The 68900-nt window shown below is 62.8% G+C and overlaps 1 protein-coding gene across 1 annotated transcript; it reads right to left on the bottom strand.

Annotated features, from left to right (window-relative positions):
* Positions 1–11979: 11979 nt before the first annotated feature.
* GPC1 (glypican 1) lies at positions 11980–41207 on the bottom strand. The gene is made up of 9 exons (XM_026491193.4): positions 40819–41207; positions 19667–19825; positions 17697–18088; positions 16775–16940; positions 15241–15371; positions 15035–15154; positions 14808–14941; positions 14283–14458; positions 11980–13920 (listed from the first exon to the last, which is right to left on the bottom strand). Exons 1-9 carry the CDS (start codon positions 40982–40984, stop codon positions 13694–13696), a joined length of 1671 nt encoding a protein of 556 aa, XP_026346978.2. The 5' UTR covers positions 40985–41207; the 3' UTR covers positions 11980–13693.
* Positions 41208–68900: the final 27693 nt, after the last annotated feature.

Genomic DNA, 68900 nt, shown 5'->3' with positions numbered 1-68900 from the left:
AAGAGCTGTAAGTGGCTGCCGTGGCCGTGGGCCGGGCCATGTGGCCTGGCCGGGCCATCCCTGCCCACGACGGCCTTGCTGTGTCCGAGCCTTGTGGGCGTGGGCCAAAAGTGCGTGACAGAGGGGGTCACAGGTGCGCTCTTGCAGTGGCCCAGTGGGCTTTGAGCCCGGGCTCTGCTTCTTGAAGACCTCTGCTGTCACAGTGGGTGTACTGCCCTGGGCCCCTGCATCCCTCCCGGCCCCTCCATCACCGGGCCCTCCCTGGGATCATGGCTCTGCACCCACCCTGCTCTTCCAGAACAGTCTCTCTACATAAACGTGAACCTTACCGTCCCCGTGGGCATCCTGGAAGGTGCCGGCCCAGGAAACCCTGGTGGGTGAGGTGGGGGTGCTGAGCGGGGACAGGCTGGGGGTGGCGTCCACACTGGGGCTCACCTTCCTCCTGAGACAGAGCACGTGGGTGTTCCTGCTGGGTTCCGTTCTTCCTGTGCTGTGGCGAGAAGGGTCCCCAATGCCACGGCGTTGTCCCCTACCCGGCCCTAGTGGCTTCCGGCCACAGTGTGTGCTTCCTGTTTGAAATAGCCCTGTGCTGGACATCCCTGGACGGGACTTCAGGTCTCTGTCCACATGTGAGCAGCCACCCTGTATGGTGGATGGTGGGCCTGGCACCAGCACCTCCTCTGGTGGGGACGGTGGGGCGCAGAGGGCGGGCTCTGCCCGACTGCCCACGTGGCTCCCGTGCAGGATTCCCTTCTTCAAGTTCTGCTCCCAGTGCGGCCGCTCGGTCGGTGTGCGCCTGGTGCCCTGCACCCGCTGCTACGGGGTCCTCACCTGCAGCAAGTACTGCAAGACCAGGGCCTGGGGCGACTTCCACAAGCGGGACTGCGGCACCCTGTCGGTCACTGGTGAGTGTGCTGCCCGGCCGGCTGCTGTGGGGCCTGCCGGGTCTGAGGGCGTAGGCACCTGCCTGTGGGGGGTTGCACGAGGTCTCCATTATTCCTCGAAACCTCTCAGATTCCAGCGACTTTCCAGAATTCCCAGATGGGCCTGTTGTGCAGACAGGGAGGGCGCTGAGCCCACCTGCTCCTTCTCTAAGCGTCATGGGCCCATGGCTTCCTGGAGGGAGGTGGGCATGGCCTGGGCCCCACAGAACCGGGACACCATCCCTGGGGCTCCCCTGCATACGTGGGAGCTCTGGTGGGCACTAGTTTCCCTTGACCCTGGGGTACTTGGCCTTGGCACTGCTTCTGGAAGCTTCCTCCTAGCCCACCCTCCCCACGTCCCCTCCTTTGGGATGACCTGGGGAGGAGCTGCGGGTGTGTGGGTGGTGACTCTGGACCAGGGCTCCACTGCTCTGAGGGTAGCTAATGGTGAGCAAAGCTATGTGCACAGCTGTCCCCTGGGACTTGACCAGGTGGGGGGAGGGCGGGTGTTGCTTAACTCTTTCTCAGAGCCTGTCCTTAGTGTGGATGGCCAGAAAGGCCGGGCTGACCGCTGCCCTTGGGCCCGTGCTCCTGGAGCCCATCTTCTCTGAGCTCCGATGCTGTCCTCTCCATGCCCCCCCATAAAGTGGGGCTGCTGTGGGGTGCACTTGCAGACCTCAGGCTGGGAGTCCCCACCTTTGTAGAGACTGAGTCATTGCCATGCATGCCGCACGTGTGCAAGCATGACGCCAAGCAGGCTGTGGGCGGGGCTCTTGTCACTGCACGCAGCGGGGAGCTTGGGGCGTGGAGAGCTGAGTGCTGTGTTCCAGGTGACACCTCAAAACAGCAAGTTGGCAGGGCCCACAGAGGGCGTGGGGCTCCTCTGCAGTCCTGCGGGGGGGGGGGGGCACTGTGCCTTGGCCTCCTCGGGGACACCTTGGGCCCCTCACCTTCCTCCTCCCTGCCAGTTCCTTCTCCAGGGCCCCACCTGGAGGACCTGCACTGGAGGGGGGAGGAGTCTCAGTAACGGGGCAGCCCTGGATGCCCGAGGCCTGGGGAGGGCCTGGCGGCAGGCTGGGCGGCCGTTATTCTCACCCGCGGGCACCCACACCTCGGGGCCATCTGCAGGCGGCTGGCCCCGGAAGCTTCTGGCCTCATGCAGGACATCTGCACCTGCAGCACTGTGCATGGCAAGGTCTCCCTCCTGACTTCGCAATAAAGTGGCCCCACTGGATGTGCTTTTAACCCTCTCTGCCTCGCTCCGCCCGCCCCTACCCAGAGAAGCTCAGAGCTTCCGAGGGCCCCCTGGCCACTCGGTGCCTGGCATCTGTCAGTTGGCAGGAAGGCTGGGTGGACGAGGGTCAGGACTGGAGCTCGCTCTAGAGATTATTGCCAGAAGGTCACTCTTGCAGCCCTGGGGAACATTTGGGGGCTTCCCGGCTGCTCCAGACCTGGCTCTGCCTCTGCATTCCTGCTGGAAGCCGGAGCGGGGGCTGGTGTCCATTTCTTCCACGTGCATTTACAGAGTGTCTGTGTGTGTCAGGCAGGCTCTGGGTCGGGGCGGACATGAAAATCACCCGTGATTGAGACGGGGGGGGGGGGGTGGATTAGGGGTGACTGTGAGTCAGGAGCGCCGCTCAGTGGTGATGGTGGGCCATGGGTGGTGGGTCTGCTTTCATGGAGAGGGTGGGGGGAAGCGGGCAGGGAGGACCGAGGACTGGGGCGCCAGTCTTCCTGAGCGAGAAGGTGGTGGGCGTGGCCAGGGAGGAGAAGGGGTGAGGTGGGGCAGTGGGAGAGGAGGTTGGGAAAGGGGGTGCTGAGCCTGTGCAGGGACCCCAGCTGGCCGGCTTTTTGATGGTCAAGGCAGCCCTTCCTGCAGTCATGGTTTTGCCTGATTTCCGGGTCCCTTGTCAAGATGGGGCTTCTTATGTGGGAAGCTCGCTGGGGAGGCTCTCAGGGAAAGGGGTGAGGAGGGCGCCTGGGCACAAGGAGAAATGAGCCTGTGTGTCGCTGTGGGTCAGCCAGTCCTGCCCCAGGCTGTGGCTGTGGAGGGCCTTCCGGGGGCGCAGGCCAGGGGCGCGGGCAGCCTGCGGAGGGTGTGGGCGGCTCCCACCTGGGCTGCCAGGAAGGGAAGTGCTCCAAAGAGCCCCTCTTAGTTTTGGACTTACACGTGTTAATTCTATGACACTTAGAGCTGTGTGCGTATACACGTGAAAGTAGGAGAAGATTAAACGACAATTATCCCCAAATCCGGAAATTACCACGGCCAACACTGGCGTGTGTGCTTCCAATCCCATCTGTGTCTGCATACACATACCACGTACGTCACACCCGCTGACAGCACGCCCTCCCACACCACCTGCCACACTGCAGACGCGCAGCGCACACCACGGTCGTGACGTGGGAGCGCGATCTCTATATTCTAAACTTAACCACCAATCTTTCTACGCTATATTTTTCTTCCACGTAATTTTCCCCGAGTGAAAATAGTATTATTTTTATTCTGATTATGCATGCAATCTACGTTCATTGTTAAAAAAGAGCACAATCAAGAAAACGAAAACTGTGAAAATCCTCCTAGTCTCAGAGCTCAGGAACAGATAACCTGAACGTACTGGATTTTAACCTGGGCCCAGGTGCGCACAGAGTGAGTCTTCATGCGCCCCACGCACGTGCACATGCGTGTTTTTGTGTGTCCTTCCATTTGTTTTTAATTAAATGGTTCGTTGTGTGACTTTAACCTGCCTTTCCGGTGCACTGTGCGCGTCCTACCGTTTTCCGGAAGGGACAGAGGCACCACCCAGCCCCCGGCCGCTGGGCGCCTACTGTTTCAGGGCTCACTCCGGGAGGGGGCTGCACACACCTTCCTCCTAGTTTTCCTCTGGGCAGAATTCACAGAGGTTGCATTTTCAGATTTGTGGAGCGTTCCCATCGTCAGTCTTGTCTTCTTAGCTAGTGAGCGTGTCTGCGCGCGGGGCACGTGGTCAGCAGCGAGCATTGCCAGAAAGTTCCACTTCCCACGTTCCGGGGATTCACGCACGAGCTGACGGTCCTCTCCACATGCAGATGTGGGAAAGCGGCCTTGAGGCTTTTCCTCTGGTCTGTTACTTGAGAGGCCCGCCTTTCCGGCCTCGCCTCGGGAGAGCTCTCTGCAGACCCTGCCGCCCTCCCTGCCGCCTCTTGTGGGGAGCACCTTCTGTCTGAATGTCGCTACATGGAGTGTCTCACTCTGTTGTCACACCCATCTGTCCTGTCCTTCGGGGTCTGGTTTGCTGTGGAGTCCGGCTTCTGGGTCAGGTGCATTGAGCAGTCACCTTCTGACTGTCACGCTTTGGGCACCTGAATATCATAGAGGACAAGATAACTGGATCCCTACCCTGTGGGTGCCTGCCTTCCAGGAGGGAGAGCTGTCCCGTGGGAGAAATGCCCCCTTTGCCAGACTCCAGCAGGACAGGAATGGTGTCCCCGGCAGAGCCTCCCCTGCTGTGAGGACGCCAGCTAGTGCAGGGCCCCTCAGCACACGGAGGGGTGGCCTCACCAGGAGGGCACAGCCCCATCTCCCCCGCATCCTTGGGAGGGGCACAGGCCCCACCTCCCAGCATCCTGGTGGGGCACAGCCCCATCTCCCCGCGCCCCTGGGGCTTCCCTGGTCTCCGCAGCGCCTCCCTGGCCGCGTCTCTCTGGGTTGGTGGCAGGCTCTGTGGATGTGCACCCAGGATCTGGACTCTGTTCCGCGTCTGTGGCTCTGTCTCTATCCAGGGCTCATGGTTAGTTGGCAGTGGCAACGCGGCAGCCTTGTGTCCACACAGGATGCTTCCAGCCGATTTCTTGAAAGGATACATGCGTTACATTTTACGGATTGGTACCCCAAAGTGAATCATTCCAGCTTGAATCTTTTCCTCTAGACTTCGTTTAACTCATTAGTCTGTCTACTCAGTGGGCGTGGTGCCTTCGTGAGTTTTCCCTTCTGCGTGACGCGCACCACCCCCCCCTTCTGCTCATCAGGAATTCAGCTGCTTCTATCTTCAGAATATACTGACCCAGGGGCCTCTCACTGGCCCTTACTGGGTGCTGGGACGTCGGGGGGGGGGTGCATGCCTCATCCCCCTGTGCCATACCAAGTTGTGTGCAGACACACAGTGCGTCCTGCGTGCCCTCCATTCCCCTCCCACCATGGTCCACGGAGACTCCAGCCAGAGCAGGGTGCAGCCCACCCAGCAGCCAGCCACCTCTCAGGTCCTGGGAGCCATGGGCAGCTGGTCTGGCCTTCAGAGTCTCAGGAACCAGGTTGTTTTTACTCTACTTGGAGAGGAGGCCCGGCACGGCCAGTGTGTGGACCAAGGGGGCGCCTGCCTGGTCACCTGTCCTGGGGAATGCTGCAGAGTACAGCTCCCTCTTCGGAAGGTTCTGTGGTGCTGAGCCCCTCTACCTGCTTCTGGTCTCTGAGCATGAGGTGTCCCAGCTGCTCCGGGGGGACCTGCCTCCCTTCTCCTCTGACCATAGTGTGCACAGCCTGCTGGCTCCCTGTGAGCATCGGAGTTCTGGTCACTTAGGCCCTGTTGCAGGGGTGTCCCAGTAGGACAACGAGGCCCATGTCCAGGCCAGGCCCCACGATGAGCCACCACCTGTCTTCCCACCCCTGCTCTGTGGGCTCCACTGTCACGGGGATCTGGCCTCCCTGGGACTGGGAGGGTGTGGGAGGACAGTGGTGGGGGGGTGTGCTCAGAGGGGACAGAGTACAGGGCCTGGTGACTTGTGAGGGCCTAGACACCTTGGAAGGGGAGGCCTTGGCGGGCCCGGCACAGAGGTCCATCTGGGCGCTCCCCTGAGCAACAGGGCCATGAGGGCAGGAGTGGAGGCCAGCCGGGCAGTGGGTGTGGGAAGGATGGGTGCTCAGGGGAGAGCCTACTGGGGCGGGGGCAGAGGTCAGCATGTGGTGGGCACCTGCAGGAGACGGGCTGCAGAGAATGCGCACGGTGGCTCAAGGGAGATGTGGGAGAGCCCTCAGGGCGGACGTCGTCAGTGATGGAGATTGCACTGGGGGTGGGGAGTGGTCTCACGGCTGGTCCTCCTGTGGGAAGTGGTTGCAGGAAGAGGGGATGGCCCACAGAACTGCAAAGGCGGAGCCGGGAGTGTGGGACTTTCTCCTGCTCCGCCGGACTGTGAAGGGTGTATGTGTGTGTGTGTGTGTGCATTGTGGGCGTGTCTGTGTCTCTGTGTGTTTATGCATGTGTGTGCGTGTGCATGTCTGTGTATGTGTGTGTCTATGCGTGTGTGCGTCTGTGTGCATGTGTGTGTGCATGTGTGTGCGCGTGTGCATGTGTGCGCATGTGTGCGTGTGTGTATGCGTGTGTGTCTGTGTGTGCGTCTGTGCGCATGTGTGTGTGCATGTGTGTGTGCATGTGTGTGTGCATTGTGTGCATTGTGTGCGTGTCTGTATGCGTGTGTCTGTATGTGTGTCTGTGCGCATGCGTGCATGCGTGTCTGTGTGCATGTGTGTGCGTGTGCATGTGCATTATGTGAGTGTCTGTATATGCGTGTGCGTCTGTGTGCATGTGTGTGCGTGTGTCTGTGTGCATGTGTGCGTGCGCGTGTGTGTATGCGTGTGTCTCTGTATGCATGTGTGTGCGTGTGCATGTGTGCATGTGTGTGCGTGTGTCTGTGTGTAGAGGGGTAGTGCTGAGCGGGTGGAGGGCTGGGTTTAACAGGTGACTTACCCAGGCAGCTCTTGAGGGGTAGATTTGCTGAGGGTGGTCCGAGACTAACCCACCCACCTTCTCTCTCCCTTCTACTCCCACCCTTCCCCTGGCTTGAACGTGTGCCCAGTCACCTTGCTCACCCAAACCCTGAGGCTCACCGCCATCTTCCTGCGTATCTGGGCTCCACTCGGCAACCTGCCTGGATTCTCGGGGTCCTCTCAGGCCGGGAAAGAGGTGCCCTGCTTCCAGGCGGCCACCACTGGGAGCGGGCAAGGCGGGGCAGGTGGAGGGCAGGACGGCCGGACCGTGGGGTGCCCCAGTGTGGCCAGATGTGCGGCTTCTGGCGAGCCTGGATGTGCGCGTGGCTCTAGCGGGAGCTGGCCTGCAGCGGAGTCCAGCTCGGGTGGAGGGGCTGTGGGTCGGGAGGGCTCTGGGGAGAAAGGGCCAAGCACCGGGCAGGCGCGGGGGGCTCAGGCTGAGGATGAGCCCGCAGGGCAGTGGGCAAGTGGCGTCTGTGGGGAATGCAGCCTGGAGGGGGTAAGGTCCCGGAGGGGGAGCGAGGGGCGGTGTGCAGAGGGGTCGATCAGGGGAGCCAACAGGGCCGGGCAAGGGTGATGCTTTTGAGGGGAAGCCCCGTCCTCAGGGAGAGAGGGGAGGGGAGGGGAGGGGAGGGCCCGGGCTGGGGAGATGGAGGGACCAGGCTGGTTGCTACGACCCCTCCCCAAGCCCTCCACCCGAGCTCTTGGGAGAGTGGGCAGTGCCCTGAGTGGTGGCCAGGAATGGTCAAGGGAGGCTTGGGAGGAGATGCCCAGGAAGCTCGGAACAGAGGCGATTTGGGGGTGCCTGAGAGGGGAACAGCCCGAGATGAGCTCAGGATGGAGAGGGGCGGTCAGTCTGGAATGTTGGTGATGGACCCAGAGGGCCCGGAACCCGTGGTTGTCAGGGTTCCACCCGGAATCCAGCGTTCTGTGACCTCTGGAGAGACGGGCAGTGGGGTGGCCAGTTGGGTTCCAGGAAGGACACAGAAAACACAGGGCCAGGAGCTGTGGGTTCCTTCCCAGCCACAGAGTGGAGGCACCCCTCCCACCTGTCCTTGGAGCCTGGGGAGTGGGCACTGCCCCTGTCTCCTTCCTTGGGCCATGGCTGCAGACTGACCACAGGCCAGGGTGACCGGTTTAGTTTTGTTTGCGGTTTGGGTTCATATATTTTAAAGAACCCCCCTCCCCCCCCACTTTAAAAGCTTCACAGCCCTGCAAAACCTGCATCTAACCTGGTTCAACCTCGAACATTTAAAAAAATCAATGAAATAATAAAAGAAGCCCCTGGCCCCCCACCACACAGGTGGGACACCTGTCTGCACAGATGTCCGCACTGAGCTGTGCTCACCTCATGCCTCGGTATTGAAGAACTGGAACAAGGTGCAGCGAGTCCTCCACTCCTACCCCGTTAGATGGTTTCGCTTTTCATTCCTGGGTCCCTGAAAGCCACATGGGACTGCTTTCCCTTTGACTTTACACCGCGCAGTGCTCTGGAAAGTCTCTCTTTGCACTCCCTGATGGCAAGGAAAACTGAGCACTTTTTCATGTGTAACTAATTATTATTTATCCTATTTATTATTTAAAGATTTATTTATTTGAGAGAGAGAGCGGGAGCCATGCGCACACATGAGCGGGGGAGGGGCAGAGGGAGAGAATCCAAGCAGACTCCCAGCTGAGTGTGGAGCCTGAGGTGGGGCTCGATCTTGACCTTGATCTCATGACCCTGAGACCACGACCGGAGCCGAAGTCGAGAGTCAGATGCTTAACCGCCTGTGCCCCTGACTTATGGGGCATCTGGGGTCCCGGGTCTGGGATTCGCCTCCGTGTGTGTGTGATGGCTGCCCATGTTTGCTCTGGGATGGCTCTGTGTCCTGGATAGCAGGAGCCTCTGATGTGTGCCATGGCCTGCGTTTCCGTGTCTGGTCTGTCTCGTGCAGGATGGAATATCGGTGCGGCCACGGTTGCCCCCCCCCCCCCGCCCCGTCCTTGTGGCTCGTGGCTCTGTGTCTCTGGGAGCACTTGCTGTGCCCTGTCATAACGTCCCGTTGTCTTCTCCATGCTCGGAAGCGTTGCTTTCCAGTTTGCTTCTTAGCCCATTGCCCATATACTTGTTGATGGTGTGAGGTAGGGGCCTGTTTGGTCCTGGCCGCATGGCTGTCGAGGGCCGGGAGCCGCGGATTTTATGCGCTCTTCTTGCCCATCCCCTGGCCTCTCGCTCCTCATCTGCTCCCTTCCCCATAGACTTGCCCTTTCCAGAATTTCCTCCGGACGCACTCAAACTGGCAGGGTCTCCTGTAGCCTGGGGGCTGCGTTCAGGCGGCCAACCTGTGGATGAGGTACAGGGGGGCTTCTGTTTCTATGGGGGGGTCTCAATTCCACTTCCCAACTCACTGGGCCCGACTTGCTTCCCCCTCCCACACCTGGCCCCAAGGCATGGAGCTCCTGCCAACCTGCCTCCTGTGTGGTGGTCTCCTGTGTGGGGTCCCTGTCCCCTGTGGGTGGTCTCTCTCCTGTGGGGTCCCCACCTCCTCTGGGGGACCCCAACTCCTGTGGGGTCCTCACTTCCTGTGGGGAAGTCCCCACCTCCTGTGGGTGTCCTTGCCGCTTTGAGGAGGTCCCCCTACCTCCTGTGGGAGTCTCCTACCTCCTAAGGGGGGGCCTCTGCCTCCTCTGGAGGGTTCTCCCCCCTCATTTCCTGTGGGGAAGTCCCTGCCTCCTGTGGGGGGTCCCTGCCTCCTGTGGTGTCGGGTCCCTGCCTCCTATTGGGGGTCCCTGCTTCCCGTGGGGTGTCCCCATCTCCTGTGGGGTCCTCACATCCTGTGGCGGGGCCCCTTGCTTTCTGTGGGGGGGTCTCTACCACTTGTGTGGTCCCCACCTCCTCTGGGGCTCCCCATGTCCTGTGGGGGATCCTCATCTCAGCTCCAGTTGGTGCTTTTCCCAGTCTCCTGTTTTCTTTTGAAGAACGGGCTTGTTCTAACCTGAGGCTTCCGTCTCTCCAACACAACACTCTGTAGACCATTTGCCCCACGACCTGACGTTCTCAGGCTCTGGCTCTGGGTGGTGGGTGTTTTTTGGTGTGTTGTAATTTTTAATTTGAATTCCCATCACTGGGGATATGTGACTCCCTCTCCCGAGGGCATCTCGCTCCACCTGGGTGGGGGAGCCCTCCCTGTCACCTGCTGAGGACCAGGGGGGCCCCTGCTCTGGGGAGATGGTTTCTGGGCAGAGCCCGGGCAGCAGCTTTCTTGGCCAGCAGGGAGAGCTTTCCGTGTGTCCTGGCTGCACTGGGAGCGGGGGCAGCTCCAGCACCCCCCTCCCCCCCCCCCCCCGCCCCGCCGTGGCCCGCAGGCTCCCCCGCTCCGGTGCCCACAGATGGCTGCTGACTGTGACGTCCCTTGCCTTGTCCGGCGCGGAGCCGTCCGCAGGGGCGGGCTCTGCCGTGAGCTTCAACACCAGGCATTTCCCGGTGTTCTCTCCCACGGCTCGCTCTCGCTCGGGCGGCCTGTCTGGTGCCCGCGGCCGTTGCTGTGTAGTCTGAGATTCCTGAGCGGTTCCTGGCTGGCTCGCTTCTCTGCCTTCCTGGGTCGGGCCAGGAAATGGGCTTCTGCTGGAAACATGAAGTGTCCTGTTCGCATCTTTAGGCCACGTGGAGGAAGGAGGGAGAGGTTTCCCTTCACCAAGGGTGCCCTTCATTGGGTCCCTCTGTGCCCCACCACCTGCCCTGGCCTCACCCCCACCTTTGACGGCTCGAACACGGGACTTGCCACCAATCTTGTTTCCAGCAGGAGCACAGGCCCCCGTTCCAATCCTTCCACATTCACTAGGGAATCCACTCTCCACCCCGCACTAGAGCCAGCACTTTGATTATACGTGTGATTTCTGGACAGAGGGCTTGTCTCCAGGTAAAGGACCGCTGGTGTCCCCTGGAGGGGGAGGAGAGTGTGCATTCCTGCGCGTGCGCACAGCAGAGCCCCACACTGGCCTGCCCGCAGGAGGCCCTGAGGAGCAGGCTGCTCTCTGTCTGCCAGTGGGGGCTGGTCCGCACGGCGGCAGCTTCCTGGTTATCTCAGGAGGAATGAATTGGGACTGAGAGCCAGGGAGGGGCCTCTCCCTGACCAGCGCGTGGTCTGTGGGCAAGGTGGCCCCTCCCCGCCTGCCCCCGGCCCGTGCTGGAAGCCCACCTCGCTTGTGTACTTCTTTCCCCCACAGGGAAAATGGATTCAGCTCTGTTCACACAGAACTTCCGAAAGTCCTCAAAGCATCTGGGCAAGAAGGCGAGCCAGAAGCCTGACACCCCAGAGCTGCCAGGCCGGCCGAAAAGGTCCTCTTCCACGTACAACCAGGAATGAGTGTCTAGCGACACACCTGTTCCGTGAACTCCCGAGGCTGCCTGCCAGCCCCCCACGGAGGGAGGCCTTCCCCCCAGCCCCTCTCCAGGGAGGAGCTCAACCGCCGCGCCATCCCAGGGCTCCTGGAAGGGCGGGCCGGTGAGCCCCCAGTCGCTGCTCTGCTGTTGCTAGGGCCAGGGGCCCCCAAGAAGCTGTGACCCCTGGAGGAGCCGCGTTTTCCCTCCCAGGGCACGCAGCCCGGCCCCCCTGCGCTGGGGCAGCAGGGAACTGGCCGCTGTCTCCTCAGCACTCAGGCCTGAGAGGACAGAGCAGCTTTGTTGAACGTTCACCAGGCAGACTAGTGTGGCCGAAATTCCCAAATAAAGTGACCCTGCATCAGCTCTTGCTTCCGGGCTGGCCTCCGGGCTCTGCTGGGGAGCTGGTCACTGGGCCCTGCAGTGGGTGTGCTACCCACAAGGCCGGGCGCTGGCGGGGCTGAAGGGCGCCTGGGGGGTGAGGGTGGGGGCTGGCAGCTTTGCCCCAGGCATTGTGCGGGACTCTGCTCAGCAGCGCAGGCCAGCGGGGGCAGGAGCCTCTGCTCTGGTGAGGTAGCAGGGCTCCTTGGCACTGGGGACAGACTTGGACCATCGGGATGTCCAGACAGGCCTGGCCTCAGAACCACGCTGGTCCCCACGCTCTGGCCTCCTGGGCATCTCTGAGGCTACTTGGCAGGAACTGGAACCTTCCTGAGACACACGTCAGAATGTGTGTCCGGAGCAGGGAAGGAGTGGACAGCAGGTGGGCCGTGGCCTCCTCCTTCTCCCAGGCACTACATGGGCCCAAGGTGGGACATGGAGATGCAGACCATGGGCGCAGTCCGTGCGCAAGTCCCTCCCCCCCCACCAGTGCGCCCCAAGTCACGTCCTGCTGTGCCGGGCCAGGGGTGCGCACTCACCCAAGCTGTGCAGAATGCGGTCACGGCGGCCACACAAGCTCTCCAACCTTTTATTCATACAAGGACTCAAGAGCATGTGACACCAGTTGGTACCTGCAGCAGGACGCAGCCTGCTGTGCGGGGCTGCCCCCTCCAGAGAGACCTACGGTGCGGGCTCCCGCGGAGACGTCCACGTGCAGCCAAATGTTGCCATCTGGGCACGTGGGCAGCCGCTACCCCAGAGCCCCTGAGAGTCCAGCCGGCATTCACCTACAGGGAAGGAGGCCCCGGGCCCAGCCCCCCGGTCCGGCATGAGCAGGGTTATTATGGGGTGGGAGTGCCCGTGGGACTGCGCTGCCTAGTGGGGCACGGGCTGGGGGCCCTGACCAGCGTGAGAGGCGAGGCAAAGCAGCGCTAAGTGGCCTTGTCGGGCCCCGGTGCTGGTTAGGACTGCTGTCCCTGGCCACAGTGGCTCAGCATCCCATGGACCCTCAAGGGTCCCCTTGCCTGAGCCCCTCTCTGGCAGGGCCCACAGCAGCTAGGGCCCAGGAGGGAAGGAGGGAGAGAGGGTCCCGGGCCTGGGGGAGGGCCTGGACAGCCCGAGGGAGCAGGGGTGCCCCCAGGTCCGGGAAGTCCCAGCCCTTCCAAGCTCTGGGAGGAGGAGCTGAAAAGCAGCTCTGGGTGAACAGATGGAAAGCGTCTGTGAATGTATGTATGTTTGGAAAAGCCCTTAACTGTCAAAGCCCGCCAGGCCCCCTGCAGCTGGCGGGGCCAGGAGGGACCCAGGTGGCCCTCTGGCTTGCAGGGCCAGGCCTCCTGGCTGGGCTGGTTTCAATGGCCACCCCCATCCTGTGGCCCGGTGTCGCCTCCAGCCCCGCCTGTGTCACCCCGAGTGGGGGGCCCTGGGTCTGGCGGGGATGACAGGCAAATGCGTGGGTGGGCAGCACGTCCGCACAGCCACAGGCCCTGTGCAGGCGCCGGGCCCAAGTTCGAAGGGCGTGCCCACGTCTGCGGAGGGCCCAGCCTGCTCTCCTGGGACGCCCAGGATCGACACCCCCAGCCTCACACGAAGGTCAGCCAAGAGCAGCACCCAGAGGTGAGGCTGTGCCCACGGCAGCCCTTCTGTGCACCCCGGACCCTTGCAGCCGGCCCTTGGAGAGAATGAGATCCAGAAAGACTGGTCAGCAAGGGTGCCTTCCCAGTTAGAATGCAGCCTGACACGGAGGGTCTCTGGGGAGGCCACGGCATCACAGGGGCCTGGCTGAGACTGAAGTGTTCATGCATAATCTCGAAGGCCCTGCTAGACCCTGGATGACAGAAACCCGATGCCTTCCCAGGGGTGCGCCCAGGTGTGGGCCTGGTTTCTGACACCTGGAGCCCGGAAGTGCTCCGTGGGAGGAGGCGGGAGAGGAAGGCACGGGCTCGCGCTCTCCAGCGGGACACTGCTCAGGGAACTGGGGGGGAGGTGCAGGCGGGCAGGCAGGAGGTGGCCACCGGCATCCCCCAGGTTCCTGAAATACATGGCTTTTGGGGACATTGTTCCTGGCTGACCTGAGGGCCTCATACAAAATTAAAAGCCAGGGTGGCCGGCGGAGCCAGGCCAGGAGGGCCAGCGTCCCTTGCCCCACCCCAGTGCAGTCACAGAGCCGGGGTCCCTCACTGTCCCTCCCTGTCCTGCGCTGGGGCATCTGGGCTGAGGAGAATTAAATATCATCTGTTTTGCGTTTTGGCAAAGTCAGTTCTTGGCCTCGGTCCCTGGGGCCTGGGGCAGTTACCGCCATGTGGGCCTGGCGGCTGAGAGAAGTAGGGGGAGGAGCAGCAGGGACGCGCAGGGCTGGGGGCAGCTTGCAGCTGAGGTCTTCTGGCCCTCCCGCTCCGACAGGCCGGGGAGGGCGTGGGTCAGGGTCGTCCGGGAGCTGGAGCTCTTCTTGCTGACCCTCCGGTCGCAGAGGTCATCCGGGCAGCTGTCACCACTGCCCGAGCCACTGCTGTCGTCACCTGGGGAGGAGAGGAGGCTCTAGCAGGCCCGCCCCACTGTGGACCCCAAGCACCAGGGAGACCCTGAGCCCAGCACTCCACCATGGGGGCCTCCCATGCTGGGCAATGCCAGCTCCACCCTGAGCATAGCTCCCGGCCCGCCCGGGCCTGCCAAGGGCTGATGGACATGCTGGCCAGGCTCGGCCGTGCTTGGGGATGTGGGTGTGTGTCTGTGGGGGGCGCTTGGTGTCCGTGACCGGGCAGCAGCAGCAGCCAGAGCCACTGTGTGGACCCAGGGGCTGGGAGGGTCCCTCCTCTGCACCCTTCCCCTGCACCCCCCCCCGTCCCCCGCCGGCTCCCAGTCCCTGGGGCCCTGCCCGCACTGGCATCCTGGAAGTCCACATCATTGCCGCTGTAGGCGCCACGAAGCCGGTTGGTCATGACCTTCAGCTGCATGATCTGTTGGCGGACGGTCATGTCGGGCTTGGTGATGTCTACCTCCACCTCGGGGTTGTTGATCTGATTGGCCAGGCCATCGCCCATCACCTCCGGGAGGTACCTGGGGGCCGAGGACAGGCCCTGAGTCACCGCCTGCTCCCTGGAAAGGGGCGCTTCCCTGGCATGCCCTCCCATCCCCTCTCCTCCGGTCCAGGTGCTGGCAGGCCTGAGACCCCCTTGTGGCCTGTTGGGGACCACCAGGAGCCCACAGTGGTGGGGTGTGGAGGCACTGAGCAAGGTATGTGCCTCTGGAAGCTGGCCCAGACCCTTGTCTGGGTTTCCCGTGTCCTACTGTGGGTCCGGCGTCGGGCATGGCCCTGCGCACATGGCACTTGGTGACACAGGCCAGACGAGGGACCCGGGTGAGGCCGCAAAGGTCGGCTGGTCTGTGGTCAGCCGGCAGCACCCACCTGCCTTTGGCCATGCCGTTCCAGCAGCGGTCATCACTGGCGCTGCTCATGGCCAACCTCTCGCTGCACAGCATGCTGGGGAGGCTGATCCAGAAGTCCTGGGCGTCTCGGAGCTGCGTCTTGGCCTCTGAGACCTGCAGGGCAGCAGTCAGGCCACAGGGCGCCCTGCTCGGTCTGCCCTCCCCTCCCCCGTCCACCCAGGCCCTGGCGGGCTGAGGGCCGCTCACCAGCTTCTCCAGCGTGCCCGTGGAAGGCTTCTCCTGTAACACCAGCTTGCCCTGGTGCCGCTTCTCCTCGGGCCCAGAGCCCTGGGGGTTCACCTTGGGGTTTCCACAGCCCTGGATGACCTGGGGGAAGACCACAGGGGTCCTGGAGGGGCACAAGGCCCTATCTGGGATGCCCCTCCATGCCTGCTGCACCTGCCCGCCCGTACCTTGGCCGTGAGCATGTCCTTGTTGTCCTGGAGGGCGTTGATGGCTTCTGCCAGCCACAAGTGCACGTTGCCAATGACGCTTTCTGCTCCCGAAGGGCCCCGGAACTTGTCGGTGATAAGCACCATGGAGTCTGGCACAAGTGTGAACACACACACAGGGCGTTTTGTAAATACGCATGCTAGCCACCTGACAACAACATGCTAGCTCACGCGCGTGCTCACACACGTGCATGCCGGCCCCAGGTGTCCGCTTGGGAACATGTTAGCGCTTACGTAGGCTGGCATGTGCATGTCAAACACGTGCACGGAAGCTTACACATGTGCTGGCATGTGCATGTGGCAAACACGTGCACGGAAGCTTACACATGTGCTGTCATGTGCATGTGTCGAACACGTGCATGGAAGCTTACACATGTGCTGTCATGTGCATGTGTCGAACACGTGCATGGAAGCTTACACATGTGCTGTCATGTGCATGTGTCACACGTGTACGGAAGCTTACACATGTGCTGTCATGTGCATGTGGCAAACACGTGCATGGAAGCTTACACATGTGCTGGCATGTGCATGTGTCACACGTGCACGGAAGCTTACACATGTGCTGTCATGTGCATGTGTCACACGTGTACGGAAGCTTACACATGTGCTGTCATGTGCATGTGGCAAACACGTGCATGGAAGCTTACACATGTGCTGTCATGTGCATGTGTCACACGTGTACGGAAGCTTACACATGTGCTGGCATGTGCATGTGTCAAACACGTGCACGGAAGCTTACAAGTGTGCTGTCATGTGCATGTGTCGAACACGTGCATGGAAGCTTACGTGTGTGCTGTCATGTGCATGTGTCGAACACGTGCATAGAAGCTTACGTGTGTGCTGGCATGTGCATGTGTCGAACACGTGCATAGAAGCTTACACGTGTGCTGGCATGTGCACATCAAACAAGTGCACAGAAGCTTACACATGTGCTGGCTGGCATGTGCATGTGTCAAACACATGTATGGAAGCTTACGCATATGCTGGCATGTTCATGTCAAACGTGCACGGAAGCGTACACGTGTGCTGGCACGAACTAACCTGGCCCACCACGTGCATACGCCAGTTGACACATGTGGGTTTGGATCACATCATAACACGCACACGTGAGCACATGTCAGCACCTATGTGTGTGGGCCTGCTATGCGCAGCACACACACGCTGGCCAGCCCGCAGCAAGTTAGCAATGCATGTGCGCTGGCCCACATCCACGTTTGCTCACGCACGCGCTGGCCCACCCTAGGTCACAGGCACGTGCCTGTGGGGCGGGTGGGGCACTTGCTTTGGGGTAAGGAGGAGGAGCCATGACCCACAGGGCTGCATGCCAGGCAACAGTCTGAGTCACACTCTGCTCAGAATGCCCTCCCTGGCCCTTGACCCCAGGACAACCCCCCTTCCAGGGCCACAACCAGGCCCTCCAGAGGATGGGCCCGGCTTTGTCCCCACTCCCACAGGCCCCTGGCTGCTCTGGCGTGCAGTGGCAGTGACGGCTCACCCAGAAGGTTCCTCCACTCGGCGTCGAGGTCGGCCTGATTGGCCAGGCAACCCTTGAGCACGTTGCGGCAGTAGTCAGGGCAGGGCCGGGCGCCGGGGACCCCCAGGCAGTGTGCGCAGTATGCCAGCTTCATGACGGCCCTCGTGCACTCCGGGCCCAGGGGCACCTGGGGAGGCAAGGCAGCCTGAGCCCCGCCTTGCAGCTGGGTGTGCCCAGCCCCCCAAGGAGCCCTGGGCTGGAGGGCTCTGGACAGAAGTTAGGAGGCTGCAGTTCTGCCCCACTTTGCCTGACCCCAGACCTTCTTGGGGACCCTGTCTCATCTCAGATGGTCAAGCAGGCTCCCAGTGGGAAGACACTCATCCTCGGTGCTGCCGTCCCAGCACGCGACTCCCTGGAACAGCACTGACTCCCTGGAACAGCGCTGTGACTAAGCCTCACGGGGAAGTGGGAGTACGCCTGCTCTGCATGCAGATGACGCGACCGGGGCTCCGCTGGGAGGAGGACTTGCTAAGAACCCCAGCTGGAGGGGGAGGTGGCTCACGCCCGGGGCTGTGTGGGTCTGACTCCGGCTGCCTCTTGGGGGAGGTACCCTGCTGGCCCCCAAGGCCTCAGGCCCCAGCCTGCTCTGGCCTCAGAGCAATGTTACCCCCTTGGCTTGCGTCCACCCGACCCCTGCAGCTGGCTCAGCATCTAGCCCCACGACCTTTTCCCTTCCTGTCCTGCTTGGGACTCAGCCTGACGAGGATGGGACTGGACGGCTGCCCACATGAGAGCTCAGTCCTGGGACATGCCGTCTGCACGACGGGGCTGGGGGTGGGCAGCAGCCCAGGGTCATGGAGACGGCCAGAAGGCCCCAGGGCATAGAGGGCAGGGCTGGGAGGTGGGGGGGAGGGTTCCTGCGAGCCCGAGCCACGGTGCGCACCTGAGCCACCTTCCGGACCACGTCACCAGCCACGCCCAGGCCCTGCACAAAGGCGCGCGCTGCCACGAAGGCGCGGGTGGCACGCAGACGCAGCTCCCGCGGGGCCTCGCCGAAGGGCCGCAGCGCGTCAGCCTGCTTGCCCAGGCAGTCCAGGTAGTCGTCGGGGAGCAGCAGCTGTGGGTGCAGCTGCCTGAAGAGCCGCTCCAGCAGGCGGGCCCAGAACTCGGCCAGCGTCTCCTCCAGGTGCAGGTTGGCGCCCCGGTAGTACAGGCGCAGCTCCGCGTACAGGTCCCGGAAGGCGCTGGCGCTCTGCGCGTACAGCTCGCCGACGGCGCTGGGGAAGGCGTCCTGCAGCGCCCGCTCCGACTCATTCAGCAGGTGCTGGAAGTGATCTGGGCCGGGGAGGTAGGTGTGAGGCCTCCCGGGGCCTCTGGTCCTCCTGCCCACCCCCCACACTGTGGCAGCCGAGCAGGATGGGGCTCTGCCCGGGACCCCTGAGGCTCTGGGAGAATCAGAGGCCAGGCTGCAGAGCCTGGAGGGGCCCTGGGTCCCCAGGACTCTCAAGACCACCCCCCGCCATGGCTCTAGGTGTGAAAGCCTGGGTGGGGGACCCCTCCTGGGTCTCAGGGCCTCCAACTGGGACTCCAGTTGACATTTCTGGGCTGGGGACAGACGCAGGGTGCTTCAGTGACCTCCTGGGATCCCCTGTAAGGTGGGCAGGGGGATCCTCTGAGCTGGGGGTGCAGGGTTGGGACCCTCCTCCTTGCTGCCCGTTCCTCCCTGCATCGCCCCCTACCCCCCACGTGTCTGGTCCTCCTCTTTCTCTTAGATGCCCTCCCTCCGGTTCCAGAAGCCTTAGCTCTTATCATGCCCCCCGGAAGCTGCCTGCTTGAGGGCCCGGGGAGGATCTCCTATAGGCTCTGGGATGTGCCCAGGGACCCAGACAGGCCTGTTGAAGCCCTCCAGGGGGGCAGGGCCTGAACACGTGTGGCAGACCTCCGTGGTTTTGGGGAAATGCCCCTGCACCCTATGTGCCAAGAACAGGGTCCCCAAAGAGCACCCACCCCCTCTGGCAGGGAGATTGCAGTCTGTAACTACACAGCCCCTCCTCTCAGGCTCGTCCCCCAGAGCGATGGCCACCCTCCCTGCACAGGCCCCAGGACCCTGGGCAGCCAGGGGTTTTCAGGCTCCCTTACATCTCCTCCCTGCCCCCTGGCCCTCTGCCAAGGCCTTAGGCTGTCAGGCTGGCTCCCAAGCTGGGTGACTCCTGGCCAGGCTGTGGAATGGTGAGCAGCAGTCCAGGGGCTGAGATCATGGGCCTTAAGGCCCTTTGGAGCTGCCTGTCGGCTGCGGACACACACTCGCCCTCTTCTCTCAGCTCAAGCTCTGACAGAGCACCTTCTCCCTCCAGTTAGACTTCAGGTCACTTCCTGGGGCCCCACCCCAGCGCCCACACCATTCCCAAGGTGACCACCGTGGGCATCAGCGTGCCAGCCAGCTCTATGATGTCCAGGGCACTTGCTCTCTGCCCAGCCCTGGTGTGAGACCTGGCGAGAGTCAGGGAATGAGAGGCATGCCCAGCAGCTGCCCTGAAGACACGAAGGCCACACCCGGGGCCCCAGAGGCCTCCTGCCCCCACAGCAGGACAGCCCCAGCCTCAGTCCCCTGCCCTGGCCAGGGCAAGGCCTGTCCCTGTCTGCCGGTGACAAGGAGGCACCTCGAGAGCAAGAGGGTCCCCTCTGAGAGGCTGACAGAGGGATGGGCCCGATCTCCCCAAACGTGCGCATGGACTGCTGTGCACACCGCAGGGCAGACAAGGGCGCCTGCAGACAGCTCCCGGGCTCCCGGCCGCCAGCTTGGGCCCTGCGTGCAGGCAGCCTTCTGCTCCCGCCTTGCCAGGAGAGGTGCCCTCGCGCCCAGCTCCCCTGGTGTCAGTGTCCTGGGGGCCCCAAGCCTGGGGGCCCGCTCACCATCGAAGCTCTGCAGCTGGGCGGCGAGCGTGGTCTGCAGGGCACGGCTGCTGTCCAGGAGGGCGGTCTCCAGCTCGGCCCGGCTGCGGTTGGCCAGCTTCTCCTCCATCTCGCTGGTACAGCAGGTGTAGCCCTGGGGGCAGATCCGCAGGTGCTCTCCTGTGGGGGAGGGGCTGGCGTGAGGGAGAGGAGGTGCCCAGAGGCTTGGGGGGGGGCCTGGGCCCTGGGCAGACCCTGGGAGGGGGCACGGCTCCGGCGAGAGCCTGGGTAGGTGGTGCAGGCCCCAGCACAGGACACAGGAGTAGGGCTGCCTCTGCAGGCCAGCCTCCAGGCACTCTGGGGCAAAGCCAGCGGGGGTGGGCATAAAGCAGGGGTGCAGAAGGCTGAGTCCCAGGGCAGGGCTGTCTGATAGCATCCCCACCTAGCTCCTCCCAACTCCTCGGCCCCATCCCCCCCCTCCCCACCACCATGCAGGTGAGGAGGGCCATCCCAGGGGTCCTCGCGCAGCTCAGGACATCTGTGCCCCAGCACAGAACTGCCTCAGGGCCCCGTGTCTGTTCAGAGGGGTGGGCTGCCAGACTCAGGGTTCACCGGGGTAAGCTTGAGGCCTGCAGGGTGCCCCCTGCCTGGGCCCAGGCTGAGAATGGGGAGAGAGGAAGGGACCCCCCCCCCCCACGAAGGGCAGGGCAGGACAACCAGAGCCTCCTCCCCACCAACCAGGCCAGAGAGGCAAGCTCCCAGTGAGGACCGCAGGCTTGGGTGTGGCTCCGGACCAGGGGGGGCCTGGTGAGGAGTGCCCTGCATGTGGGGGGCCTGGACACGCCTGTGTCCCTTCCTCTGCATGCAGCCCTCCTCACCCCTCAGGCGCACAGCACCACACTAGCCACGCTTCCATCTTGGGGCCTGCGAGAGGTGCTCAGTCAGCACAGCCCTGAAGACACACCGCGGAGCCGCACAGGGACGGCTGAGGGCCGGAGAGGAAGCGCCTTTAAAAATGTGCCCGTGCCAGTTTTACAACTGCGGTTTTGAGGTGGGTGCTGTGACCCCATCTTACAGATGGGGAAACAGGCTTGCGGAGACTCGGTTTCCTGTCCAGTCTACGCTACGCCGGGAGGAGCCAAGCCGCTCAGTCAGGCTGCCTGCTTTCAGGCCCCCATACCCAAAACGCCACCTCACGGCCCTCCCCTCCCCACCCCTACCCCACTGCACCAGCCATATTTGCTGCCACCGAGCCGTGGAGGAGGCCGCGCCCCGAGTGGAGGCAGGGGTCTAACCCGGACAGGGGCTGTACGAAAGGGTCCCCCTGTGCACAGTTGTGGGGCGGAGTGGAGCAGCCTGGGCAGAGCTCTGGGGGTCCCGAGGCTGTCCCGAGGGCTGGGGCCTCCAAGCTGACCTGCAGAGGACGGTCAGCAGCCCCAGCAGAAGGCCTGGAGGGCACAGGCAGCCTCCAGTACAAGCCCGGGGTGGGGAGTGACAAAGACGTCGTTAGCCTGAGGCTGAATTAGCCCTAAAGAGCCTGTCGGAACCACCAGGTCAGACTGGGATGGAGCATCTTTATCTCCTGGGCCGACATGCACAACCCCGGGCTAGGTAATGGGACAGAGAAGCTGTGTGTGGGCTCTGTGCCCGTCCGGGTGACAGCGAGGGGCTGCGGCTGCAGTGGGAGAGGCCACAGGCCACTGCACACTGGGGTGGGGCTGGAGGAAGGGTGTCAGAGGTGCCTGGGGGAGCCCACTCCGACACGGCGGGTAAGGGAAGGTTTGGGAGGTCTCAGGTGGGGGGAGGGGGGCAGAGGCAAGAAGGCCAGCCCCTTCTTCCCCTTCCCACATGGGCCCTAAGCCGTCCTACTCCCCAGGGCCTCCGATGCCCTTAGCTCTCAGAAGCCTGCACCATGCAGGGGATGCTTGTCTGGGGGACCACCACCCTTCTCCCAGGGCCTGGAAGCGATGCTAGCATGCCTGTCTGAGGGGGGCTGTAGCCCCCACCTTGGGACAGGGCCGACCTCAGGGTAGACAGATTGGCGCTCAAGACCACTGGGGCCCATCTCTGGAATGGCCTCAGGTCTGTGGGTTCACTCCCTGGATGAATCAGGACTTTCAGGGCCTTGCGGGAGCCGGCTGGGGTCAAGGGTTGGAGCCTGGCTCCCCAGGACCTCACAGAGAGGAGGTACCCACCAACATTCCTGCGCCCCTTCTCGTAAGGGGGTGGGGTGGGCAGGGGCCTCCAGGCAGGAAGGGCTGGGCCTGAGAACACCTACCATCCCTCTCTCTCAGGGCCTTTACGGACTCTGACATGTGGCCCTGGACCCTTGCCAGCAGGAGGCAGGACCCCGGGCAGGATGAGGGTCCTCTCCATGGGGTCCCTGTGCACCCAACCAGGAGAAAGCTGAGTTCCCCGCCTCAACAGGGGGCAGGCTCCCAGGGCGCTGGGGGGTGGGGGTGGGGAGGCGAACTGGGGGCATGCCAGCCTGGGGCTTCTGGGGGACACCCGGGGCTCTGCAGTGACGGGCACTCAGGCCAGGCTGGCTGAGTCAGCAGCGGGAGGGCACAGGCTGCCAAAGTGTCAGCCCTCCCTCCTGGACCCTCCGGTCCCCTGGTACAACAGACCCCCTCCCCGAACCTGCCAGTTCATGCGGACAGCAGAGAGGCCGGGTGGCGGGGCTGCGGACGGAACTTGGGGAGACACAGGGAACTCCCCCGTGGCGGGCTCTCAGTGGGCCCCTGGGCACTGTCAGCACGGCTACCACTCCTGCCCCAGCAGCCTCCCCGGAGCCTCCCCAGCCCTGCCTGGCCACCTCGTCCAGCCGCCCGGTGGCCGGCGCTGTTCCGGCTGCCCCAGCACAGCCCCCGTCCCTCCCTCCCTCCTTGGACACACGGGAGTGAAGACACGGAGCCAGAGCCCGGGCGCCGGCCTGAAGCCCCGGGCGGGCTGGGCCGAGGCGGCCCTGAGCCAGCGGCAGGGCAGACACAGTGGCCGGTCCAAGAGCAGCAGTCAGGACCCAGAGGCTTTGTGCTTCCTTCCTGCCCACCCTGGCCCAGCTCGGCCTGGGTCCGCACATCATCGGATGGCCCTGGACATCAGCCAGCTGGAGGTGGGTTCTGCAGGGCATCCCCTGCACCCCCTCCAAAAGCAAGCTTGCGCCTCCTGGTCTCCTGGTCAGAGCCAACTCGTGCCAGGGTGGGGGTCTGCCAGGAGCGAAAATGAGCTCCCTGCCCCTGGCAGTGTGCAAATCAGGCTGATGGAATTCTGTACTCTGTCATTTCAGACTCTCCGCCCCCAAGGCCCCACCTCTCCTCTCAGCTCAGTACCCACGGAGGAATGAAGACTAGCCCAGGAGGGAGGGAATGCACCCCTGGCACTGGGAGGTATTGGCGGGTCCCCTCTTCCCACTGACCCCTCCCCCACCTGGCCAGTGACCATCTCTCCTTTCCCCCTCTGTCGCTTTGCTGTTTTTGCAAAAGCTGGCCACATCCTTCCAGAACTCTCCCTTCCCTTAACCTGTGGGACACTTCTTCCCACGGATGACCCTAGGTTTTTTTGGGGGGAAGGGGAGGATGGTTCATTCCTCACCCCAGTCCCTGTGGCAGGGCTCCTCCAGGCCCGCCCCCAAATTCCCAGATGCCCCAATTCTGCTCCTCAGGTTAAAGTCCTGCACCCACTTCCCTAACCCCATCAGCAGCTGCTTCTCTTCCTGGGTGGCAGACCACGTGGCCATCTTCTTCCCTCCAGATTCAGACCTCCTGGGATCACCCCAGATCCCCGACTTCTCTTCACTAAGCCCCTACCATTCTGTGGCTCAGACACCTTTAAGGCTCACACCCTCCTGCCACCTGCTGAGTCGCTGCTCCCAGCTGTCCTGTCTTAGCAGCCTCCCAATAGCGTCCCCACCCAGCAGCCACCCTCGCCAGCACTGTCACCCCTATGCTTTAGCCCAAGACCCCCACCCCAACAGTGGTCACCATTTCCAAAGCTGGACACAGACCTCATGTGTCCAGGCCCAGACCGGCAGCCACCTGTGACTGGTGGCGCTAGAGCCCTCCCAAGGAGACTGCAGAGGGAAGATGGCGCCACGCCAAGCACATCTCTCCAGAAGCTTCTGCTGCTCACACAAGAGTCTGCTCAACCTGCCTTTAAAGCCACATCCCGGAGCCTCTGCACCGACTGACCCAGCCACGCCCAGAACACTAACTCGCTGTAGATGTTTAGCCTGCGCTGGCCCCTCGCACGGGGCTGGAACTCGGTCGTACGTACAGCTCCAGGCACCAACATGCACCAAGTGAGAGGCCCGGGTCTGGAAGAACAGGAAAGGGGGCCGCTTTCCCACCTCATCCCTTTATTCAGTTCGGGACCCTCCATCAGGCCTTGCTGGCAGACCGGGGGTGGGCAGATGTAGAAGGCTCTCCCCCCGCAACACTCTTCTCTGGACAACTGCCCCCTGCCCCCTCCTGCTCCCTGTCCAGCTCCAGTGGCCACAGGAGCCCCCTGGCATGTCCACCAGCCTGCTGGGGGTGGGAGGCACTGAGCAAACAGAGGAAGGTTCCCCAGGCACTGTCCACACCAGAGCTCCAGACCTTTCTCTCTCACCCCTTTCTCTGGAAGCGTCTGCCCCTGACTGGTCCCTGCCTGAGGGTCATACTCGATCATCCAGAAGGGCGGCCTCGGAACCACCTCACAGAGAACATTTCAACCACGATCTCCTACCCTCTCTTACTAACACATCACAGCACCCATAACCCCTCCTGCCTCTGACCCAACCTGCTTCCCCACACCTCACCGACCACCCAAAGATCCCACCACCATTTCAGGCAAATGACAGCGTCACCAAGGAGCCCTCTGCCACTGCCCGCCGCAGAGCCTCCACCGTGCACTGGGACCCAAAGCCGAGTGGCACCGCTGCGGGCACCTCCTCCCTCGGTGGGTGGGAGGGGTCCGCCCCCCAGGCCTGTGAGGGGCCGAGTCGCAGGCGCGGAACAAAGGCTGGGCGCCGGTGCCCTCGCCAGTCGCTGTGGGCCAGGATGGAGCCCCGCGCGCCCTAAGGCGGGAGCCAGACACAGCTAGCGCGCCGTCTGGAGGTGCGGCGCGGCTCCTGGCCCGGCGGGACGGGGCGCTGGTGCAGTGGGCGCGGCGGGCGCCCAGGGGGTGCGGGGGCTGCGGCTGGCAGGCGGGGAGGCAGAGAGCAGGGGGGCCACGCGGGGGGGGGGGGTGCTGCGGCAGGCGGGGGGGGGCGGGGAGGAGGACAACACGATTGGCGGGGAAGGGGCTTGCCGCAGTGGGCGCGGCAGGCATGGGGAGGGGTGGCAGCAAAGGGGACTCGTGGGGGCTGCCGCAAGCGAAGGGGAGGGGGATGGGTTTGATGGAAGAGGAAGGGGGGCTTGCTGCAGGAAGGGGGCTGCGGCAGGCACTGGGAAGCACAGGAAGGGATGGGGGTGGGGAGGGGTGTTAGGATGCTGCTGGGATGCGGGCAGCGAGGGACCTGGGGAAGGGCAGGTGGGGATCTGTAGGGGAGAGAGGTGGGGTGGTGCTGGGGTGCGGCGAGGATGGGGTGGGCATGGAGACTGGCGATGGGGATCCTGATGGGAAGATTTGGAGAAGCGGATGGGGACGTGGATGAGGGCGACGATGGGCTGGTTTGTGGTGGGGATGAGGGTAGGGGCAGCATGGACAGAAGATGGGGCCGAGGCCGTGGTGATGGGGGACAGGGATGGGGGTGAGGATGTCCAGGTGGAGGGAGTGAAGGTAGGGGTGGCAAGCCTGGGGATGGGGATGCAGGTGAGGGGCCGGGGAGATGGAGATGGCTTCGGGCAGACGGCTGGTGGAGCCCAGGCGGGGTCACCCAGCCTGGATCCCAGCCCCGCAGACGCCACCCGCTCTGCGGCCCGAGAGCCCTGCGCGGCGGCGGCGGGGGCGGCGGCGGCGGCTCCAGCGGCGGCGTCCCAGGCTGCGGTGGCGGTGACGCTCCGGGCGGCGCGCGACTCCGGGTGCGGGCGCGTGGGGGCCTGGGGACCCGGCCGGGGGAAGGCGGAGGAGCAGGACCGGGCCGGAGGGCTCGGAGGCGGCGCAGGCGGACAGGAGCCGGGGAGGAGCTGCGGCCACCGCTGCCCCGGCAGCCCCGCCACCGCACTGGCGCGCACGGCGAGGGCGGCGGCTCCTGGCGCGGGGACGCGCCTCCTCCCGCAGCCCCCGCCCCGCCGCGCTCGGCACCGCCCCGTCTCCCAGGAACCCGCCGGCCGCCTGCCCGCGCCCCCTGCGGCCGGCGGCCCCCTAGCTCCCTGCGGCCCAGCTCCTCCCGGGTGCTGCTCCCAATTCCGGGCGGGAGGGCCCCTGCAGCACAGCCGGCGCGGGCCTGGGGCTCGCTGCTCAGGAGCCAGGGCCCACCCCAGGGGGTGGGAGGGTCAGGTTTCTCCTGGGGATGGAGCATGGCAGCTGAAGACCTGGGAGCCCCCCTCTCCTGCTGAGGACGACCAGATCCCCACCGCTGCCTGGGTACTCGAAGCCACCAACAGTTACCCCACATCCCCTACCTAACCCCCTCCAGCCTTCCAGTCTCTCACCTCAGTGACCTGGGCCTCCAACCCCTCTGCTCATCTCCTTCCCCTAGGAAACAGCAAACCCGACCTGGGCACACAGTCCACGGACCCAGCCCCCACCTCCTCCCTGGGCACCATCCCACACTTGCGTCTCTCCCTTCCTCCTAGGACACCAGACTAGCTCTCCCTGGAGCCCTGGCCCAGGTCTCGCCTTTCCCTGGCCGCCACCCCCCTGGAGAACAGCACCCTCTCACCCACTCAGGCCACCCTCCTCTCGGTAGCAGGTCTGTGCTCCTCTCGGCCAGCCGGCAGGTGGAGACACTTGCCTGACAGGCAGCTCTCGATCCGGGTGCCCTCACCAAGGTCTCGGCACCTCAGACGCCGGCAGCAGTGTTCACAGGTAACTTCCAAGGCTGCTCTCTGTGCTGCCTGCTGCCTGCTTCCTGCTTCCTGCTTGGGGACCTCCTGGGCAGGCCACCCTGCCAGTGGGCACCAGGCTTGGTGAGGCACTGGGCCTCATCCATGTGGTCACAGCTCTGGCCAAGAGGCCGGGCCCCCTCCAACTAGCCTCCCTAGGATTGCTTCAAGGTTCCCAGCTCATGCCATGGCCTCAGAACAAATCAGGATGAAGGGGACCTGGGTCTGTGCCACCTTTGACCCCAGGTCTTGGCTGCAGGGCAGGGAACACTCCTTTGTGGCCCAGGACTGAGTGCTCCCCGGAACCTCACCCATCAGGCCAAAGTTAGCCCTGCTTTCTCATCCTCGGCCTAAGCCGGGCTGCAGAGAGCACGCCCACGGGCACATGCATATCCCAGTTCCTGCCGGGGGCTGGGCAGTGGTGGGGCTCTGCCTACCCTCCCCTGGGGCCTGACGCAGCCGAGGGGGCCCTATGACAAGTCCACAGGGAACAACCTGGAACAGCAGGAGGGGACATTGCAGCTCAGCTGTGTTCCCTGCAAAGACCCAACGTAGGCCCACCCATCCACCCCCTGAGTGCCCAGCAGGTGGAGAGGGCACAGACCCTCAGCTGGGCCAGAACCCCAAACAGACCCTCCAACTGAAAGAGCCCATGGGGGCACACTGTGACCTGGGGCACTCTCAGCTCAGGGCCCATAAAACTGGGGCCTGAAAAGATGACCAAGAAGGGGCAGAAGGCTTGGCTGATCCCCTCTGACCCACCCTCTTCCCACGAAGCCTGGTAGCCACATCCAAAGTCACGGCCAACCTCGGCCTGGCATCCCAGCCTGTCACCCCACCCAGCCTGTCACCCCATCCAGCTTGTGACCTGCCACTTCCACTAACTCTGGAAATCAGCGCCCTTCCCCCTTGCTCGGCCCTCTTTCAATGCCCACTCAGCTTTTCCTCCGGGAAGCCTTCCCGGGTCCCTTGGGGCCACAGCACCTGCTCAGAGCAGGCAGCCCACCCTGGGGCCTTCCCCAAGTCCCAGCTGGCCACCCTCCCTGGCAGCAGGAGCCTCCACTCCCCTTCTCTTGCCTCCCTGCCCAGCACCCAGGCCAGACCTGGGTCAATAAACAACTACGTATGAAGAAGCCGTACAGAGACTCCGTGTCCAGTGCTGGCATTCAAGGCTTACCACCAACACAGCCCCAGCGCAGCGGTCTCAGGCCCCCCTGACCTGACTCCCCCGCCCCGACGCAGCAGGACAGCCAGCAGCATGCTGGTGCCATGAGGGGGTTTTCGAGGTGAGTTTGCCCCCCACAAGGGCTCCTTTGTTCTGACGGAGCCCCGGCCACCTCGGCGGGAGGCGGAGGACTTGGGGCAGCTGTGCAGGGCGTTAGAGTCGGCCCCCTCTTTCTCACTCTACTGCGGAAGGGGCGATGCAGGAGCCGAAGTGCCCAAGGTCACTCAGCTTGGAGGGGCCGCCGAGCAATGCTGGCCTCCCCCACCTCTTCCACTGCAGGCCCCCCCAGACGCCAGTCCCAGGGGGGTTCCCGAGCAGGAGGGCGGAGGCAGGAGCAGGCGCGCTCTGCTGTGCGGCCAGCCCGCCGCCTGGGGACCACAGTCTCCTCCCCCGGCTGACTTGGTGGCTGCCTACCGGCCAGGCGGCACCGCCCGCCCCTGCCCTTGCCACCTCAGCGATGAGGCTGGTGATAAAGGGCAGAACACAGGTCCATGGCAATTTTAGATAAACTGCATTACTTTTTAGTATAAAAGAATCTGGCCCCAAAGAATTGAAAGCAGGGACCCGAACGGAATCTTGCACACTCCTGTTCAGAGCTGCATTACTTCTAACAGCCAAAAGGCAGAAACAAGCCGAGGGTCCACGGAGGGAGGAATGGGTAAGAACGTGTGTCCCATCCACACGACGGGACAGTCTTGAGCCATGACAAGGAGCGAAGGGGGACACCTGCTACAATGTGGATGAGCCCTGACCTTGAAAACGTTATGCCGAGTGAAAAACACCAGACTCGAAACAACGAATCCTGTATGACTCCATGGACACGAGGTCCCTGCAGTGGTCAGATTCACGGTGACAGAGAGCAGAAGGGTGGGTGCCAGGGGCGGGGAGGGGCGGGGAGGGGCGGGGAGGGGCGGGGGAGGGCGTCAGTGTTTCATGGGGACAGAGTTCCAGTTGGGGAAGATGAGAAATTTCTGGAGATGGAGGCCGGTGATGGCTGCACGACAGCGTGAATGCACTCAGTGACCCTCAACTGCACACGAAAGCAGCTAAAATGATAAATCTTTTTATGCTTATTTTATCACCAAAAAAGCAAGCACCCCCATATCTGCAACATACTTACACTAAATATGTGGGGCACACTTTCACTAAAAAATATTTTTTGTTTACTTCAAATTAAAATATTGAGGACATAGCTAAACTCTAAGGTTACTCCCTATCGGGAGCCCCGTTTAACTGGACAGCCTGCAGTTTTATCTGCGAGATCTGGCAGCCCTTCGTGGGCTATGGGGAGATGCCTGACTGAAGTCACACAGGATCCCACCCTGCAGTGCTCGGTCACATGTCCCGGCTGGGGTCCTCCGACCCACAGCCCTAGCCTCCTCAGAGAACACTGGACCTATCTCAATGAACAAGAAAATACGATTATCCCCATCTTAGAGATGGGAAGACTGAGGCTGGGAGAGGTTATATGACTTGCTCAGTGTTTCAGACCTGCTGCCTAATGCCACTGGCCCATGTGCCGGCACCATCTCCTACCCGTCGCCAGCCTCTATACAGGGCCTGTGCTGATGGCTGGCGCCTCCACCCATGGCTCTCTTCCGAAAACCAGCTGCCACCCTCCAAGGCCACCCAGAGTCCCTCGTCACGGGTCGCCCCCCAGGATGGGCTCGGCTGTCCCTCCCTGCGGTGCTGGGGGGTGCTCCCTCGTCATGGGCCGCCCCGCAGGACGGGCTCGGCTGTCCCTCCTGCGTGCTCAACTCCAGAGAGTAGGGCAGGCCGGGCAGGAGCACAGACACCACACAGGGTATGGAGGAAGGAAGCAGCCGTGGGTGACTGAGGAAAGGCAGAATCCTCCCCTCCAGCCTAGATCCTCGGACCTCAGCCAGGGGTCCCCCGCCTCCCACTTGGGGGCACCTCCCCCACTGCCACCACTGGAAGGCGGGACTTGGGGACAGAAGGCTTGTCCCCCCAGGGCTCCCGCAGCACAGGCTCTGGCTGGGCACAAGGGAACACTGATTCTCCCAACTGCCCCGTGCGGCAGGCACTGCTACCTGCCCTTTTACAGAAGAGCCCTGTGAGGCTCAGAGAGGTTCAGGGGCTCGAGGTCACACAGTAAGTGAACCTGGAGCCAGTACGTGAACCCCAGCAGACCAGGTTTCGGCTTCCTCAGGAGAACTGCTTCTTTCCTAACACACCGCTGGGAATGACCACTGGACTCAAGGACAGCCGCTCTGGGACCGTGCCTGTTAGGCCGTCGTCTCCCCCAGAGCCACAGGTCACGGTGCCCCTCCCTCTCGTGTGGCCTTGCTGACTCTCTGCATCGAGCCGGCTCCTCTCCTCCGCCTCTAGCTGTGGGCAGAATGCTCCAGGACCTCTGACTGCAAACTCTCACTATCAGAGAAAGTGGGACCAGGGAAGAAGCCAAGGCAGGGGGCCTGGAAGGGCAGCCCAGGAGGCTGGGGCCTTGGGCGCCCCAGGCGGGGAGGGGTCTTTGCTCTACAGCCCGGGGCCAGGGGTGACTGCAACCCTCCCACGTCTGTCTGAATTCACTCGTTGCTTCTCTTGACCTCTGACTTACAAGATAACACGTGTCATTGTGGCCAGCGGGGCCACAGCTCACGTGAGGCCTCCAATCCCCGTCCGGGCTCCGTGCCTGTGGCCGTTTGTGGCTGCGTTTCAGCAGGGAGGAGTAGGAGCTCAGGGAGCACTTGCTGAGGGATGCGGAGAGACTATGTTTGAGTGTGCCCATTGCCCCAGGTGCCCCTCACCACCCCCGCCCCCAGCCCCCACAGGCTCTCCTGGGCGCGGACGCCGCCCGAGCAGTGTCTTCTCTGCGCTGAGCCCGAGCGCCTGTGTGCGGCAGCGCCCTGGACCCCTCCGCGGGGGTTTAGGAAGTGAAGAATCATGCGGAGGGTCACAAAGGAAGCCAGGCGAAGTGCAACAGCCATCAGAAGATGCGGAACAAAGGTGAGACGGGTGCCTCGCGGGCTTTCCCAGAGCACGTCTAATACCAGCTGGAATCTCCAAGGGGCGCGATGACGGGAAAGGTACTTCAAGCTGCCTGCGGCTAATGAGAAGGGAGGGGAATGCACGGGCAGCTTCAACGGGCAACCACGTCCCAGCAATGAGAACCATCGTCGGCTCGTTCACAGCAACAGACGACGCTGTGTTTTGGTTGGAGGTTTGCACAAACAGAGCTGTGATTTCTTTCGTGGCCAAGTTCACAAACTTCCTGCGTTCATTCCCTGGGCCTCTCCGTGCACCCCAATTACGAACCCTTACCTCGAACGACCTGCCTTTACACCTGTGTCCGTCCATCAGAGCTCGCTCTCCTTCTAGAGGCGACCCCCCGCCCCAGGGCTGTCCTGGCCCGGGGAAGACCGCCGCCCCCGCCCCTGCGCTCCGCGGGCCATCCTTCTGCCTCGCTCAGAGCTTCAGCTTCAAGGGTTTCCCGTGAGCCGCTGCTGGCATTTCTGAAAGCCACCTCTCCCAGCTGTTCAAGAGTGGCCGGCACTTCTCGGGGTCCCTGGCCACCCCAACCCCGCCCGAGTCTCTGAGACAACCAAAAGTGCCCCCTCCCCCATAACTGCTCCTGGTTGGAAACACCACGTTACCCTAGGCTTGGGGCTTGAGAGGTGTGTGTCTGACCTGCAGCGGCCCCATGTCCCCCAGCCCCCAGCCGCACAGCGATAGGGAGGTGCCAGTCCTGGGTCACTCGGAGGGAGGGTGCCAAGACACCTGGAGCACCAGGAGTGTGGCGTGGGGCGCCCGCGGCAAGCCAGAGGAGGAGGTCAGGGAGGGGGGACCTGAATGAAGAGCCTCATCTTTTTCAAAGAACTCTGTTGGTCCAGTGTGTCCCACGCACCATGACAATCAGGGTACAAATGTTCATCTGAGCCAACCCCGGTGGTGGGTGGCGTCGTCTTTCTCCCCAGGGCCTGAACGGGGTCACAGGTGGGCGGGATGTATTCCCTCGGCCCCCAGAGCCAGGGATGGGCACTCAGGGCCCCGATGCTTGAGGACACACTCAGATGTCACACATAGCTCACCACAGGGGCCCACGTGGCTCCACGGGACGTCAGGCATGGAGGACACGCCCAGACACAGGGATGGGCCTGGATGGCGACGCGCAGGCTCAGGCAGTGGGTCCTCAGTGTCAGGGACGTTGCCTGAAGGTATGCACAGGCCACCGACCCAAGATTCTGGTGTTGACCCGATCCGGGGCCCGGCTGCCCACCGGGGAGGGAGTCGTGCTGGCCTGTCCCTCCAGGTGTGGCAGCCCTGCACTAGCTGGGGTGCAGACGAGGCTTAGAGACAGCGTCTGCGGGCTCCAGCCTGCTGAGTCTGGGATGGTCTGAGGGCCCCAACTGAGTGTCTCACTAGACTTTGATCTTCTGGAAGCAGAGCCCATGGCTCTTCACCTCTGTGTTCCAGAAAGCAGCAGAGCGGCAGCACACACTGGATGAATGGCTGGAAGGGTGGAGGTCCTTGCCCCCCACCTGGCAGCCTTCCTCACCCCTCACAGGGAGGCAGGGCAGTGGGGCTCAGGCGTTTGGTGGCCGCCAGCACGATCAGCTCTGACCTTAGGAGGCCCTCCTGTAATCCCAGCAGTCATGAGAGTCTTAACTGGGTCTCACGTGGGCCTGCGGTTTCCTGGCCCCTTTCTCTCCTGGGCCTTCCCCAGCTGCCCCTAGCATGAAAGCCCTCAGCTGTGTGGGACCTGCCAGGGCCCATCTCTCCTTGCACCTGTGGGGGTGCTCTGGGGCAGCAAACCCCAGCACTCTGTCCTCTGGCTGACCTCACCCTTGCACTCTGGACCTCCTACCCAGCGCCTATGGGACAGGGCTGCACAGTGTCCCCCTAGTGCCCCACTGAGGCAGGTGTGCGTGGTCTGCACCCCGCCCCCCGCCGTTCCTCTCCAGGGGACCCCTCTCCGATACCCACCCATTACCCAGTACCCACACCAGATGCCGCTCAAGGGACAGGACTCTGAGCACTGGGGACTCCTTTCTGGGACCTGGTTTCCTCATCCACACACTAAGTGGCTGGATCAGATGGTACCCAGCCCACCCTGCAGACACCCCTGGAAGGACCGTCAAGCAATGGACCAGAGGAGGCCAGGGCGAGGCTGAAGGAAGCAAGGCCTCGGCACCTCAGCAGGTGGGAAGGAGAAGCCCAGAGCGGAGGCTCCTGTAGGGCCCCCCTTACCGGCCAGCTCCAGTCCACTTCCTCTGTTCTGGTCCTCAGGTCCACGGCAGGGCCCCGGGGGGAGCTCACAGGCCAGCCCCCTCCCCCCCCCTCCTCCCCCGTGCTGAGGGTCCATGACAGGGCCCCGGGGGAGCTCACAGTGTAGCCCCCACCCCCACCCCATGCTGAGGTCCACTGCAGGGCCCCAGGGGGGCTCACAGCCCACCCCCACCCCATGCTGAGTGTCCACTGCGGGGTCCTGGGGGGGCTCACAGCACAGCCCCTCCCGCCCCATGCTGAGGGTCAAATGCAGGGCCCCAGGGGGAGCTCACAGTGCAGCCCCCCACCCTGTGCTGAGGGTCCTCCCCCCCCCGCCCCCGGCAGGGCCCCGGGGGGGAGCTCACAGCGCAGCCCCCCGCCCCCTGCCGTGTGCTGAGGGAGGCTCGCCTCGTGGCTGTTAACTGGCCCTCACCCAGCACCGCCACACATCACTAGTATCTGGTTTTCTGTCCTCCCACCCTCAGCCCCTACCTGGTGGGTCCGCAGACAGCCTGGTCTCCCCTGTGAGACACAACAGGGGTGGCGGGCAGGGCTCTAGGCCTCTGGGGGGCTGAGGTCAGGGCAGATGGCAAGGGAGCAGGATTGATGGAGCCCCTCGGGGCTGCCCTGTCACCCAGCCAAGCCTCCAGAACCCAGGGAGCACTTAGCACAAATGAGCAGCAAGCCTCCTCGGCGGGGCCGCCACACCAGGAGCCAGCTGTGTGCTGGGAGGCGGGGGCGGGGGGGGGGGGCTTGCTGCCGTCAGTCCCCTCCCTGCGGCTCTGAACCCTGCACCACCTCCTGGCCCCTCAGCCCCACTCCCTCCCCCCGGAATTCCACCTGGGGGCTCCGCACCTGCCCTGAATGCTGTGTCCCCTGCTTGGGGGCCCTCCTGCTTGCAGGTGGGGACCCGGAAGTCTGTCCCAGGAACACTGGTGTCACTGGGTAACAGCGACGTCAGCCAGGTGCCCCCCATGCCTACGAGGGTCGTAAGGCCGGCCCCCCTCCTTGCCCACCCTGGTTCTGGGTCATGACACAAAGGAGATGCGCTGGCGACTCAGCAGTTCCAGGCACTGAAGGTTGTCGGAGCGCGTGGCCCCGCCCTCCCACCCTGACAGGGACGGAGACGTTGAGATTCACAGGGGCTGGAGACAGCCAAGGACCCAGCGGTGGTCAGGGCCCGGACCTGCAGTCTCTAAGCGCCCCCCACACCAGCGATGTGCCCCGAGAAGCTTTGGGCGGGTGGGGTAAGGAGTGGGCCGGGAGAAAGCCTGACTCCTCCCCACGGTCACCGGGGCCCCTGAGCCCGTGGCAGACACGGGAGGGCGAGGCCTTCTCCTGAGGGGCCCTGGTCATGAAACACCCAAGGCCCGGGATCGCGGTGGCCAGATAGAAAGTACCTGAGAGCAGGGAGAGGACGTGCCGGGTCCCCAGCGGCCACGGGCCACACCATGGCCCCTGATTCACGTGCTGCAGTCCTAAGCAGGCTATCGGAAGGTGCCCGTATGTGAGGTCACTGGTTGAGATGAAGCCACACGGGAGTTGGCGGGCCCCTAATCCGACAGGACGGTTGTCCTCATCTGGAGGCCGCGCAAGGAGAACCCGTGCAAAGATGAAACGAGAGGCCCGCAGGCCGAGGAACGCCAAGGACAGCCGGCAGCCGGAGAGGCCGGGAGAGCCTGGCGCAGACTCTGCCTCTCGGCCGCAGGGCGAGCCAGCCTGCCCACACCCTGATCCCGAGCTTCCAGCCTCCGAACTGCCAGACGAGAGCCTTTCGTTGTGTAAGCAGCCCGGTACGTGGCGTCTTCCCGCAGCCCTGGGAAGCCGGTGTACTCCTGACCCCCGGCCCCTAGCCCAGGCCTGGCCACGGGAGGTGCCTGCCGTCATTTACTGCGGAGGCCTGCCCAGACTTGAGGAGCACCCCGGGGAGCAGGGAGAGCCCCAGAGTGTGGGTGGCTGGGGGATGCCCAGGGAAGCAGGGCAGCGGGAAGCCCCGCAGGGAGGATGGAGCCAGCCATGTGCTGTGGGTGGGCAGGGGGAGGACACACTTGGTGGGGGAGGGGTGTGTGCCAGGAAGGTAAGCCAGCCAGGAGCTCGTGGGAAGTGACCCCAAGGCCACGGGCAGATGAGGGGATGGGATGAGCCCCCTCGGGGGCTCCTAGACCCACCCAGGATTCTAGGATTCCTGCTGGGAGAGCACATGCACACCCCTCCCACCCAGAGCTTCCCCGGCATCCATAGCCTGTCTGAAGACAGTCGAAGAGGCCGGCGGCCTGGGCCCTGCCCACAGTGCATAAGACACAGCTGGGAGGCCATGCCCGCCCTCACCTTTCCCCTGACTGCTGTGTGTTCCCACCTGGGAAGGGGGGGGTAAGGTCTGGGGTGGGAGGAAACATCCCCCTATCTGTGCCACCCCACCCCCAGGAGACTTCCGGCAGCTCGGGGCACCTGCCCGGGCCTGCATCTAGACAACACCGGCAGGAAAGGCAGCCAGCCGCCATGGCATCGAGGAGCTGGGCTCCAGGGTGGGTGGCCTCGGGCTGGAGCCCCCCCGTTCCTGGGCCCGTTTCTTCTCCCAGATGTGGGCAGTGAGCTGACCCCACAGGGCTGTGCCAACAGCCACACGTGATCAGGGATGGCGCCAGCAAGGAGACAGTGGCCGGGCAAGGGCTGAACTCAGCAGCGGGGTCCAGTTCCTCCAGGCCCCTGACGCGAGTTGGGAGTCTTGGTGTGAAACCACACTGAACCAAGCCAGGTCCTGGGAAGAACAGTCTGGGTTACGAGAGAGGTGCCCAGCCTCCCGCTGCCCAGGCATGTCCAGGCCCGGGAGTGGTGGATGCCGGTCCCATGCCCGAACTGACGCCCGGTGGCCTGGGGTGAGCCCCTCTCCTGGCCTGTCTCCTATCCAGGGCTGGCCAGGTGGACACCCGTGCCTGTGGGCGTGGATATCCCAGCATGAGCGTGGACACACTCACACCAGCCAACTGTGCTCTCCTCCTGGCTCTGAAGCCTGGCCTGCGGTCAGGCCAGTGTGTCCCCAGTCCCTCTCCCAGGAGGCCTCTGTGGCCCCGAAGGCCCGCCAAGCTCAGGCTTACACTGTTCCTCACGAGGGCCGGCATGGAACTAGACCGACATCTCCTGTCTCCTAGGCTCACTCGCCCTTGGATCAGGCATTTGTCTGTGACTCCTGGGGGACCTGGGCCAGCATGGGGCTGGGGACACGCTGGCTGCTCCTTGCACTGGCCAACATCACACCGCCGAGCCATCCTGCGTACACCCAGGGTCACCTAATTCACGCCCTGGTGCCTGGGAACGGCCCGTTTAGCAAGGTAGGAGCAGCAGGCCCCGAGGCCCACTGAAGAGCTGGCCTTCACCAGACAGGCCTGGAGGAGCGGGCAGAGGACAAGGCCCAGCTACGCCCTGTCCTGACGGAGGCAGGGAGGCCAGATCAAAGGCTCAGGAGGGGTTCTGGTTAACAAAAGTTCTAAGCTGGCCTGAGAAATGGAGCCAGGGCCTGGGGAGGCAACCAGACAAGGCAGCTGGTGTCCAGCACGGCCTGACCTCGTATTCCTGATCCAGGCCTCTGGACTAGAAGGGCTCGAGGCCTCCAGAAAACTCAGAGCCCAGGACTGGGCAGCAGTGAATGCCACAGGTTTTGGGGCCAACAGACTGCGCTGCAGTCCCTAGAGCTCCACGTGGCCTATGTGCGCTGAGCAAAGTTACATAGCTTCCCTGGGCCTCGGTTTACTCATCTGCAAGTCAGGTCTACAAACACCCTTTGTCATCTGATGCGTCAAGCAGACAGTAACGGGAAGAGATGGGCACCGAATCTGGGTCCTCATAAGGGCTCTGAAGCACTGGATGCCGCTGACCCAGGGGGTCTCCACGGCCCCACAGAGACCTTGGGGTGGGGCAAGGGGGGAGAACATGCCCCGGGGCCACCAGGCAGTTCCTGGTGCTGGCGCCCCTCCTGGGAACCTTCAGGGGGCTTGTGATTATTCCTCCGTCGCATGTGAAGAAGCAGAGGCACAGAGAGGCCACGCGGGGAGGGAAGCTGGTGCAGCAGGACTGTCATCTGAACCAAGGCTCAGGGAGGACGTCCCTCCTCTCACAGGAGTGTGGCAACGTGTCCAGCAAGGTGCTCAGACCGTTGCATCATGCAGGTGGCCCTGCCGAATCCTGGCTCCCTTGGGCCTCCCCTCCACTTGCCTCCCCCCGTCTCAAAGCTGGGGATGATGAAACCATAGGTCCTCGAACGGTGGAGGGACAGAGCGGCGGCACAACTGGGGACTGAGGACCGCCTGGGGACCCAGGCCAGACACACAGGTGCTTCTGTCTTCCGAACGGGGTACACAGGGTACACAGGCCATGAGCCAGGCGGCTTGTGAGAGCCCCACAGACCACAGCTCAGGGACAGATGCTGGGTGGGTGCTTTTGGGCCCAGCCAGGATGGCCATTTCCGGGGTGTGGGGGGCAGGGCCAGGGCTTCCGAGGGCCCTGCCCCAGAATCTCTCACCACCCACACAGTCAGAGCCGGCACACAGAAGCAACGGTTTCTGCTGATGGGCCTGGGGGCGTCCCTGCTGGGACTTCCACGGCAGGCTGGTACCCACCCTTGCTGGCAGCTGGGCCTCAGCCAACCGGTTCTCATTGCACAGACAGCCCCCTCTGACCTCCAAGCCCCAGTGCTGGACCTCTAGACCCCTCCTCCTCTGCCCAAGCCCTTTGTCCCCCTGCCCACCCTGCGTGGCTCAGCAGAGCGCAGGACACGTGTGGGTCCCCAGCAGTGCTGACTGAGAACCGCCTTGGCGACGGGAGCCGGGCCAGCTTCTGCGGCTATAGCAGAGGAACGCACAGAGGCGGTCCCTGGCCCCAGCACCCCAGGAAGGGTCAGAGGTGTACGAGGGAAATCACTGGAGTGTTGGGAGACCGGGGCGGTGCTGAGAAACATCGGGAACCAGAAGCAAGCTGGCAGGCGGGGGCGGAACCCCGCCAGCCCCAGGCGGCGTGTGTGATTCAGCACAGGGCTCTGCCTTTGCCCAGCACCCAGGAGCGGGACCCTGGGCGAGCTTGGACTCGTGGCCCCCACTTTCTCCGAAGCACTCTGGCCTGAGGGAGGGCTCGCCAGCGGCCTTACCGGGCTGCGAATCCCCTAGGCCTGCTTCCTCACCTGTAAAATGACGACAGCTACCGTCACCCAGTGCCAGGCACGGCCGTCTAAAAACATCACAGGAAGGCCGGAATGGGAGCCCTATGGGCCCTAACTTTCCTCGCTCTCACAAGCCTGCTGTCATTTCTGGTCCCCCCACAGAGGCTGTAAACACCGCCCGCAGACCCAGGGCCATCTCCTCGCCTCCCAGCCGCTCCCCAACCCCCCCCCCCCCCCCGCCGTGGCCTGGGCCAGCTGAGTCAGGGTGCGTTCACACCAGGCGGTGACCCCAAGGCCCTGCACCGGAGAAGTCTGGCAGCCAAGCCCCTAGGAGAGGAGACCCAAGCCAGGGATCCCTGAGAGGTGCGTGCGGCACAGGGCCACCAGAGGGCGCCTGGCCCACAGAGGCCAGGCCCAGTCGCAACAGGAGGGGACACTGGGCTTGCTGCTGCCCTGGGAGGTCGCTCTGTATCCTTTGCTCCACGTGGCGAGGGCACTCGTCTCAGTGCCTGGGCCCTGTAGGGCCCTCGGGAGTTCCAGTACTCATGGGGGCTTTAGCCACAGGGGGTCAGGGGAGGAGCTCCTCTGAAGAAGCCCTTGGCCCTAGGCTGGAGAAGCCTTGGGGCACGGGAGCAAGGGGCCCTGGCTGGGAGGGTGGTGACTGCCCAGAGCGCAGTACTGGCAATCCAGGCCGGAGGAGGGCGGCACCTGAAGCCCCGGGCAGCGGGATGCTGGGACAGCTGCCGGATAGCCACCCTCCACCAGCGGGACAGACAGACAGCACCCCATCGACACCCATCACACTCACAGACTGAGATGCACTCTGATCGTCCTGGGTCCCTAATCCACCGCATCCCAACTGAAGGGGGAACAAGACTCGGCCCCCGGCTCAGCCCCAGCTCCACATCCCGTTGCCCCACCCTCTCACGGCCCTTGCCAGCTGCCCAAACTCTGCCACTTTGTCTCTCTGGCCTAACCAGGGCAGAGGCCTGTGGATTTGAGTAAGTTTAGGATGGTCCCTAAGGACACAATGGCCAAGTGGGAGTGGATACCAGGAGAGGCACAGGCGAAGGCTTCTATCCAAGATCTGGGGCTGGGTGGAGGCAGCTGTTCAGTGGACCCTGAGATCCAGGCCTGGGGCAGGATCCAGTGGGAAGGCCAGGGATACCCAGGCAAAGGTTGCTCTGTTTGTGTGGAGGAGGGGCAGTGGGGGGCAGAGGGCCCTGAGGTGGCCCCAGGCACCTAGGCACGCCCATCAAGCCTGACCGGACAGGCAGTCCTGACAGTGACAGGAACTCTGAGCAGAGGGAGACACAAGAAGGCCTGCTTTGAGGTCCTTGGGGGGGCGGGGGGGCAGGTATCGTCAAAGGATTTCTCAAGGCAGCCCTCTGTGTGCCTGACCTTCCAGGGGCCAGGGGGCCAGAACCTGGCTGCCTTCCTCCTACTCCCAGCAAGGCCGGGCCATGGGCCTCATACTGATCCACACCTCTGTCATTCAGAATTCCTGTGGCCGTGGTCATTCCCTGTCCCCCATGTCACCACTGGAGCAGAGCTCTTACTCGCACACACCTCCCCCTAGTTTGGGAGAAATCCCCTCCCTAGAGGAATCTGGTCTGCTCTGCTGCTGTCCGCTGCGTCCGTCCCAGGCACCTCGCACAGACTTCCCCACACATTTGCAGTTTGAGGAGCCTGGGGGTCTGGGTGGTCCTTAGGACACTGTACTCCACCCCCACCCTCACATTTACTGGCTCCAAAGCTCCTCAGAGGCTTGTAGGGAGGGGGTGGGCAGGACTGCGGGCAGCTGCAGGCCTGAGGATGCCTGGGAGGGTCCATGCTCTTACAAAGAAAAGACATGGCCCCTGGGCGGAATCCAAGGCGCCGACCACCTGCAGCTCCGACTCCCCGCCAGAGGCAGCCCAGAGTGCCAGGCCGGCGGGCCAGCGAGTACAAGTTCCCTGGGCAGGAATTCTTGCTTACTGGTATTCCCGCTCGAGGTGGCAGAGGTCGCGCCTCGCCCCCACCCCGGGGTCGCACAGCTTGAACCCTACCTCGCAGGGGCCCCACTCCCGCCGGGAACGGGGGGCCTCTAATTGAACCCACCTAGGCTGCCGCTGCTGGGGATCCCATAGGAATCCTCAGGCCCGACACGGGGCGGCTCCCGGAGAGGCCCGGACAGCCAGCTGCGAGTCCCCAGCCCGCGCCGCCCTCAGCTGCGCCCGGACAGCCAGCCCCGCAGTCAGCGCAGCGCGCCCCGGGGCTCGGACTCCCGCCCAGCCACCGCGCTGGGCCGAGCCAATGGCCGAAGACGCCCAGCTCTAGCTGTGGCCCTGGAGGACGCTCCCCGCCCGGGTCGGCCCAGCCCACAGCCCCAAGGGGAGAGCTCCGCGGGGAAGGGACCGGTGTGCGTGCCGGGGGCTGGGGGGCGGCCGAACGGAGCGCAGAAGACCTGGGCGGCACTCGGAGGCGAGGGCCCGAGGGGTTGCAGACGAGGGGGGGCGGTACAGGCGGCTCGTTACGGGCGCAGGGCAGACCAGGGGAGAGCAGGAGAACGCCGGAGAGACCCGGGCACGCCGGGGTCCGGGGCCCCCGGTGCCGCGCCCTCACTTACCCGAGATCTCCGCCTGGGGCACGTCGCTCAGGCTGAAGCCCTTGGCCCCGTAGATCTGGCGGACTTCGCTGCAGCTCCGGCTCTTGCTGGCAGGGTCCCCACGGGCGCAGGCGGCCAGCGCGGCGGCCGCGCAAAGCAGCCACCAGCCTCGGGCCCGCAGCTCCATGGCGGGGCCGGGGCGCCCCGGCCGCCCGCCCGCGCCTCTCTCGGATCCCGCCCGGGGCCGCGCAGCCCCCGCCCGCTAATGGCAGAGCCGAGGTCCCGGCGCGTGCGGCTCGCGGTCCGCAGGCGGCGGCGACAACAAAAGCCGGCGGCGCGGGGCGCGCGGGGCGCGAGGTCCTGCCGCTCGGTCGGGCGGCACAGAGCGCGGCTGGCAAGCGCGCAGTCCCGGCTCGGCGCCTCCCCTGCCGCCGGCCCGGCCCCTAGGCTGCCGGGGAGGGGGCGGGGCGGGGCGAGCAGGGGCGGGGCGCGCGGAGCGGGAGGGGCGGGGAGCTGCGCGGCCCGGGGCGCGACGCGGGGCGCTCCTCCGGCTCCCCCCGGGAATGGGCCCACTGGCTCGCGCAGAGCTGCGGACAGCCCGAGGGAGGTGGGGTTGCCGGGGAGCGCGCGAGCCGTGTCGGGGTCCCTGAGGGCGGGTCCCCCACGCCCAGCGCCCGGGGCGGCGGCACCACCTGTGGGGGCGGGGGCGGGGGTGCTGAGGCAGGGCTTCCCCCGCCGGACGTGACATCAGGCCTTCCGCGCGCCTATCAGGGGCTTCCCCGCCCCCAGCCGAAATCGGCATCCCTCCCATCTCCACCTCCCTCGCTCCCGCCCTGCCTCCCTGCACCCTGGCAGCGCGCCCCGCGCGGCAGCTCCCGCAGCGCCTCCTTCCCCTCTGCGCGCCGGTCCCCCTTCTCGCCTGCACCCCTTTACCAGCCCCTCGCCCCCTACGTCCACTTCAGTCGCCTCTCCCGCGGCTCCAGCTCACACCTGAGATTTTTGTGAGGGCGGATGGGAGGCTGTGCACTGGAAACTAGCTGGGAGACTAGACCCCACCCTTTCTCAGCCATGTAGAGAGGTATCCGAGGACTTAGTTATTGGAGATTGTTTTTGGTCCCTCCGCGTGGGTCCTGGAGAAACAAATGTGACCGAGGCAGGACATCTCTACTGGCTTGGGTCGCTGGGCGGTGGCAGGTACCCTCCTGGGGCCAACGACAGGTCCGGTAGCCCGGGGGATGAGCAGAGGGTGCAGGCCAGATGAGCAGAGGGTGCAGGGTAGTGGTCTGTGGCAAGGGAGGTAAGAAGCTGAGGGCGCTGGTGTCTGGAGTGCTTCTCCTTTTCTTTCTTCCCCAGCTGCTGCACCCCTCCCCTAGCCTCTTGCTCTCCCTACTGCCATGTGGGCAAAGGCCTTAAAGACCAGCAGGCCATGAGGCCATGAACCCAGATGCCTAACTGGCAGAAATGAGAGGAAAGCAAGTAAGTCAGCCTTCTTGGTGGTGCCCCCCTGAGATGACCACCGAGTGGCACTGAGTGCCGGGACCTCCCTGCAGGGAGCAGCACCCCCCCTGCAGCCCACACCTCCCAACCCCTGCCTGCAGGCACATCAGCCCTGTGGCCGGGGAAGGGAGGGGGGAGCTCCATCCCTCCCCTGCCTCCCTGAGCAATTGACTCAGCAGCCCCAGAAGGGGGCTGGGGTCTCCTGCCCTGCTGCCCAGAGAAGGCTGCTCCCTTCACCCAGAGACACTGAGTCATTGTATGGAGGGAGGCTGTGGGGACCCAACCCAAGTGTACAGACCTCCTGCCCTCCCCACGCACCTGCTGCCTCATCATGCTGGGGACTCACAGACCCCCCCCCGCCCCTCTTCCCCCATACAGCATGCACACACACACACAGGCCTACTCCTTCTTGCCTTCGCCTGGCACAGCTGTCTGGACACCTCCCCCCGCCACACCCACCGCATGCCTGCCTGTTTCGGGCCACCCCTGGGAGGGTTAGGAGCACTGGCCCAGGCCCTCTCTGTAGGAGCTCACCTCCGGCCACAGCCGCGTGCTTCCAGGTCAGGCGGGAGCCTGGACTGGGGCTTAAACCTGCCTGAGGGTCTTGTTGTTACGGTGATCACTATTGCCACCTCTTAATCCAGCCAGACTGGGAAATTCCTCAGAGAGGGGTTGATGTCCAGTACATTTCCGGGTCTTCAGATAGCAGTGTGGCCGGAATGTCCATGGGCCACGCTTACGTGGCAGATTTCCAGGATGGCCCTGCTAGGGCACCTGCTAGGTGTACCATGGCTCCATCCCCCAGAGAAATCCTTCCCTCTCCCTGCGAGGTCACTGATTCACTGCGGTAGTCCTGGGGGGCAAGGAGAAGAACTGTGATGAGAGCCTCTCTGTGGGGTTGACACGTGGCCAGGGTGGGCAGCAGGTGGGGTGGTCCTCCTGGCTGTGATGCGGCTGCACCTGCCAGAGAGCCTTGATGACAAGGAGCAGGGAGGCCACGCGCAGGGGGCCACCGCAAGGCTGCAGCAGACGCGTGGCGGCTAGGTGGTCACTGCTGGCTCCGCTGAAGGCTGCCAGATGTGGGGGCGGGTGTGGCAGGGGCAGACGGGGAGGAGGATGCCTGGCCATCTTTTCTCTCCGGTTGTCTGGCCCACAGCGCATTCCTCGCTCCTCCACCCAAGGGGCGTACTTCAGTTTTACAGACATGAGCTCTGGTGCTGTGAAGGCGAGAGCGCCATCCCACGCCCCGGGGCAGCAGCCCCAAGTGCTATTCCCGAGACCCAGGCTGCCTTGGTCGGCTGCCTTGCCTGCCACTGTGGCCCCGGACGTTCAGATTTCGTGCCAGTCTAGGACACTACAGGACACGTCAGCCGGGCCAGGGCACGGCTTGTCACAAGCAGCTGGGGGCGTCGGGAGCAGGGCTGGGTCACACTGGGGAGGGCCCATCTGAGCCTGCCAGGTCTGTTTCACCCTGTTCGCCAGCTCCCTAGGCCGTCACCCGCGGCCTCCATCGGCTGGACAGGAGCCGCAGGGCGAGTTGGGGGGTTCGGCAGGGGAAGCTCTGGGGGTGGGGGTGCGGGGCTGACAGAGCCCTCCCTGTGTGTGCCCCTTGCCCCAGCCACGGGGATGGGACCACCCCTTCCTGCTTTGGGTGCTGGCCATTCCGCCGTGAGGGCGCACACACGGCCGCACAGATGGGAGGTGCGAGTGAGCCATGCTCGTAAAACCGGAAAGTGCCCTGTCCTTGAGCCAGCGGCGTGTGACAGACACTGGCTGTGCCCTTTTGCTGACACCAAGTGAGGAGCTGGGAAGAAAGGAGCCATTTAGAGTCGTCGCAGAGGGGGGCGTGTGGACTCCCCCACATTTCCTCTTCAGGACTTGAGTCCTGCAGGGCACGTGCCACGGCTCAGGGTCCTTCTGACTTCTGCTTCCTGCCTCTGGCCAGGAGGAGCCCAGGCATGCGGGCCCGACTGCTCAGAGGAGGGCCGATCTAAGACGCTGGGCCTGGTGGCCCCCACCTCTCCCACAGAAACGCTGCTGCTGGGAGGCGACAGGGTTCTTTTTCTGTTGGGCCTCGCGGTGACTTTTGGTAACCCTGAAAGCAAGTTTCCAAATAGATCGAACAGTTAAGGTCCCTTCCAGCCGTGTGTGCCTGCTCAGAATGTCACTGCCAGCTGTGTCCCTGACAAGGGCTGAGTCCTGCTGCCAATAAGATGCGTGGGGTCAGGGGGCACAGGGCGGGGGTGCCTGGGCCGTAACACGGTGAGCCACGGGGGTCCCGGGAGGTGCTGTGATGCTCTGGGCCAGAGTGGAGGACACACGGTCCCTGCAGCTCTGCAGGACACTGGGGACCCCAGAGGGGCAGCCTGGTGGAGGAAGTGGGCAGTGCAGGGCATGGCTGATGGACAGGGTGTGACGCTGGGCCTGGGCGAGGCTGGCCAGGCAGGGCTTTCTGCAATGGCTCTCAGAGTCTCTAATGGACAACAGCTCTCTGAGGCTCTGCAGAACCTTAGAGACAGGAGGGGAGCTGCCCTCTGGCCTTCACTGCCCTGCCTCTGGATGGTGACACTTGGGGAAAATGCTGTGAGTGTCTCACATCCGTTCATTGAACTGTTCTCTTGTCCTTAGGAAGGACCTGGGCCCAAGACCACTCCCAGCGACTGCTCCAGTGTGAAGTCTCTGAAAGGCAGCCTTGGGCTGGCTCTGCTGGACGCGCAGTGGGACTCTGGAAGTTCCATTCCATCTACCTCTCCTCCCCCCTGCCCCCCAAGCCTAGGCCCAATGCCCACTCCAGAGAAGCTAGGCTCTAAGTTTTAGCTGCACAGCACCCTTGCTCCCCAAGCCTGGCAGGCTGCCCCTTGCGGCAGGGGCCGGGGGGAGTTTGCAGGACACAGAAAATCTGGGTGCCATTATTCTGCAAAGGTGGTCCTATCTGTACCCAACCCCGCCTCTCCCCAAATCCCTGCTGGGGGCAGTGGATTTCAAGGCGAAGCTCCTTGGCAGCCCGCTGGGCTCAGCAGGCGTTTTGATCCGCCAGAAGTCTGGGCATGCCTCTCTCACCATGGCCAGGGGAGGGGAAGCCCATGGCAGTGCAGGCTTGGTCACCCACACGGGGCGGCGGCAGTGGGACCGCGCCTCAGGGAGGAGCAGCTGGGGGTGGTTTCTCAGGTCTGAGCACACAGCCAGCTACAGGACATGGCCCACACACTCAGCTCTGGCCTGGGTCCCGGTGTGGTCTTCCCTGGGCTGCCTTCCTCTCCCTGTCTCCTGGAGGCAGGGGGAAGCCCGGACCTGGGGCGCCCAGGCACAGGCTGACATGTTGGGACACAGCACCCATGTGCCTGGCGCACAGAAACGTGTGCACGGCCCCTTGGGCGCCAGAGCTCTGGAAGCTTGCTGCTTTCCTGCTGGGCTGAGCTCTCCCTTCCCTGTGCCTCTGGTCCCGGGCCTCTGCAGCTTCTCCGTCTGCACGGTCAGGCCGGCTTCCATCAAAAGCCCCGAGTAAAGCCAGAGAGCTCTTCACTGCTCTGCGTCGGGGCCTGGCCCTCTCCCGGCCTCACGGCTGACCTGACGGGTCCATTAAACCAAACCAAACTCTTCAGCATTCCCCAGACATCTCGGGATTACCCCTGAACCTTCTCCTGATCTCGGGCCAGGCTGGAGGTTTGGAGCTGAGGGGCTCTGTGTCCCGCAGATGTGGCTCCTGAGACCTCGGTGGAGGGGGGAGGGGAGTCACTCTTTGCTGTGTGAGGCCACCCACTGTCCCTTTATCACCCTTACCAGGGTGTGGGCAGGCCTGTCCTCAGGGCATGCTCAGTCCCCAAGACAAAGAGCGGTTTCCAGGGCGCAGATGAGGTCAGGTTGCCCTCTGGGAGCCCAGTGGAGGACGGCTCTCTGGGTGAGGTGACTGAGGACAGGGGCGGCCCAGGCTCTGGGCACCGTTCTGCCCACACCATGACAACCAGAAGTCCACCATGAGGCCGGAAGAGAGCCTGGTTTCCGCTTGCCATTTTTAAAAAGGAACAAATCAGCATCTAAAACAAGCTACCACCTTGCTCTTCCGAAGCCGTGCCATTGCTTAAAACTGGGTCAGCTGGGTCTGGCTAGATGCTGCCCCAGGTGCCGGGCATGGGACAGGTCTCTGAGGCAGCCACGCACCCCCTGCCTGCTGGCCTGGCAGGGCTCCCAGCAGCACCTGGGTCTGCTGGGAAATCCTCTGCCTTGGCATCTGGAGAGCGTCTCTCCACGCTCCCCACGCTCCCCACGGTGTCCACAGACGTGACCTCATGCCTCACCCCCAAGTGCTTTCTGAGATCCTGCAGGTGTGGGACCTGGGCTCACCTTGCGGGCCAAGGTGCCAAAACACAAGAGATGTGGTGACTCCATAAGGCCACATGGCCACCGAACTGTGCTTAAGGAACAGACCCCCCTTCCCGATCTTTGCTCCTCCTGATGGAGGTGCCCTGGGATGCGGGGCTGTCATTCCCAGGGTCTTCCCCAGGGAGGCTGCCGGAGAGTGCGAGGAAGTCACGGTGGGGAGCCCTGGTCCACCAGCCCCAGAGGAGCTGAGAGCAGTAAGGCCCACATCCATCCCCCCATCTGGGGCCGGGAGCCCCAGGGGCGGGTGGGGGTGAGGAGATGGCTCCCGTGGCCTTGCCTGAGGCTCCTGAGCGGGGACAGGGGTCTGCCCACCTGGCTGAGGAGGACACAGGCCTATCTCGGGCCACACGACGCTCAGAACAGCCTGTGAAGCACCATGTGAAGAAGCTGGCTGGCGCAGGGCAGGGCCTCGGTGTGGGGAGGAGATCTGGGGACTCCCCAGGAAGATCCTTCTTCGAAGAGGGGCCCTGCCAGAGCCCAAGGAGCAGGGTCTTGCTCCCTTGGCAGGTGGGGCTGAGAGAAGGTTCCAGCCCCCATGGCCAGTTGATGGAAAATGCCAGGTCTGCCTGTGTGTTTCTCTGTGCAGCAGTAAAATCCTGCTGGTGGGAGGGGACACCTGATGCTGACCCAAAAACCCCACCCCAGGGACATAGGACTGAAGCAGACAAGTGGGACCCCTGAGGCCTGCAGGATGTGAGGGTCTTTTCAAGACAGGAGCAGGCTGCTGGTCTCAGAGGCAGGGGAGAGGGTGGGGATGGTCTGGCCGGGTTGGTGCAACCAAAGGTTCAGGAAGGTTCGGGCCCCTGGCACTGCTCACAGGAGCTGTGGGTCCCCAAAGTACAGCAGGACATGTCCACGGATGAAGGAGGCACAGAGCTGGAAACAGGCACAGCCGAGATGCTGAGGGAAGGGCTGTGAGCACAGCCTGTGGCCGGAAGGTGGCCTGTTGGGTCAGCTCGGCCCAAGTCTCCAGCCCCAGTCAGCTCTAGGGGAGCAGGATACGGCCATGGCCCACCCTCGCTGGGGAGGAGTAGGCAGTGGAGGCAAGCAGCCCCTCCTAGCAGCAGTCAGTGGTGTCGATGCTCAGAGCCCACCCTTCAGTGAGGGCCTGGCAAAGGTGTTCCAGAGAAGGGGACAGACAGGGCAGCTCACCCTTCTTGGGGGCCCCTGACCGAAGTGCTCCCCAGGGCCGAGCCTGGTCTGGCCAGGGAGGGGCCAGAACTGGAGGAGGGAGCTGGGGTGCTGCCCCCCCCGCCCCCCGCGCCCTCAGCCTTGGGCGCTGGCCTTGCAGGGAGCCTGGGTGGCTCTCTGGCAGGTAGAGGGCTTCCCGAGGAGGCACACTGCGGGTGTCAGCCAGGGGAGGGTGAAGCCAGGGTCGGGCAGTGCGTCCAGCTGCTCCTGACCCTACGGACGCGGTGCTCTTACCCTCCCTGGGGCCCATGCCTGTCATTCCCTCTAGCACCGCTGGGGCCTGGCTGAGCCACCCTGGCACGACGCGCAGTCTCCTGCCGCCTCTGCCTCCATGTTCTTATAGGAAAAATGGGTACAAAGCAAGGTTGTTCCCTGAGTAGCCAAATAATCTTATTAAAAAACCCAGTAAAACCAAGAGGCTTATACTCCCCAATGTAAAACTTACTGCGTCACTACAGAGTAAGTCAAAACAGCATGATTCTGGCCTAAAGCTAAACCTATAGACCAATGGACTAGAGCGGCAGGTCAGAAACAAGCCCTGCTATATCTACGGCCAGCGGATTCTCGACAAGGGTGCCAAGACCATCCTACGAGAAAAGGAATAGTCCTTTCCACAGATGATGCTGGGCCCCTACCTCACACCACACACAAAAATGAACTCGAAATGGATCAGAAACCTGCACGGAAGAGCCAAAATTATAAAAACTCTCAGAAGAAAACACTGGGGGGAATCTTCGCGGCCTTGGACTTGGCCACAGTTTCTCAGCTACGACACCAAAGCACAGGCAGCCAAGAAAAAACCAGAGAAATCGGACTGTCAACATTGAAACCTGCTGGGCATGGAGAGAGTGAAAAGACAGCCCGCGCGGAGAGAATGTGTGCGGATCACATCCCCGATTGAGACCTCGTACTCAGGACCTGGAGCGGCCCGCACGGCTCAGCCACATGAGGGCAAACGTTCCTCCGGAGAACCCGCAGAGCACTGGAGCAGATGTTTTGCCAAAGAAAAGATGTAATTGGTCAACAGCACATGAAAAGAGGCTCCGCCGGGATAACTCGAGTCCACGGTGAGATGCCACGTGATCCCTGCTAGGACGGCGAGGATCAGGTGGGAAGCCGTGCTGGCCGGGATGTGGGGGGTCTGGCCTCCTCGCGCACTGCTGGCGGGAACGGGGAATGGGGCAGCCACGGTGGGAGACAGTTTGGTGGTTCCTTGAGACGTGAAACATAGAGTTATCGTTTGATCTAACTAGTCCTCTCCTGCGTATATACCCGCAGAAATGGACACAGGTTCAGACAAAAACTGGTGCACGAATGTTCACGGCGGCATGACTCATGGTCGTCAGACACCGGAAACAACCGCACGCCCCTCGACTAGTGAAAAGATGAGCCAAGTGTGGTCCAGCCACACAACGGAGTAGTATTCAGCCCCAAAAAGGAGCCAAGTTCTGACACACGCCGCAGCATGAGTGAACCTTGAAAGTGCTAGGCTCAGGGAAGAAGACAGACACAAAAGCCACGTGGTGTCATGCCGCTTACGGGAAAGGTCGGAGCAGGGCAATCCGCAGACGAGGGAGGCAGCTGAGTGAGGCCTGGGATTGGGCAACAGTGAAGCAAGGAGCAACCGCGAATGGGTAAAGGCTTTCTTTTTTGGGGGGCGAAATGTTTTTTTAAATTATTTATTTTTTATTTATTTCAGAGAGAGAGAGAGAGCACGAGCGGGGAGGAGAGGGAGGTGAGCAGGGTGCCCCATGTGGGGCTGGATCCCAGGACCCCGAGATCATGACCTGAGCCGAAGGCAGACGTCTGCTGCACCGACGGAGCCCCCTGGCACCCCCGGGGATGAAAATGTTTTACTACCGGACAGGGGTGCTGACTGCACAGCGCTGAGAAGGCACTCAATGCGCGGGCTCGTACATTTTAAAATGGTTAGTTTCATGTTATGTGGATTTTACCTTAATAACAAAACAAAGCAAAACAAAACTGGGTTGTCTTGGGTGCAAACTGGATTAATTCTTTTTTTTTTTTTTAAGATTTTATTTATTTACTTGACAGAGACAGCCAGCGAGAGAGGGAACATAGCAGGGGGAGTGGGAGAGGAAGAAGCAGGCTCCTAGTGGAGGAGCCTGATGTGGGGCTCGATCCCAGAACGCCGGGATCACGCCTGAGCCGAAGGCAGACGCTTCACGACTGCGCCACCCAGGTGCCCCTAAACTGGATTAATTCTTAAAGCCCGGTGGGGCACTGATATTCTTGCCGAGGTCCTGAGGAGTGCCTTCCAGAACACAGACAGCCTGGGACGCGGAGTTACGGGAGAAAGAGCAGCCTGTCGGGGGTCCTCACTGTAGCTTCAGGTCCCGGTGGGACTGCACTTGTCACTGCGACGCCGGAGTGTGTCCCAGGAAGCCTGGGGTTGCCGGGATGGCAGGTGCCTCTGCAGGGTCCCTCGGGAGGGGCTGGGGTAGGGGGAGAGGAAGTTCCTGGGAAGAGCTGAACTTCTCGAACTCGGAGGCGAGGGCCCGGGGTTCTAGGGTCGTGCTTGTCGTTTCCCATCCGCAACCCGTGAGTTGCCACCTTTGCAACACTCGTACGCCACGCCCTCGCAATGTCAAATTGCCAGAGAGGCTTCCCCATGCTGGCTCCCCGTGTTGCTCACCAGCACAGAGAGGTCGCCGGCCACACACAGCCAGGAGTGCTGGAGAGGAGCTGGCCTAGGCATCGGTCACTCTGTTCATCTCCCCTGCAAGCCAGCTGCCCAGCCCAGGCAGGGCCCCCGGGGAGTATGGCTGCACCCTGCCGAGCCCCTTCCCTGTCCCCACCTCTGGCTCCTGAGCTCAGGAACCCCAGTGGGGGCTGGGGCGGTGGGGGCAGTCACCTTTGCGCAGGCTGGACTCAGCTTCACCTCAGCACGTGAGCGGAGTACTGGATATCTGCCCCGTGCCCTGGTCCCCGCCGACAGCCGGCCCCAGGATTTGTGCCTACCACGAACACTGCTTACGGCCCCCAGAGCCTCTCCTCTGCGGGTGAGACACACCCCTCAGGGCCGGGTTCAGAATGAGGCTTGAGTGGGAAGCACAGAAGTGTCCAGCTTCTAACAGAGAAGTGGATCACCAGCCAGCAAGCTTTCTGCCCTCTCACTGCCTCAGGAAGACCCCCAGCCCCGGGCCCACTTCCTCTGGCCTCGGGCTCCTTCCCACCCTGCCCGCAGATTTTCCAGAAGGAGCTATTCTCGAAAAATGCCCAAGTCTACAGCTGCACCCTCGAGCCATTCGGAATTGGGCATTGCGATTTAATTGAGGTCGCACAGCACATAGAGACCTCACCTGCAGGCCCTGTCCCCCTCCAGGGCTCAGGAACACCCAGAGTGACACGGGGCGCCTGCAGTGACGTCCCACGTGCAGATTGGCAGGAGGGCTTGGCGCCCTGGGGCTTTCACGTCAACACGCCTGATCTGAACCCGTGGGGGGCTGCCCCATCAGGGGGTCAGCCGGCAGGGCCTTGGGGACGGGGCGCACTGGCCGCAGCCCCTGTCGGAGAGGGTGGAGGCGCTGGGGGAGGAGGAGGCCCAAGTGGCCCAAGACGGCTGCTCTCAGCCACATGTGGTTTGTGTGACCAACAAACCAGAATTTAAAGTTTTCTAAAAACCTAAGAAAACCCAACAAACCCCGAAACTCTAGTAATGCATGTCTATGTGATTATGAAAAAAAATTTCCAAATTCAGAAGTACATGAATAATAAAAACAAAAAGAAAGCCCCTGTTCACACTCTCAAATCCCACCCTCCATCCAGAGCGATTGAGGTTGTTAACACGGCAGGCATGGCCTTCTAGAACGTTCTCTGGGTCCTCACGTGGCCACAGCTGTTCAGGTTGATCAGGCGTATTGTTGTGCAGTTTTTTTGTTTTTGTTTTTGTTTTTAACTACACCGGAAGTCCGGGGGGTCTCTCCGCATCTGTACCTACTGACCTCGGCATTGGCAATGCGTTGCCAACCTTCTGCAGAACGGCTGCGTTTTCCCTCGGTGAAAGCACGCCTCTGATCCCGAGTGTTGGTGCCTCACCCAAAGTGACAGTAAAGCCGCACCGGTGGCTTTCTGCGAGCACGCGCCCCATCTCTGCAGGGTGGATGCTCTGAAGCGTGTCTGCTGGGCTCCGGGCTGTGCATCGGAATAGTCTGAACAGATATGGCCCCGCTGGCCTCCAAAGCGACTAGGTCGGGGAAGGACCTGTTCATGGAGGTGCTTGTTTGCCCCCCGGAGGCGAGAGGTGCTGTCTCGGGGGCGCTCTGCGCACGTGCTCCGAGGACGGGGACGTGGAGTGTGTTCCTTCCACCAGAGGCCTGTCTGCTCAAGCGTGCCACCGTTTCCCACCTTCAGGGCTGCTCTTTGTCGTATTGATTTTGGAGGAGCTCTTTACGGATTAAAGATCGGGCTCTTGCCTGGAATCCGTGCTGCAGACCCTCCCCTCCTCCCCGGATGAGATGCCAGTAAATTCGATTCCAACATACACAGATCTATTTCTGGGCTCTCATCCTTGGTTTCTCTGTATGTTTCTGTCTGGGCTGAGGCCCCTCTGACTTGAACACGGTAGTTTTACAGGACGTATATTCCTTAACTTTGAAAATTTCTTGCCTAGTCATTCAAATGTTCTTCTCCACAAGAACTTTGGGTTCAACCCATCAAATCCTATAAATAACAGATGAGAATTGCCCTGAATTTGCAGATAAGTGCTTAGGAGAACTGATTTTTCCCCCTCAAAATTGAGAATTCTATGTACTTCAAATTTCTCTTTTTATTCACTTTTTTTATTGCTCTTCAGTAAGGTTTTATGCTTTTCCTCATCTAGACGTTAAAATTTCTGGATTTATTTTTAGATGCTTTTGGCGGCTAGGAGCAGTATTTTTGACAACGTATTTCCAAGAGTCATTGCCGTGTTCAGGACAGGTGGTGACTGTTGAACGCTGCTCTCCCAACCTGACTGGATCACCCAACTAATTCTTTTCTTTAAGTCGGCTCCATGCCCACCACGGGGTTTGAACTCATGGCCCCAAATCAGGAGGTGCTCGCTCCGCGGACTCGGCCAGCCGAGCGGCCTGATGAACTGACTAGTTTTAGGAGGATTTCAGTTGGCTGTCTCCTGAGTTATTGGTAGCACCCACAATTAGCCAGAACTTGATCTTTTAATTTCCAAATATTTCTGTCTTTTCTTTCTTTTTTAACCAATTATTATCTCGACTGGGATCTCCAGTAAAATATTGGTGGATGATGAAATATTTTAAAATACTGACAATCATGAGGACACTTGTTTTTCCCTCTTGACTTCTTTTTAAACCTTTACCACTCATATGATGTTGGCTGAAGGTTTCTAGAAGAAATCTTTATCAGCTCAGGGAAGTTTCCTTCTGTGCTTTCCTTGCTAAGAGGTTTGTATTTAAAATTTTGTAGGGAAGACATGGAGTTTTTCCACATCTGTTTTGATGATCGTATCATTTCTCTTCTCTCTTCTCACTGCCGTGAATTGTATTTCCAGAGTCTCTGATGCTGAACCATCCCTGCATTCCAGGATTAAACCCGACAAGCAGGGGGAGCAGGAGAAGGAGAAGCAGATTTCTTGCTGAGCAGGGCAGACGCGGGGCTCGATCCCAGGACCCTGAGATCGTGACCTGAGCCAAGGCAGATGCTTCACCGACGGAGCCCCCAGGCGCCCTGGAGCAGAAGTATCTTGAACAGCGTCCTGGCTGTGGTTTGCTACAGTCAGCCTCCAAGCCTTTCAGTTCTGACGGTCTGGCTGACTTCTGCTTGGGGGCCCCCCGGGCTTGGGGCAGGTGTCCATGTCCCTGTGTCCATGGGTGGGAGGGACCCAGTGGGCATCAGTGGCAACGTCCCTTGTCTCACCCTGGCTGCTGTTCGGCCAGGGTGTGACTGACGGCCCCTGTCGGCCTGGCCTACTGTAGCCAGCTGCTGGTCCTGTATGTCCCGAAGTCTGGCAAGTTCTCTGTGGAGCCGGCTGCCTCCCATCCTCTTTCTGGGCTTCCTGTGGCCTCTTAGCTTCAGTCAGCATCACGCATGCTCTTGACAGCACCGTCCTGCCATGGGAGCATGCTGTCCTGGCCTTTCCAGGGTGACCCCGAAATGGGCAGGGGGTGTCCAGTAGGGATTCCACCTGCTCAGGAGAAGGGCTCCTGCTCGGGGCCTGCAGCCCCTTCTCCCCCATCTTTATACAGCTGGTCACTGGGAAGTACCTGGAGGAGCACAGCTAAGTGCTACCTGAAGACTGGAGGACAGAGGTAGCCACACCTCATGAGGCCCCGGGGGCCGCTCTGGGCACAGCTCTTGGGGGCTTGGTGTGCCCGACAGGCTTCTGCTCACTGGGTAATCTGCGGAGTGGGCTACGTGGAGGGTATGAGGATGCTCTCCCCTTAATCCGAGCAGGAACCACTGCTCAAAGTTGTGCACGCTTGTCTCCTCACTCTGTGAATGGGCTTGTGGCTTGTCGTGACCCAGGGATGTGGGCCCATCTGCAGGCGGCATGGGGCCTGCAAGGTCCGGTCCCATCTTCCAGTGAAGGCCACAGAAAACACACTAATGCAGGACGTGGGGCCTCAGGGAGGAGCCTCGTAACCTCCTGGCCAGATGTCTGTCTCTTGGGGCTCCTGCCTGCCTGTCCTGAGAGCCCAGCCCGGGATCTTGGCCTCTCCAGAGCCCCGATGCCTGGCGCCTGCTCATGCAGGAGACCATCCTCCATCCTTCGTCCTTCACCCCATTTTCCGGGGGACTTCTCATGAGGCAGGACTCAGGTCCAGCACTGGCCGAGACCCCAAGGCCTTCTTCATGCTCCCTCCTCAGCCCCCACAGCAGTAAGACAGCCCCTCCCTAAGTGTCCCCAAAATACTGAGCAGATCCTGCTTGGGTCTTTCGGGTGTGTGGGTGGTGTCGGCTAGTCTGTGTCTGTCCCGGCACACCGGGGGGCTCAGGCAAGTGGCTGGTGCATTCCTGAGCTCTGCAGTGGATGGCAGGGTGGGGGGCGGGGGCAGGCCTCAGAGCCCAGGATCCCCACGCAGGCTGGGGTGTGGACCGCTCTCGGTCACCGGTCCTGGGGCAAGGTCCTCGGCAAGCCCCACCTGGCGACCTGCGGCCTGGGCTGGCTCCTAACGCCCTGCAGGGGCAGCACCTCAGAGACAGATGAAAATAAAATAAAACAGGAAATCACCAAGCTGGGAGGGGGCTCCAGGAGTCCATTCGACATGGAGCAGATTCCCCAAACCGAGAGTTTGATGACTGGGGCAGGATCGGTGGCCCACAGACTGAGTTTCCCTTGAAATGTACAGTGGTTTTGTTTTTTGTTTTTTTTCTCCTTTAAATTATAGGAGGAAGGAGCGCTTGGCACAGTACAGCTTGGGACTTGCCAAGCCCAAACTCTTTGAAAAAAAAAAATCACAAGATTTTTTGCCCAAACTCTAAAAAGACTTTGATTCTGCTTGAAATTCAAGGTCTGCGCAGATGGCCCTGAAGCTGAGCCTGGCCACGGGGAGGAGGTGGAGCCGGGGGCCGGCCCCCCATTGTGACCGCAGCATGGCCCTGGGACTTGGCCGAGGTAGGGCTCCACCCCAGCGCCTGCCCTGAGCCGTTCTCCAGCGAAGGAAACCCGGTCCTGGATGGCGATGGCCAGCGCTCAGTCAGATGTCCCCAGACGCCCTCTCCCACTCCCCCCACCCGAGAACACAGTCACTCGGATTCAGAGGAGCAAGTGGATGACCCCAGCCCCCCAGATGTCTGGCGCTCTCCCAGGTGGGGGTCCAGCGGAGGGGGCGAGGCCCAGGGTTCACCGGATACAGGTTGCAGGGAACGGTCCACGCAAGACGCCCTCACTCTGACACCAGTGACCAGTTCGTGGTCCCTAGGACCACTGGCAAGTCCTATGATTGACTAGAAAGCTGCTCAGAACCCACCAGAGCTCGTGCTCAGGGAAAGGCACAGCCATGGGGAGAGGCGCGGGGCAGAGCTCAGGACACACTGTGCGCAAGAAGCTTCCCTGTCCTCGCGTGGCCCCGGCACAGCGTGCCCTCCCAGCATTGACGTGTGTCAGTGCACAAGGAGCATGCCGACGGGGCGCCCGTCCCGAGTCTGTCCTTGGGCCCCAGTGCTCCATGGAACAGGCACGAATCATTGATCGATGGACAGGTCGTGCAAGTAGCTGACCTCAGTCTCCAGCCCCTTCTGAAGTCAACTGACACCGCATGACCCAAAGACCCCCACCCGAAAGTACATGGTCACTGTGTGGCGCGCCTGAGGCCCCCAGGTGAACAAAGGCACTCCTACCAGGCTGGGTGTTCCCAGGGTTCAGAGAGCACCTCCCAAAGCTGAGGGCAGACCTCGGTCAGGGCAAGGCCAAGTTCACCACTGCATAGGCCTGCCCCGGGATGCCTGGCAGGGCGTGGGGGGAGCTGTCGGAGCCCAGCCTGGCTTCCTCTGCAGCCCCCAGACCGCGCAATTCCCTGGCTCGCCCCGGGTCACCCAAACCAGTTCTGAGGGCCTCCCTCCACTGGTTTCCCTGGAAGTGAGGGCTGACCCCTCAGGGCATGTGTGCTGGGGCTCCAGAGGGCCTGGGTGTCTGGGTCTCTGGTGTGGGGTTGCTGTGTCTTCCAGCGCTCCGCATGGAGTGCCTGGTTCTGCCACCTTGCAGCAGGCGGACAGCATGCCCCAGGTCCTCAGGGTCACCACAGCCAACCCGCCCCCCTGAGGGTCCCGAATGCACGACGGGGGCCGAGTGTGGGGGCTCAGCCTCGGGAAAATGACCTGGAGCCCCACCCCAAGTCTCTGCAGGTCAGAGAAAGAAGAGGCCACCGGCTCCCTGACCCCAGCCCCTTCCCCCACTTTGTGAGAAGGAAAGGGAACCATGGAAGCAGACCATTCTGGAATCTTCCAGGAGTGAGGCTCCATCCACCCTGGGTGATTGATGACAGAGCTGGGGCTGCGTGCCAGGGATGGCTGCAGGGAGAGGAGCCGGGCTGCCAGGCATGGCTGCAGGGGGCTCCCTGCCAAGTCTCTGTCCCATCCCTGCCTGCGGCACAGGCCAGCTCCATTCCCCACGTGGTCGACAGCACAGGGACGGGCTGAGCTGCAGCCACACAGGAGGCTGGGGGCTGGAGCAGCGCCCCGGCTTCCCTTGGCTTTGCCCTTGACCAGCTGGGCCTCCTCCTCCCTCCACCACAGTACCCTCTTCTGGGCGTTGATGAGGCTTGGCTCCATCGGTCGCTTGCAAACTTTATTTTTAGCAGGAAATGCTTAATTAAAAGAATAACTTACAGAGACCCCCACCTTGATCTAAAAAATGGACCAGGCTGAAGCTCCTTGGGCTGGTGCAGGGAAGGGGCCCCCACACCCCAGCCCTCCATCCCACTGTGTCCCTTAGGGCTCAGAGAGGTGAAGCCAGGAGGACATTTACACATACGCTAGGAGATTCTTGGAGGCCCACCCGCCATGGGTGTCATGCCTGTTAGTGAGGTCAGCTGACTACGGATGCTCACCTCATCTACAAAGTGTCTCCTAGATTAGTGTTTGGTTGAGTCCCTGGGGTCTACGGCCTAGCCGAGTGGACACATAACACTGACCTCTGCCCTGGGGACACCCTGGCTCCAGAGCACTGGGGACTCATCTGTAGGTGTCTCTACTCACCTGGACCTCAGGATGGGTGGAGGGTTTGGTGGGCACTGCCCCCAGGCCTGTGCAGGGCTCTGCCCAGGAGCGGACTGGGACCCTCGCCCCACCCGACCCTGGGGGCAGCCACCCTGATGAGAACACAGTGATGGGGCTGAGCAGAGAGGGAAAGGGACAGGTGGAGGTGCCGGAAGTCCCAGGATGTGTCCAGACAACCTCTCCCTGGCGCAGAGGACTCGTCCTGGGGCTCAGTTCGCACTGAACACCAAAGCCTGTAGGCAGCTATCCTTACCCCCTGGGGATGGGGGTAGGACAAGGCTGCAGAGGCCCCTGTGGTGCTCACCTTCAGGGTGAGGCCACTCATTCATTCATTCATTCATCCACTCCGCATTAATGACGCCTGCTCTGTGCCACATGCTGTGAACCCTGAAGGACTCTTGGGCTGGAGCCCTGGCCTCCCCAGCAGCTGCTGACGATTTCAGAACGTTTCCAACCAGCTGTTGCTTCTGGGTGAATAAGAAATCCCTGGGTCGGGATTTGGAGACGCTAAGCGTGTACAGAGCAGTCTCCTTCCTGCCCAGGCGGCCCCCAGCGTTTGCAGGGAAGGCTCCGGGGGGATGTCCTGCGTTGGCCGAGCTACCACCTCCGTAACTGAGGTGCACACTTCCCGTGCGCACACACGTGTCCTGTTCTCCTCCTCTCTGGGATCCCAGGGGGGTGCGCTGTTCACACTGCTCTACCCATGGGTTTTTAACTTAATACGTCCTGTGCTTTTCTCGCTTCCCTGCATCTCCCTGCGTGTCCTGCACGTGCGCACGCGCTCTGGGACCTGCCTGTGCTGATGGACACGGTCTTGTCCTCAAGTCATTTCTCAGACGTTGAGGTCCAGCTAAGGGTCCTTCCTGACAAGGCGGGGGTACTTTTGGCCTAGGGCCTAAATTATCCCCTGGAGGCTTTCACTGACGGACACTCCCTGCCTCCCCGCATCCTCGGAGACACGTCACGTCACTCCGGGTGGCGTGTCAGGGCGGCTGCCGAGCGATTTCGTCCAGTTCTTTCCTCGGGAGCGGAGCAGGGGGTCTCCCTGCTCCAGGGCTGTCGTGTTCCCCGTCGTGGGAGCGCCGGGCCTTCCCTGGGCGCAGGGGCTCTGTGCCAGTCGGAGCGTCTGTCTGAGCTGAGATGTGAGTGTTCTCGCCGTTATCGCTTAGTCCCTGCTGTTCTTACGGTGGAGGTCAGGCGGAGCGGCAGGGGTCTGCTCGCAGAGCCGTGTCCGTCCCCTTCCCCGCACTGGAGGGTGGGCGAAGCAAATAGCTGTGGAAGCTGCTGCTCACCTCTTGGGGTTCTTAAAAACTCTTTATTTTGAAGTAATTGTAGACGGACAGGAGAGCTTCCGTAGACCCTTCACCCCGCCGCCCCCGAGGCGGGCACGTTACATACCACAGTGCGTTTGTCCAAACTGACCTTCGGCCGGCTAGATCCTATTCCCTAAACCCCAGACACAAGACAGGCCATGCTGGGCCTCCTGCTCCCCCGCCAATGGTCCTCAGTGCAGGCTTTATAGGCACCCCCACCCCCACTCCCCAAGGCAGCAACCCTGCCCTCATCCTCGGTGCCCCAAATGCAGGTGGGTCCATGTCCCCACCGCAGGGACACCTGCCCGGCATCAGGCGGCCTCAGGGCACGGGTGGCTAACCCTGGTCTTCCTGTCCCCGCAGACCCCTGCTGCTGCATGCCCTGAGCCACACAGAGGCTCTTCCAAGCCCCCTGCATTGCCCCCAGGATTCAGCCAGGCCTGGGGCAGGCGTGGTCCCTGAAAGCAAGCTCCCCTGTGTCTGGACTCCTGGCCTTCCATGCTGCCACCCCAGCCCCCACTCAGCCCTTAGGACTGTGTGAAAACGTCCGTCATTTTCTGTGATGGGCCTGCTACGTGCGGGAGGGGACACTGTGCAGGTCTTGGGTCCCCAGGGGGACCTGACGCTGTTGGATTTCAGTCCGTCAGGGCTGTCTCCCCAGCTCAGGACCCCGTGGCTCCCTGTCGTGGCTGGAAGAGCAAACGTTAATAACTGTGCACAGCCAGTGTGAATCTTGCTTACCATGTGAAGACGTAAAACACAGGATCTGATAGAAAAGAGCATTTTCATAGTAAAAGATCACATCAGAAACTAATGCAACGTTTTGTAAATCTGCTCCTGAAGGTTCAAGCCTTTAATATGTTGGATTGTTTCCACATCTCACTTCTGTTATGCAGGGTCTCCTTGACTTTGTGTGTGGGGCGTAACTTTCAAACTTTCACTTGAAAAATGGTGCACGGAGCAGTCATTTCAGGTCAAAGCAGAGCTCCCGAGGGCCCAGGATGCACCACACGCGTGACGGCACGACACCGTAGAAAGAACTTAACAGCAGAGCAAAGGAAATCACAGCAGGACTCATCTGCCACAGTTCTGTCCCGAACGCTCAGATCCACTCCCAGCCAGGCTTCACACCTCCCAGCGCTATGTCCCCGTCTCCCCCAAGCTCTGCCCCAGGGGGGATTCTGCCCCTGGCCTCTCCTCCCCCCAGGGCACGTGCACAGCGTCCAAGCCAGAGTCCAGGACTCACATCTCCTCGGGGACCAGGCACTGGAGTGGCCGTAAAGGAGGCTGGGACCCTGAGTGGACCCAGGACAGTGGGTGGACCCAGGGGGCCGTTGTGTGAGTAGAGAGGCCTTCAGGGAGGCTGTGAGGAGCCCACAGGGTGGACAGGAGAAGAGGTCATAAAGGAGAGGCTCTGGTGGGCTCGGGGGGATGTGAGGATGCCACACTGAGGCCTCGGCTGGGGGAGTTCCAGAAGAGGGGAGGGTCACAGTTGGTGGGGCATGAGGGAGTGTGGACTCTGAAGGGTCCGGGGTCTGGGGTCCGTGCTCCTGGAGACGTCACCCAGGTGGGCAGCTGGAGCTCTGGGCCCAGCCAGGGGGTCCCCAGCTTTGCAGAAAGGCTCTTGGGTCTAGAGTCAAGCTCCTTTGGGCCAGAGTACGGGGGCAGGGGGTGGGGGCCTGCTCAGTGAGGACACGGAGCAAAAAGGAATCACCGAGAACCAGAGGCAGGGAGGCAGGTGGCTTGCCAGCAGCTGGAGGCCAGAGGGCAGGACCCTGAGCCGGGGTGCGAGGATAGCAGGCAGTGGACAGTGGGACCCAGGCTGCCGTGAGTTTGATGAGAGGAGAAAGGGAGCCCACACTGGGACTCGGAGCCCAGCCCCCTGGACTCCGCCTGGGGAGGGGGACAGGCAGGAATCTCTGGGCAGACACGGCGGGGGCGGGCACACAGCTCAGACCATCCCTGGGGCCAGAGTCTGTGGGTGTTGGTGTCAGGGCAGAGAGGGCCTGGGGCAGGCTTTGGCGGGGCGGGTGGGCACCGTCTGCCAGCCCAGGAGGCTCCGCCTGCTCTTGGGGGACGCCGCGGGGGAAGGGGCTTATCTGCGGAGACTCCATCCTCCCTAGCCCTGGTCTGTCCGCCTGTCCCATGGAGGGTCCCTGGGCCGGGAGGGGCCGAATCTGCCCCTGCGGGTGGAGCCTCTGCCTGACCACGGGGCTTGCCTGAGGGACCCCCACCCTGGCCCCCTGCCCTGCCTTGGGTAAATGCCTGCGCCCAGGATGGCCTCTGGGAGGGAGGGGGCAGGGGCCCGTCCCAGCTCCCTGTCCGGGCTGTCCTACAGGCTTGTGTGTGCCTCAGGGTCCCTGACTGTGGCGGAGCTGGAGACCCCCGCCGTCCCTGGGAGGCGCAGACTGGGATCCTGTGCCCCGCCATCAGCGGCACCTCCTTGCGGGCTGGGCTGTGTCCCAACTTCAAGAGTGTGGTCAGGAACCCCGCTGCCCTCTCCCCAGCTTCCCACCCAGGGCCCTCTCTGGCCTCCTGCCGCTCACTCTCATTTTTACTGAGTTCTGAAGTGTAGCCGGGACATCGGAGGCCAGACACAACTGGGCACCTTTCTGGGCATGGGTGCTGGCCCCAGAGAGGCGAGCGGCGTCCGGGCTGGGCTCACTGAGGACGATGTCTGGCCCTGCGTGGACGACCGTGCTCGGTGTCTCTTCCTCCTCCGGCACCTGCTGGAGCTCGTTCAGGCCGCGGGAGCTTCCTGTGCTCGCGCTGATAACGGCTTAGAACAGCACAAGTTTATTCTTCCAGCTCTGGAGGTCAGACATCCGAAGTCGAGGTGTCAGCAGGGCCGGCTCCTTCCAGAGGCTCCGGAGGAGAAGCCCTCTCCTGGCCTTTCCAGCTGTGGGAGGGGCCCACACCCTGTGGCTCGTGGCCCCATCACGCCCGCCCGCTCTGCTCTGCTGACGCATCTCCGTCATTGACCCTCTGCTTCCCTCTTACAAAGACTCATGTGATGACACCGGGGCCCCCGGAAAAGCCGGGGCGATCGCCCCTCTAGGGATCCTCCACTTAGTCCCACCTGCAAAGGCCCTCTCTGCACTAGGGGGCCCGTGTTGCCGGTTCTGGGGTGTTCGGTGTGGTTGTCTCGGGGGCATGATTCTGTCGCCCTCAGGGGTTGTCGCCAGCATCACCCCCGAGGACATTCTCGCCCCTGCAGGGAGACACGTGTGCTGCTGTCTGGCGGGGACACTCTGGAGTGAGATGGCTGGGGCAAAGGCAGGTGTACCTTCAGCTTCCTGGCCGGGGCCTCCTGGGAGCTTGGGGCTGGGACTGTGCTGCTGTCCATGCCTCTGTGCCCCCACACCGTGTCCCCCCCAACTCTTCCAGAGCCCCCGGGTGAGCCTCTGGCCTGCCTGCCAGGTGCGACACAGGATGTCCAGATTGCAAGGGACGGCCCTGTCCTGGGCTGTCAGCCCAAGGCCAAGGGACTCATCCACCCAGAGACCCCGGCCCAGTGTCAGGTCCTGTCTACAAAGCCAGGGGCCATGGGCAGGGGGTCTCAAAGTTCCTCGGGAGCTGCAGTCTGTGGGGCACAGACGTCACAACCTGTGGCTGTCCGTGTGTGTGTGTGTGACCCCAGCACGTGTGCACACACGGGGACCCTGAGGCTGGTGCACGGTCTCCCTGGGCATGCCCCAGAGCGTGCAGTTTTGGGCCCGTGCGTGCTCCTGAGAGGGTGCATTCTGAAGCCAGGCTGGCAGATCCCCCCACCCCCAGGAGAGGGTCTGTGTGCTTCCTCCGCTCCCAAGCAGGGGCTTTGACCAGGGTGTGGTGCTGGGGGCCGGCCCTGGGGGCAGGGTCACCCTGCTCTGCTCTTTGGGGGCAGGGACTTTGTCTGGCAACAGGCAAACATTTGCACAGAAGCAAGGCCTCACGCTCCAGCCCGACTCCTTTGATGTCTGCGTCCTAGGTCCTGGCCGAGCTGGGCCCTGTCTAGGCAGGCATGACAGCCCCACCTGCGCTGTGGGGCCCCAGGGCAGGGGCGTGGGTGCAGCCACTGCAAGGGACCCGGGCAGGGCCTCCTGCTGCCTCCTGGCCTCAGGCTCCCCCTCTTCCAGTTCACACACTTCTCTGCTTTGATCTTGAACCCCTCCACCCACCACCCTCAGGCCTTGGATGGAGAGACTGGGGCCAGAGAAGGGACGTCTTGTGTGGAATGCAGGCAGGGGGCGTGGGGTCGGGGGTCTCTAGCTCCTGGTTTGGTGCCCTCCTGGCCTCGCCTGAAGGGACAGAGCCCCTGGTCCTTCCCTTAGTCCTTCTCTTCTTTCCTGGTCCAGGAGGCCAGCCGTCCCGGTTGCCACACAGCCTGTCGTGTACCAGGGACCGGGGCATCTCAGGAAGTGCTGCCCACCCAGCCCGGTGCCTGGCTCTGGAGAGACGAGACCCCGGGTGCAGCTTCATGTCCAGGATTGCAATCTGAATACATGCTGGGTGAGAGCCGCCCCCGAGCAGCCGGAGAACACCAGTACTGCTGCCCCCGCTGGTCTGGTCACCTCTCTCCTCCCAGACTGGCGCCTGGGGACCGAGACTGCTCTTGAAGCCACTGCCCAGTGAAAGGGCACGCTACAAACCTGCGGTTGGTTTGTGCCCTGTGGCCTTGTGGTGGCCATGTGGCGGCCGGGTCCCTGGGGGGGCCGGAGGCCGTGGAGGCTGTGACCACTTTGCTGGAGTGGGGTCCTCGGAGGGCGGGAGTGGGGGCTCTGCCGTGTTCTCCCGTGGGCCCAATTTCCCTGGTGGCAAGCCTAACACGCGGGGAGAGCCTGCCGGTCCCCCTCCGCCCCCACCGTGCCCTGCGTCAGGGGTTTGGGACGTGGGTCTGTGTCCGCTGCCATCTCTGTGCCTCTGCGTCTTCACACATGTTAGTGGCCACTTGTAAAACAGCACTTTTTGAACTTCCGGAAGGACTTGGAAAGCACGGCACAAAAGTGAGGAATGGGACTGGAGACAAAGACGTTCGATTTGAAAACCTGCCCATCTTCCAGGTGCGCATTTCCGAAAGCACAGCAGCAGAAGGGAGAGCCCGCTGCCGCCCGCGGGATGACAGCAGGTCTTCACCTCCGAGGAGCGGGTGATGCACCCCTGGCCTCACCAGTGGGAGTGGCCACGGCGGAGACCACGCCGGGAAGAACGCCCACCCTTCTCGGTGGAAAATGCCACTAGCTTGTTTTGAATTAGAAACATTATAGATATTCCAAACTGTAGTGACGGCGATTTCTGTGATTAGTATTTTTTTGCAATTTCTAAATTTTCTGTATTTTCTTTTTTTTTTTTAAAGATTTATTTATTTGAGAGAGAGAGAGAGAGCGCGCGTGAGCACGAGCGCACAGGGCAGGGGCAGAGGGAGGGAGAGAAGCTCAAACAGACTCCCCCTGCTGAGTGTGGAGCTCGCTGCGGGGCTCGATCCCAGGACCCTGAAATCACGACCTGAGCTGAAACCAGGAGTTGGATGCTGAACCGACGGAGCTTCCTGTACTTTATTTATAATCAGATAAAGGAGGTGTGACACACCTGCGGTGAGGCCCGTCCCCCTGTCCCCCGGCAGCCTGGAGCTGGGCCCCGCGAGGGCCGGGAGCGCGTGGGAAGCACCGCCTGCGTCCCAGTGCCACATGTGCTGACGCGGGGTTGAAAGCCTGGGCCTCTCACGCGGGCTCAGGCCCCCAGAGTCCCGGCCAGCTCTCCGGAGGCGAGCCCCACCATTATCCCCGATATTCACGCTGCACACACTCCTCAGACTGGCCCCAGCCTCGCCGTGCGGGGCGCCTGTGTGTCTAAGGCTCTTGCCGCCTCTCCCGTGCTTGGGGGGTCCTGGGCCAAGAGGACGCCCGGGAGTCCACCGACCCCGGTTCTACCTGGTGCTGCTCCCAGCTGTGGCTCTCGGGTGGGTCGCTGACCCTCTTCGACTTCACTCTGCTCACTGGATGGAGTGGGTGAGATCCGCCTTCTCGGTGGTCGTGGGATGGGGTGCCATGCACAAGGGAAGAGCCGGTGCGGCCCGAGCCTTCAGTCAGGGCGTCTCAGTGGATGTATCCATTAGAAATCACACGTGCTTGCCACCGATGGAGCTCTGACCTGCTGGGCTGGAACACATCTGGGGTTGGTTCTCTTCGGCAGAAGTTTGGGGGCCACATGGCAGCTCCAAGAACTCCTCAGGGACCTGGGCCCCTCTTGCCGTCCTACTCCACCACGCTCGGCAGTTTCCGTGCTCGTGTCTGCCTCGTGGTTAAAAATGGTTGTTGGGGCTCCCTCATTTACGTCTGTATTCCGGGTTGGGGGAAGGGGACAGGCCCAGGGCAGTGGGGATGCTCTGAGCTGACTTGGCCTTCTCTCAGGAGCTCTCCTGGAAGCCCTCTAGTGCTTTCATCCTGTGGGTCCCTTGAGCTGCAGGGAGGCTGGGAAGAAAGTTTTCGCACTGCTGCCCCATCCAATCAGATTCCATCCTGAGAGGGAGGCGCATGAGCAGTGCACGCCCTGCTGGTGCTGTCATCCGGGGCAGTGCCCCTCACGGCGCTGGGCATAGCGGGCCATCACTGGTGCTGTCATCCGGGGCAGCGCCCCTCACGGCGCTGGGCATAGCGGGCCGTCACTGGTGCTGTCATCTCGGGCAGCGCCCCTCACGGCGCTGGGCATAGCAGGCCGTCAGAACTCCTAGGGATGGAGTGGGTGCAGCCTGTCTGGGAAGGGTGCCGGGGAGGCCCCGGGGGTTGCTGGGGGTGGGGCTTGCACAAAGTGGCTCCTTTAGTCCCTGCGCGGTCCTGAAAGCCAGCAGCGTCAGCTGCATCCCACGGATGAGGCTCAGAGAGGTTGAGCGGTTGCCCTGCGTGACTCAGCTGGGAAGTGAGGAGCTGGCATCACCCCAGCTGGCCCACCACCAGACCTAGCTCTGGCTACAGCCCCTGCCTGCCCCTCTTCCCACAGCGGACCGCGGCTCTGGAGAAGGCCTGTCAGCTGAGTCCCCAGCCTGCGGCTGCTCCCACCTCTCTGGAGTCTTGGAGGGGTGGCTTGGGCAGGCTGCTTCCCCGGCCCCGGCCTCCTGCTGCCCGGCCCGTCCAGTCCAGGGCGGGCATTGGGAAGGAGGGTGGTGCTCAGGACCTCAGCCTTAGCATTGTCTTTCTCCTGCACCCTACTCAGGACCCCCTTCCCTCTGGAATCGGTTCCCTCCGTCCAGAGGCAGGGCGGGGTTGGCAGGAGGAATGGCACCTGAGTCCCTCGGGGACTGATGAAGAGTGACCATCCTGGGCAGGAGGGCCTGCAGGAGATGTTTGGACACAAAGGAGAGGTGGTGCCCGCCTTGCCTGCTTGTGCCAGGCCTCACGGGGTGCCAATGGTGCCGTCCCGGGGGGCACCGTGATGTGGCTGGAGCCTGTTTGCTTGCCCCTGCTCCGCGATGTCCGTCTCCCTCAGCAGAGCTGGCCCACCACCCCAGCCCCCCATTCTCCTGGGCACCGGGCAACGCCAGGCGTCCACCCGCCGTGCCCACTGCTCCCTGGGCCACTGCAGGTGGCCTGGCAGGCGTCCAGCCTCTGTGCACGTCTCTGTACTTCAGTCCACTGCAAAGGTGACTCAGACACCCTGCAGGGCATTTGGAGACAAGAGGAAACCGGCTGCCTGACACCAGTGGGGCTGGCGTTTGGGGGTGTCCACTGCGGGTCCTCACCCCGACGAGGCCCTTCTATTCTGCTTCTGTGGGTAACAGATGACGAGCTGCAGCTCCCAGGCCTCCTTCCCAAGTGCTGGCCGGACAGCGCCAAGGACCGTCCGCATGCAGCTGGTCACACCCTATTTTTAGCTGCTCCTCAGAAGCCAGAAGCCGGGGCTTCAGGGAGTGAATGTAGGCCATGGCGCTGGAACCTGCCCAGCGGTGCAAGCTGCACAGACGAGGATTAGGGAGGGACGCTGGGCGGCATTTCCTGGGCTCGCTTTGAAGAAGTGAAAACAATGCACAGGCTGTGGGCAGAGGGCCCCTGAGCCCGTCGGGCCGCTGCGGACTGAGTGGGCAGGGCCAGGGATGAGCCCTCACTCATCACCCAGGATGGCCCCGGGCCCTACAGCGGGCACGGCCACCCTGCAGGGCTGCGTGTGCTGGGAGCCCCCACCCTGGCTGCTGGGGGGGCAGCTCTCTGGTGCCCTCCTGAGGCCTGAGTGGGGGGGTGACTCTCCCGGGCTTCTGACTGTCTCCCCAGCGGCTGTCCCTTCCCTAGCGCCACCCTGAGCCCATAGGCAAGGTTCCCTGGCTCTGGGATACCTGCTGAGGCCTCCATTAAGTAACTGATCTTTCCAGATGCAGAGGTGGGGAGGGGGCTGCCCGCAGCAGCCCAGCCCCCCGGGCCTTGCGTGGGGCTCCGCCCACCATCGCACCCCGCGCCGACTGCGTCACCAAGGGTGGGGACCCTCCAGGGTAGGACCCGGGCCTGGGAACGGACTGGGCAGGAAAGCGCTGTGGGAAGTGGAGCTGCGCTGGGGAGGGTGGGTCGGGCGGGGCACTGGGCAGGGGGCGGGGCCCTTTCTCCCAGGCTGGGTCTGGAGGCCCTGGCCCGGGCCCTGACTAGCTTCTCCCGGCCCCGCCCCCGAGAGGGCCCCGCCCACTACAGGCCCCGCCCCTTCCCCGCCCCGCCCCTCTCCTACCTGACCGCTGAACATGGGAAAAGGCAGCGCACAGGTGATTTAGCGAGGGAGTGAGGTCTTGGTTGCTTGCTCGCTGCGGACAGGAGATAGAGCAGAAGGAGAAATAAGAGAAAAAGCCAGTATCTTCGTGAAATCTGCCCACCAGCGCATGCTTGTGGCCCTGACCCTGGCCTGTGGGAGTTCTAGGGGGCTGCCTCTCCTCAGTGTTCCCTGGAGGGGACAGATTGGGGTGGGGGTGCCTGCAGAGTGGGGCCACCTGTTCTGGAAGTGGGGGACAGCGGGGGGGGGCAGGGGCGGTCCAGCCTGAGCAGGAACCTGCCCAGGCCGTGTCACTATTGCCCTGGCCCACCTCCCTCCCTGCTGGGCCCTGGGTGTGCTCCTTCCTGGGGCAGCCCCTGCCTCTAGAGCTGCAGAAGTTGGGGGGGGGGTCTGCCTGCCTAGGACTGAGGCTGCGTGGCCTGGGGGGCTGGGACCCATACCCCTCTCTCCCCTGAGATCTTGTGAGGCTCTGGGCTCCAAGGCAGAGCAGGTGGTGTCCAAAGGCCAGAGGCCCCACCACGCTCTTGATCCTGTGGGGTGGGGGCACCCCTCTTTGGGCCCCCGGAGAGGCCCCCACTGTTTGGCTGAGTGGAGTTTGCTCAGCTCATTTCTCTGGGGTGGGGCAGGGGCAGGGGTCCTCAGTCCTGGGGACAGAGACAGCCAGTTCTAGGACCCCGGATCCCAGGCTGGCTGCTTCGGGGCTGGCGCCCAGGGCAGAAGGTGATTATGAGCTGTCTCGGACAGTGTTTCAGTACCCCAAGCTTGATTGGCCCCACTGAGGACCCCTCCATGCCCTCTGTTGCTTCAAGATGAAATCCAAACTTCTCCTCCAACTCCTCTCTTCTGAAAACTCACCCCAACCCCACTGTCCGGAATCACAGCACATTTGGCCTCAGGCCTTGCTAAGGCAATGGAACCCCCACCTTGCCTGTGGGTGTGGGCCTGAGCGGGGCCCCTGTCCTGCACAACCCTGTGTTTGCATATTGGTCCATGCTGGGCTAGCTTCTGTAGTGGTCAGGACAAAGGATCTTGCTGGAATGACAGAAATCCAGCTCCCAGAGTGAGGATTTACTGTCACTGCCTGCCTGGGTGAACCCTGGTCCTGCTCCCCAAGCCCTGGTAGCTGCGTGACCTCAGGGTGGTTGGGGGCAGAACCAGGACAGTGAGAAGGTACCAGGGCCACTAGAGGGACGCTCAGAGTCCACACCCTCACCTGGAATCCTGCTTCACTGGGCGAGGACTTGCCCTGGGGCAGACAGTCACAGGCCTCTGGCCAGAATCCCGAGGTCAGCATCTGGGTTGTGGGAG

The sequence above is a fragment of the Ursus arctos genome, unplaced genomic scaffold (genome assembly GCF_023065955.2).
Source record: "Ursus arctos isolate Adak ecotype North America unplaced genomic scaffold, UrsArc2.0 scaffold_1, whole genome shotgun sequence".
NCBI classification, from domain to species: domain Eukaryota; kingdom Metazoa; phylum Chordata; class Mammalia; order Carnivora; family Ursidae; genus Ursus; species Ursus arctos.
This window is presented reverse-complemented; position numbering and strand designations above follow the sequence as displayed.

Excerpts from the sequence above, each read along its gene's own strand:
- GPC1 (XM_026491193.4), bottom strand. The coding sequence starts at position 40,984 with ATGGAGCTGCGGGCCCGAGGCTGGTGGCTGCTTTGCGCGGCCGCCGCG. Across the intron at positions 16,941-17,696 it reads TGGTCCGGAAGGTGGCTCAG|GTGCCCCTGGGCCCGGAGTG; the intron begins GTGCGCACCGTG and ends TTGCCTCCCCAG. Across the intron at positions 14,942-15,034 it reads CGGGCACGCTGGAGAAGCTG|GTCTCAGAGGCCAAGACGCA; the intron begins GTGAGCGGCCCT and ends GCTGCCCTGCAG.